General features: G+C 36.8%; 10 protein-coding genes, 1 non-coding gene and 1 pseudogene across 23 annotated transcripts in view; 9 read left to right on the top strand and 3 right to left on the bottom strand.

Annotated features, from left to right (window-relative positions):
* LOC104787495 (ALBINO3-like protein 2, chloroplastic) overlaps positions 1-2729 on the bottom strand; it is a 4997-nt gene extending 2268 nt beyond the window's left edge. For 2 of the 8 annotated variants that reach the window (XR_015557047.1, XM_019246020.2), the window contains exons 1-6: positions 2143-2659; positions 1977-2035; positions 1254-1325; positions 690-791; positions 468-527; positions 253-318 (exon numbers count right to left, since the gene is read on the bottom strand). Coding sequence is in view for 5 of the 8 variants with exons in the window: in XM_019246020.2 (XP_019101565.1) it covers positions 253-318; positions 468-527; positions 690-791; positions 1254-1304 (279 nt within the window). In the remaining 3 variants the exon portion in view is untranslated. Of the gene's footprint in view, positions 1-252; positions 319-467; positions 528-689; positions 1051-1253; positions 1326-1449; positions 2108-2142 lie in introns of those variants that run through there. The other 6 variants (XR_015557048.1, XM_019246019.2, XR_015557046.1 and 3 more) reach the window with 5 other exon arrangements.
* A 3822-nt stretch (positions 2730-6551) lies between these two features.
* Positions 6552-6657, top strand: LOC147943827 (small nucleolar RNA R71). Its single transcript, XR_015558718.1, has one exon. It is a non-coding gene; the product is annotated as a small nucleolar RNA R71 (small nucleolar RNA).
* Positions 6658-14203: 7546 nt separating this feature from the next.
* Positions 14204-17883, top strand: LOC104789519 (uncharacterized; annotated as a pseudogene).
* A 3189-nt stretch (positions 17884-21072) lies between these two features.
* Positions 21073-26038, top strand: LOC104787493 (uncharacterized). Of its 2 annotated transcripts, XM_087450147.1 has the most exons (6): positions 21073-22109; positions 22381-23260; positions 23497-24021; positions 24447-24905; positions 25304-25542; positions 25779-26038. In XM_087450147.1, the coding sequence occupies exons 1-6, from the start codon at positions 21616-21618 to the stop codon at positions 25915-25917; spliced, it is 2736 nt and encodes a 911-aa protein (XP_087306273.1). In that variant the 5' UTR covers positions 21073-21615; the 3' UTR covers positions 25918-26038. The 2 variants fall into 2 exon arrangements, with proteins under 2 accessions (XP_087306273.1, XP_010511393.2); XM_010513091.3 differs by lacking the exon at positions 25779-26038 and having other exon boundaries at positions 25304-25686.
* Positions 26039-26911: 873 nt separating this feature from the next.
* On the top strand, positions 26912-33467 carry LOC104787492 (4-coumarate--CoA ligase 3). The gene is made up of 7 exons (XM_087450148.1): positions 26912-29232; positions 29312-29550; positions 31061-31259; positions 32411-32556; positions 32641-32708; positions 32798-32900; positions 32995-33467. Exons 1-7 carry the CDS (start codon positions 28389-28391, stop codon positions 33097-33099), a joined length of 1704 nt encoding a protein of 567 aa, XP_087306274.1. The 5' UTR covers positions 26912-28388; the 3' UTR covers positions 33100-33467.
* A 1453-nt stretch (positions 33468-34920) lies between these two features.
* LOC147943826 (uncharacterized) lies at positions 34921-35919 on the top strand. The gene is made up of 2 exons (XM_087512379.1): positions 34921-35123; positions 35301-35919. Exons 1-2 carry the CDS (start codon positions 34921-34923, stop codon positions 35917-35919), a joined length of 822 nt encoding a protein of 273 aa, XP_087368505.1.
* A 9090-nt stretch (positions 35920-45009) lies between these two features.
* LOC109124546 (ERAD-associated E3 ubiquitin-protein ligase HRD1B) lies at positions 45010-48470 on the top strand. The gene is made up of 8 exons (XM_010513087.3): positions 45010-45170; positions 45306-45848; positions 46383-46559; positions 46918-47067; positions 47191-47399; positions 47582-47741; positions 48006-48069; positions 48150-48470. The coding sequence occupies exons 2-8, from the start codon at positions 45316-45318 to the stop codon at positions 48234-48236; spliced, it is 1380 nt and encodes a 459-aa protein (XP_010511389.2). The 5' UTR covers positions 45010-45170; positions 45306-45315; the 3' UTR covers positions 48237-48470.
* A 1438-nt stretch (positions 48471-49908) lies between these two features.
* Positions 49909-50780, top strand: LOC104787490 (uncharacterized). The gene is made up of 2 exons (XM_010513086.2): positions 49909-50045; positions 50252-50780. Exon 2 carries the CDS (start codon positions 50279-50281, stop codon positions 50552-50554), a length of 276 nt encoding a protein of 91 aa, XP_010511388.1. The 5' UTR covers positions 49909-50045; positions 50252-50278; the 3' UTR covers positions 50555-50780.
* A 35-nt stretch (positions 50781-50815) lies between these two features.
* On the bottom strand, positions 50816-52805 carry LOC104787489 (uncharacterized). Its single transcript, XM_010513085.2, has 3 exons — positions 52053-52805; positions 51168-51465; positions 50816-51051 (listed from the first exon to the last, which is right to left on the bottom strand). Exons 1-3 carry the CDS (start codon positions 52719-52721, stop codon positions 50987-50989), a joined length of 1032 nt encoding a protein of 343 aa, XP_010511387.1. The 5' UTR covers positions 52722-52805; the 3' UTR covers positions 50816-50986.
* Positions 52806-53373: 568 nt separating this feature from the next.
* Positions 53374-53916, top strand: LOC147943825 (uncharacterized). The gene has a single exon (XM_087512378.1). It carries the CDS (start codon positions 53374-53376, stop codon positions 53914-53916), a length of 543 nt encoding a protein of 180 aa, XP_087368504.1.
* Positions 53917-64332: 10416 nt separating this feature from the next.
* Positions 64333-66456, top strand: LOC147943824 (uncharacterized). Of its 2 annotated transcripts, none has more exons than XM_087450146.1 (6): positions 64333-64657; positions 64761-64980; positions 65303-65418; positions 65585-65764; positions 65901-66043; positions 66134-66456. In XM_087450146.1, the coding sequence occupies exons 1-6, from the start codon at positions 64536-64538 to the stop codon at positions 66148-66150; spliced, it is 798 nt and encodes a 265-aa protein (XP_087306272.1). In that variant the 5' UTR covers positions 64333-64535; the 3' UTR covers positions 66151-66456. The 2 variants fall into 2 exon arrangements, with proteins under 2 accessions (XP_087306272.1, XP_087306271.1); XM_087450145.1 differs by having other exon boundaries at positions 66117-66456.
* Positions 66457-66520: 64 nt separating this feature from the next.
* The window catches only part of LOC147943823 (putative WEB family protein At1g65010, chloroplastic), a 5344-nt gene continuing 2966 nt past the window's right edge, over positions 66521-68898 (bottom strand). For all 4 annotated transcript variants that reach the window (XM_087450142.1, XM_087450143.1, XM_087450144.1 and 1 more), the window contains one exon: positions 66521-68898. This exon is cut by the window's right edge. In XM_087450142.1, the coding sequence (XP_087306268.1) occupies positions 66808-68898 (2091 nt within the window). In that variant the 3' untranslated portion in view covers positions 66521-66807.

Below are 68898 nucleotides of genomic sequence, written 5' to 3'. Positions count from 1 at the left end.
AAAAAGATAAATGGAAGAAAATACATAGATAGAATAAACTGACCAAGAGGAGTAGAGTAAGAATAATCACATGACTAAATAAACAGTACAAACTAACCCAAAAAAAGGTAAGTAAGAACACGATTAAAGACAAGAAATAAAAAAGAACGTATGGAAATTGGTAGAGATATAACCAAAAGTCTATTAAGACGGCCGACAGATTTCTAGAGTAGATTATAAATAGTGCGGAAAGAGATGGACGAAATGACTTACCTGTGGAATAGCATAGCCAACAAAAAACAAAGGAACACTCAAGATCTCCAGATATAACTTGTAATACTACAAACACAAAAACAAGTAACATCACTAACTATACCAATGGTCCAATACATCTTCATGGTAAACAAGAATTCGTGCTCCAAGCACACAAAAAAAAATTGTGTAAGATGTAAGTAACCAAGGCAGAAAATAAGATTTGTTCAACTCACTCTCATAAGCAACCCAGTCAAGCCGGTAGTTTGACGAATTGTGGGAGAATCAAAAGAAATCTGGAAAAGAATCGAAAGTTAGAAGTATACATATATAATAATGTAACGTACAATTTGAATACACTATGGTTACAATTATGCAGAGCAAATATATTCTAAAGAGTAGAAGGATTAGTATTGATCCATCAACACATATTTGAATGACCAAGTAATCACAAGAACCTGTATGTTAATGTAATGGAAGCCAGCGATTAAAATTGGAAACACTGGTCCGAAAGAGCCGCCAGGAAGATCACATAAATTCTGGAACCACAAGGCACCACCCTGCAAAGATAAGACAGCAGGTCAGTCACAGAAGCAACATCAGGGAATATTAAGGGACAGATTTTCAGGTCAGATATGCTCAATCCCAGTCCTAAGATCTAGCTTCCATATTAGAAAAGCAGGCTTCTTTTCCCCTAAGTAAGCGAAGTACGCTCTAGTTCGCTGTCGTACATATTTCCCTCCTGGTCTCCTTCTCCACAATTACAAGGCTCTAAGAAAACTGGTACTAACCATAAAAATTTCTGCATACCAATGATAGCTGTTGTTCCATACGTTTAAAGCAAAACTTGAGTATTAGAATTGACTCAGCATTAGAAAAAAAGGAGCAATGGCATAAAAAAACAAAAAAAAAGTGTAGTTCGATCAGAAACAAAACGCCAGGGAAACTGCTAGTGTACCACGTGACAAGCTAGCAGATTTTTCGTGACTATACAAAATCATACTTATGCAGTCTCAACTTACAGAATCAAACCCAGGATGACCATCTAGTGACATCTTCCGGATGCTAGCCATCAACAAGAAAAAGCATGGGAGCTGCAGATGATGAAAGCCAATAGGTAAGTGAGAATGAATATGATGGAAAAACATTAAGTATTTATTAAAAGTTTCAACATAGAAAAGACCATATCATTTATGAAGAAAAGCAGGGATCAAGTACCATGAAAGAGTTTCATATAAGGTGGTGGTATCATACAGATATACAAGTATGTACAACATGGATATTTTTTCTGCGAAAAAAGTCTAACTCTGACTGTAAAGAAGAAGCCCATTTCAATTTTGGCGATTAGATCAAATAAAGAAGCTGCATAGGACAGACACCAACCAACCACACAAATTAAAACCACAAGGGGTCGAAAACATACATACTTTAGAGAAGAAAATCCAAAGGAAAATGGCAAAAAAAAAGAAAAGAAAGTGAACTGACAAATGGGTCAGGTGATGAGAACCCAAGACAAAAGAATTCAAAGGTTGGGCTTTTCTTACAGAAATTCATATTTCATGCATATAGTTAGTTACTAGTTCAATCTCAAAAATCTTTCAGTACAGATGTATAATTTAGAAATCATACATCAGATTTGCCTATTTAGGGAACAGAGATGAGTAGCAAATATAACGTTGCTAGCAAAGTATCTGGTACACAGAGGAGTGTAGTAGAAAACATCACAAAGGAAGAATAAATTTAACCTGGACAGATAAGTATGGGAAGAACCACAAAAAGGAGGGGCACCCAATAGCTCGGCTTTCTTTAAGGAAATGAGAAAAATGATCAATAGATGCTCTTAATGTTGGAGTCGCCGGGATCGGCATAATAGGCACTGTTGAGTAAATGAAACATTAGGGACTGACTTACTTCATCAACACCCCCATACGAGAATCAATTCTAGCAGCCAGAAAGATTGATGAATTTGAAAAAAAGGTAAGAGAGAAATACACTGAGGTAACAACTCAGAGATGGTCTTCAGTTTCTTAAGTTGAAGTATAAGTAAAGGCAACAAAGCTAATCTAACAGCAACAGTGGACGATGCAATAATCATCCACCAAGGCAATCCTGTGAATTGATGAAACCCGTCGAGAAAATTAACGACGGCGTGAACGGGTAAAGAAGAATCATCGTTAGGGATGATGATTTCTTGAGACCCAATTGGAAATTCTGGCCCAGAAGAGATGAACCGGTGGAGAGGGGCCAAACACGGCGGCGAGGGCGAGAACAGAGGAGGAGGATGGGAGGAGATCAAGGGTTTAAGAGAGTTGGAGAAGAAGAGAGTAGAGATACGGTGACGAGAGGAGGAGGAGCAGGAGGAAGCGCGTAAACAACTCCTCCACACTGACATTTCCAACTTTTTCTAAAACCCACAACAGACGTCAACGAACAAAATGGCTTTTTTGAGGAAAAATAAATTAACAACGAGTTACAGTATTATTACATCACACCGGTCCACCATCGTTCATATAAATTGACAATTTAATAATAGGGGGAATTTACGGGGTTGCCAAAATGGCAAATAATATTAAGGGTGTGAATGGTAACTGCGTCGGGGCGGACAAATCCGTCTGTAGATCAGACCGCTCTGTTTTAAGTGTGGACAGCAGACCGCTGCGCTCCAACTCTATTTGTAGGGAAAAACGGTCCGCAGTTGGTCTGCTGCGGTCTTGTTTCTATTTTCTATAGACCGCACTACTGCGGACTAAACACAATGAATGGTAAACAAAAAGCGGTTTGATCCGCAAATGGATTTGTCCGCCCTAACCGCTGCAACCATTCACAACCTAAGAATATAACCAACTAATCCACAAAATTAAGTAAAATTAACTAAAGGACATAATGATATTACCATTATACTCCAGGTGTATTATTCCCGCTGATAAGATTATCAGATGTGGGGGGATGTTGAGAGAGGAGGGGGGTATGTGGTACCTACTTCAGTAGGTTGTTTAGTGATCTTAAAATATTAACTAGACCATGTTAAAGCATGGATTGAAATTTATTTTATTTATATTTTAATTTTTATATAAAATATATATATTTTTTTGACAACCATATAAAATAGAATTTATATGATTGTTTTTTTTAAAAAAATTTAGATAAAATATTATGCAATAAAATCATATGCTAAATATGAGACTTGAAAAAATACATTTATTTTGTAAATTTTCTGTTGTTAATGATTCTAGATAAGTACCTGTGCTATAACACTGGTTAAATTTTATTTTATACAAAATTTTGTATATTTTCTATTTTAAAATAAAATTTTAATATGTTGTATTAGTTTATGTACGTGAAGTTATTTCAACAATGTATATTCTATATCATGACTTGAATGTCATTATAAGACATAATTTTGTAAATTTGGTTTTTAAAAAGCGAGTTATTATATTATGAGTAATTTAATATATTGTTATACTTTTTGTTTTAATATACTTGGTTTTTTGAAATTCTTTCATATTATAGTGACATATTATTGACATAAATTTAACAAACCAATTTAGAGTGTTTCTAGTTTCTAACTTTTATATCAAGTTTCAATATTTTAAAAAATATTTCAAAATAAATTATTTAAAGTTTATTATTATTATATAAAATTATAAAATTCAACAAAAGAAAGTATGAAATTGAATTTAAATATTCAAATTTTGACATGTTACTCAGTAAATTTTTTAATTCAATAGATATTATTTTTAAAAAGTAATATTACTAAAACTTGAATAGTTTATAGATTGAATCATTTATATTTTTTTTTTTAAAAATCAACTTATGGTATATCCGGAAATAAAACTAATTTTTAATTATAATAAATAATATAATAATTTATCTGTTTAACAAAATAGACTCATACAATATATAAAAATGAGAGGTGAAGTATAATGATACTTAACAAATTAATATGTTAAGTTAGATATCAAAAGATTTTATTTGATGAATAATTTAATAAAGGAAATTAATATGGTAAGGTAGATGATATCAAATGATTCTTTAGAATATTCTTTTTAAGATTTTTGGAAACAAGGTGCTCTAGTAATTAAATATTCCGAAAATAAATTAAGGTTACACATACTATTTAACTTGTAACCAATTAATCTATCAATTAATTTATAACTTATATGTAACCAACTTATTAAAATTATATAGTTTACAAAATAATGTTGTGTACTTCCATTGTATTATACAGTGGATTGTCAAATCAGTAACATAACTTCTAATTATGTTGCATCAGTTTTATGGAAGAGACTATTTTAATAGTTTAGTAGATGTACTGTTTTACTGTATTTAGGGCTTGACTGGTTCAAACGCAGCGTTTGCGGTTGCGGGAGGTTGCGAAAGTGGGTGATTGCGGTTTCAAGCGTTTTTAAGCGTTTTGAATGATTGGTTTAGCATTTTAAAATGGGTGCGTTTACGGGAGTTTAACGACTAGTTGACCAACGGTTGCATTAGGGGTTAAAACATAATAAATATAATATATAATTTATTTTTTCAGCAAAAGTAATTTATTCAGAATAAAATCTGTCAACGTACAAAGGTTCCATCAGCCATACAGGAGGATTGTAAGAATCTGAATAAAAACCTAAGTTATTGTTTGTACGATGAATAAAGGAAAAGGTTACATGAGCAAAGTTTCTGGAACAGAGTTTGATATCTTGTAGTAAACCATGAATGGAGACATCTTGTAGAGATCCATTGAGACAATCAATTAACGTTTTGCAGTCTCCTTCAAAGCATACATTGGTTTAAAAACACTAAAACTTTCTTAAACTTGATTTATAATTAAAAAAAAATTAAAATATTAAAATAATTATTCAAAAAATTAATAAATTTCATATTGAAACACTTATTACTTTATGCATTTGGCTTTTCACCCAAAATTTAATCAAGTAATGTGATAAATGACAAACCTTATGCTTTAGATTATAGATCTTCTCTGCTAATCTCACACACTCAATAAGTTCCTCACCTTGAATTACAAGGCTAAGGTAAATTAATTATGAAAGAATAAAGAAGAGTCATTGGTAATTTGTTTTAATATTCACATAAATAATCTTATTTTCTTAAACTTATGATGAAATGTTATATTTCTTTTAGATTTTTTGGAATGTATGTGCGATGTGCCAATAGTTTTACATCATATTTTTTGGTTTTTTGTTAATTGGAATCTTATTTTCTTGTAATTGTTTATATTCTAATCTCCTCAATCGTATTTGTAATTCAATTTCTCTCATCCTATATGGGTACAATGGTTAGGTTGAAGATATAATAAAAAAAATTAGTATATTTTGACTTTTTTTTTGTTTAAAAAAAAAAATTTCCAACCGCAAACGCTTGCGGAAAGCAGCTTTTAGAATTCAGTGGTTGGAAGCGTTTGAGAGTGGTTGAAAGCGATTGGAAGCGGTTTGTGTGATTGGCACCAATCAACACCTTAATGGCGGTTTGTGTGATTGGCACCAATCAACACCTTAATGGAAGCGGTTTGTGTGATTGGGGTAGAAGCAGTCTTGCCTTCCATGTACTTCAGCTTCGAGTTAAGAGCTTCAAACTTGACATTAAGATCATTGTATGAACACTCCATTCGCTGACTGAGTTCAGCAAACTTCTTAGTAGTATCCAAAGATCCGCTAGCTTGACCCTGAAGAAGTTGTTGCATCATTTGCTTCATTTCTTGATCTGGGGCTGGAGTAGGCTGTACTGGTTGAGGGCGGAATCCTGGTGGTGGTCCGGAGGGAGCTTGGTAACCTTGCTGAAACTGTTGTTTAGGGATGAATCCCTGATTGTAAGGCACAAAAGGTTTTTGTTGACCTTGTTGTTGCTGCTGAGGAGGGTACACCTGATCCTGCGGATTTGCAACGTTGGTGCTCCGGTAAGACAAATTAGGGTTCGTATGATAGGGGTTGTAACCCTTGTTGTATCCACCTTGATTCTGGACGTAGTTGATCTCCTCAGACTGCTCACCCTCCCCATCTTGGACGTGAAAATGTTCACCCTCAGATACAAAGTGGATGCTCTTTTGTTGGTTAAGCAAGAGGCGGTCAAGCTTCTCATTGACACTCTTGAGGTCCTTCTTGTACTTCTCCTCAGACCCAGCGTCGCCGCGAAATGTGCGGTCATAATCCTCAGTGTAGTTGCCGTTGGACTGAGCGAGATTCTCCACCAGTTGCCAACCTTCATCGACGTCCTTGTTCAGGAAGTTACCATTAGAAGCAGTGTCAAGCAGCATACGTATTTTGGGAAGGACACCACGGTAGAGAGTACTCAGTAATGACTCGTTGCTGAAACCATGGTGGGACACTAGCTGTGGTAACCCTTGAAACGCTCCCATGCTTCACAGAATGATTCTGAGCTCTTCTGAGTGAAGCTGGAAATCTCATTCCTGAGACGTGCTGTTCTAGAGTTGGAGAAAAACTTGGCCAAGAATGCCTTCTTGCAACCATCCCAGGTGGTGATTGATCCCTTGGGAAGGTTTTTCTCCCATTGATGAGCTTTGTCTCCAAGGGAGAATGGGAAGAGGCGCAACTTGTAACCATCCTCACTCACGCCGTTGATCTTGGTGAGACTGCAAAGACGGTCGAACTCGTCCAAGTGGTCGAGTGGATCCTCCATAGGCAACCCGTGAAAATTGTTTCCTTGGATCATGGTGATCAGACCACTTTTGATCTCGAAGTTGTTGTTCTGCACGGCGGGAGGGACGATTCCAGCACGTTGAGTGTGAGTGTTCGGTGCATCCCTAGCACCAATGTTTCGCGGTCCCTGATGTGGTTCATGCTGTTGTTCCATAGTGACGTGTACGGGATTATCAGTAGGTGGACGAGCTTGTCGTGGTCTTTGTAACCGATTGATGTCGTCGATAGCAGGGAGGAGATTCTGATGTCCTCTTGATCTGGTGTGCATGCAATGCTGCAATCACCAGGTTCCTGAGATGCAAAACAAACAAGCAAACAACCAAAACAAGTCAGTACTCAGAATGATAAGTGTAACAGAACTTAATCTTGCAAAACTTGAAATCTCAAATGTAACAAAACGAATCCCAAATGGCAACGGCGCCAAATTGATACTAGGATTTTTGTGTCTCCTATCCTAGCAGGTTCAATTAACCTTATGTAGTTGTAGTACTTAAGGTGTCAATCCAAATGGGATGTTGCTAACAATCAAGATGCAATCAAGCAATTACAAGTCAAGCCAATTCAAGAAGAGTGTTTGTCTAACAATCCTAGAATGGTCAAAATGCAAAACGAAAATGAGTTACAGAACTAGAAATGAGATTGCATGACAAGAAGCGGAAATGAATAGAAACTTAAACGAGTCTAAGCATAAACTACAAGAAAACGAGGAACGAAATAGTCTCGGGAATGTAATAAAACAGAAAAATAAAAGTCCTAAGGATGGGAGTAATTGATGTCGGTGGAGTATCCTAGTCTACAGAGTGTTTAACATGCCACAAGCAATCTATCCCTAAACAATGAACATCACAACTTAGCTAATCCAATCTCTTGGTAAAAGCTACTCAGACTCAACCACTTCCATACCTAGCTCTCGCTAGAGAAACGTGGTCGGGCAGGCATGACAAACAAGTTCATTCATGTCAACAAACATCCTAGACAACTAATCTCTTAGGCTAGGAACGTAAGTCTCTGGCACTAGTTGGTCAGACATTTCATCGAACACCTTTTGGGTGTGGAAGTGTCTCGAACCTAGTTCCAATTGATCAGAGAGAAACTAGTAATTCTAACTCTAGTCCAGAAGGGAATCATATAAATCAAGCTTAAACACCCTACATCCTAAGATCCTCCACCTAATCTATCCCATCCTCAAGAACTAATGCACTACTCAGATCCGGAAATCATCATCAACAATACAAACTCAGAAAACATTGAAACAAGCATTCTTAGATAGGTAAAAATGAGATAAACAAGTTTGTAGAAGAAATCAAATGCAAATACTCAATGTATTAAAAGATATCTGGATGCAAAGTCTGAGAACGGTTTTTGGTGCCTAGGAAAACCTTAAAAAAGAAAAACGAGATAAAAACTTAGATGTTGTCGCGGAGACTTAACAAAACGTATTTATAGTAAAGACATAAAATCCCTAAAACTTAAAACGACAAGATGAAGAGTCGGTTTAGGAATCTCCTGAAGCGTGTAAGATGGAACATCTTCCTGACATGTGCGAACGAGTAGTGGCTCGAGTGAGTGATGGCGTTGGCTCAAACGGTAGTCGACGACGGAGTGATGGCGCGACTGTGTGATGACGGAGTGATGGTGCGACCCGAGCGGATGTGTGATGACGGAATGATGGCGCAACCCGAGCGGATGTGTTATGACGGAGTGATGGCGCGACTCGAGCGGATGTGTGATGACGGAGTGACGGCGCGACCCGAGCGGATGTGTGATGATGGAATGATGGCGCGACCCAAGCGGATGTGTGATGACGGAGTGATGGCGCGACCCGAGCGGATGTGTGATGACGGAATGATGGCGCGACCCGAGCGGATGTGTGATGACGGAGTGATGGCGCGACTTGAGACAGCCTGGCTCCAAAGTCTCCTAAATACCTGAAATACTCCAAAATGCACGATGTATGCGAAGATAATGCAAGAACTACCTAAATATGAAAAGTGTACAAAAGAGAGTAGAAATTCATGCAAAACAATTAGTTATCCTAACTAGATGCGTGACAAAAACATGCTTAGCAGAGACAAAATATAGACATATCACTATTTCATCTTAAATGTTACTCTTTGTATAGTAGTAAAGATTGTTTTTGTAAAACTAAACCCTACAAAATAGAAATTTGAAACCCAAACGGACAAATAAATATTTATGTTCCATTTTAAACCTTTTGACTAATGTTAAAGAGATTTTTTAGAAATTATAAACTCTACAAGATAGAACTTTCTAAACCCTAACTAACAAGTAAACATTTATGTTTCATTATCAACCCTAGCCATTGGCCAATAAAGAACAATTTTGCTCAATAACCTTATAGATAAAACTAGTGAAGAAATAACACATTATATCAGAAAATTAAGTGAATAAACATTGGCCAATATAAAAATACTAGAGATAATATCAGTGAAGGACATGCGCACATGTAATATATAGAATAATATTTTTTACAACATTTAATGAAATAATATAGAACAAAAGTAAATAGGATATAATGATACATTTTCAGAAAATAATTTGATGGTACTGGTAATGATGGTATGAAATGAAATGAAAAATTATTAAACAAGCCGTTTCCTAAGAAATATACAACATATATATGAAACTTAACATGCGGAGTTTAACAATTTCTGAATAAATAACACTACACCCTAAGGGATACAACATAGAGAATCCAAACTATCGAATTAAGCGCATACTAAAATTAGATTACATGGAAATAAAATATTATTTTAGTTACATATTGAGTTAAAGTTGTTCGATTAAAAAAAAAAAATAAAAACATTTAAAAAGTATCCATTTTTAAGTAAGATTGTGAAATCCAAATAATTTGTGTAAATAGATTTATGAGAATTGCCTTCGATTTTATTATAAAATATAAATGAATAAATAAGAAATAAACAAGAAAATGAGAAAAATAAAGGTAGAAAGAAAAAGAAAGGGAGGACGAGGGGATGCACGTGAGAGAGAAAGTGTGTTTAGCTGTTCTTAATGTCATATAGACAAAATTGTCATTATTATAGGAAATATAAAAAATATCATAGGGTGATGGTTAGAATGGTTAGTGAATTAATTAAAATTTTGTTGTTGGTTACTTCTGTCAGTTTCTCTTAATAATATTTTGTTTAATTTTGCAAACAAAAAAAAATGTTGAACATAGGTTCACATATGTAACTAAATAATTTTAGATATTTTAAGTATCTCATGTTTTTTTTTTGTTGGTATGTTTTAGTTTAGGGGTTTGTGCAGGAAAAATCTTTCAAATCGCCATTTTTTCAACTTCAAAAATGCATATCAATCTCACGAAATCAAAAATAATATGCAACCTAAACTATCAGTATCACTGTCAAATTTGTAAAGTGTTGATTAATAGGAGTCTAAATCCACATTCAAATTTTTGAAAATATATGTGACCGTAGAAACATTTAGAATATACGTGTAAGTGTTATATTGCATATTATTTTTGACTTTATAAGATTAATCTGCATTTTGGAAGATGGATGGTAAAGTTGTAAAAATGGCGACTTATAAAATTATAACTAATATTTATTTTTGGAAATATCATTTTATTATATGTATTTTGGTAATCTATTCGGTTCTCCGTTGGTCTCATGTTTATTTCGAATAATACAATTAGGATAATTTTAAGAATTTTATAGATTTTGTGATTATTAGGTTTGGTTGTGATTCTAAAGGCTTAGTTGAGCTCATTTATTTGTTTTTACTTTTTCATAAAAACATAATAGATATTATTGTTTCAAAAGTCACTATTTTACGTGTAGAGATAAAAATAGAATCTATTGTAATAATAATTACAATTATAAATATAATAATTAGAATAATAATAATAATATTTTATGTGTTTTCACTACAAATACGAATGTATCTGCTTAGTTGTAAGTTACGATTGAATAGCAAGAGAAATCAAAATTAAATTCCAATTTTTAAAACACAGCTAGATCCCAAGACATATAAGAAATGAGTTCTGTTTTTTTTTTATAAATAATTTTCTACTGTTATATTTATTATATTTGTCTACTAATATATTTATAATATATAAAATTGATTTGAACAGAATGGCTTTCTCTCTGGGCGATCCCTTGGGCAATCGTCTTCATCTTTCTTTCAATTCCGTCTCTCTGGTCAATTTCCTGATTAGGAGTTTGTTTCCGACCGAAGAATCCTTTGTTTCTGTCCTTAGGATCAATTTCGGCGGTTTATGTCTATCATTTAATGGTGACAGTTTCTTCCCTCCAAATTTCACAGGAGGTAACCGTCAACCAAAACCGCCATGGTCTCTCTATAAATTCGCAATCTTCCCTCGTTTTTTCTCAATCACTCCTTCATTCCGCACTATCTTCACCGGTCAATCGACAATCATGAGTGACTATATTCGCAAATCTGTTCAAGACCTTGATTTGGGCATAGACGATGCCCCAGTTTCGCTACCACCGGAGTTCCTCTCGTGCAATCTCAGTTAATCGACACACTTTGGTTGTTACTCCTATCAACCCTCGCAAGCAGAACCTTCGTGCCCTCATCCGACAGATGCCATGAGTTTGGGGTTTTGCGGATGAATGTGTGGGACGTATTCTCGGTGGGAGAGCACAATTCCGCTTCCAGTCTGAAGACTCACTGAACTTGGTGTTAAGAAGAAGCCCATGGTCCTTTAACGATTGGATGGTCACCACTCACCGCTGGTATCCTAACATCAGCGAGACTAACATGAAGATCATACCCTTTTGGGTCCAAATCCAAGGTATCCCAACTCTTTGCTTGACCAATGCAATGGATAGGTGGGTAGGGAACAAAATAGGATATGTCCCTGAGGTAGATTATGATGAGAATGAAATCCAAGTAGGGGCAGTCCGTGTTAGGATTGATTGGAACATAGACGATCCACTAAGGTTCCAAAGGAACATACAATTTATTGCTGATGAGAATACTATCCTCAAGTTTCGCTATGAACGCCTAAGAAACTTTTGCACAAAGTGTGGTTTTCTCAAACATGATGTCAAGGAATGTTCCCTTGGCCTCGATGATCCTAGTTCAGAGGGTTTGGAGAATGATAGTGATGGAGACGACCATAACGATGGTGAAAAAAACATGTCGGAGGCAAATACTCTGCTATCTTTCAACCCGGCAAGTCTCACACCAGGCCTTCAGATGCCACCACCGTCAACTGTCCCTACACAAAGCTATGTTCTACACACGGTAGCAAATAAGTCACTACCAAGTGTTTTCATTGATAAAGACTTAACGGCTGAACGTATCCGTTACCTGAATGCCAAGTATGTGGAGAAGGCTGCAGTTCATCCAGAGCCAAGGAACTTTCTTGATGATATGTCTGATAATGCACAACAAGACTTTGTCCTCTTGAAGCGTAAGAGAGTGCACTTTGAGACAACCTTCAACAAAGCGGCTGAGGAGTTGGTGGTCCTGAACCAACTTCGCAGGAAGAGTCAATGCACTGTCTCGGTAGGTTCATGTTCTGTTAACAAGAGATTCGACGGAGGCGCGGGGGGCCCGGTGCCCCCAGACATTCCAATATGAAGATCCTCTCTTGGAATTGCCAGGGCATTGGCCCAAGTTTAACTTCTTCCCGCTTAAAAAAACTCTGTTTTACTACTAAGTGTGATATTTTATTTCTTTCTAAATCTCTCAACCAAACTGCTGTAATAACTAAACTTAAGTGTGATTTAGGTTTTTCTAACGCTATAATTCAACCCCCTCAAGGTCAGAGTGGTGGTTTATCTTTGTTTTGGAAAGACAATGTAAGCTTATCCATGATTTCTCAGGATGAGCGACTAATCGATGTAAAAGTGGATCATAATAATACTATGTTCTGTTTGTCTGGTGTGTATGGTCACGCTAATCCCAGTAAACGTCATGAACTGTGGGAACGTTTTGAAACTATAAACCAATCACGAAATGCCTCATGGTTACTTATCGGAGATTTTAATGAGATAGTTTCAAATAAGGAAAAGATTGGAGGGCCAATGCGTGAAGAATGGACCTTCCGAGACTTTTGACACATGATATCTGTTTGTGATCTTCATGATGACCGTTCAAGAGGTAATCCCTTCTCATGGGTGGGAGAACGATACTCATACACGATACAGTGTTGCCTTGACAGGGCAATGTTTAAATCTTCGGGTGCATCCACCTTTCCCAATGCAGAGGCGCACTTCCTGGAATTTGCAGGATCGGACCACAAGCCTATCTTGCTTGATCTAAATGATGTTGTCAGGCATAACAAACAAACTTTCCAGTTTGATAAACGCCTGTTGGATATACCTAACTTCCATTAGACTTTTAAGGCTGGCTGGCTAGATAGCAATAGTAGTTCAGACATCCCGATCAATGAGCGTATTAAAAACTGCAGGCGGAGTTTGGCAAATCTGAAGCGTGATCACCACTTAAATTCTGAACAACACATTGTTGATATTCAAGCTCGTTTAAACTATGCAATGGAAAGCTCAAATCCGGTATTACGAAGATCCATTCCTATCCTGCACGATGAATTGATAAAGGCTTATAGTGACGAAGAAACTCACTGGCAACAAAAAAGTAGGAATATGTGGATGTTAGCTGGAGATCGAAACACGAGTTACTTCCACTCTTGTGCCAAAATAAGGTTTGCAAAGACCTGGATAACATCTATTTTAGATGATCAAGGCAATATTCATCATGGGGATAGAGAGGTTGGTGATCATGCCCAAAAAATTTTCACAAACATCTTTAAAACCTCCAATCATTATGTTAACCCATCGGTTTTTGCCGACTTTGTACCTCGAGTCTCAGAGGAAGCAAACGAAAGTTTAACAAAGGACTTTATCAATGAAGAGATATACAATGCAGTGTGCTCAATAGGCGATGATCGTGCTCCGGGTCCAGATGGTTTAACAGCAAGATTTTACAAAACATGTTGGGACACAGTTGGACCACAAGTAATACAAGAAGTTCATCATTTTTTTGATACTTCCCAAATGAAACCAAGCATTAATCTCACTAACATTTACATGATTCCAAAAATCAATAATCCTCAGACACTCTCGGATTACCGACCTATATTTCTATGCAATGTACTCTATAAAATTGTATCAAAATGCTTGGTTAAGCGACTGAAACCTCACCTGAACGACATAGTTTCAGATGCTCAGGCAGCTTTCATCCCAGGTTGAATAATACAAGATAACGTGATGATTTCGCATGAAGTTATGCACTCCTTAAAAGTCAGGAAACGAGTATCACAAAATTATATGGCAGTGAAGACAGATGTCAGCAAAGCTTATGACCGAGTTGAGTGGAATTTTCTTGAGACAACTATGAAACTATTTGGTTTTTGTGATAAGTGGATTAGTTGGATCATGGCAACTGTAACCTCTGTGAATTACCCTGTCTTGATCAATGGAGCTCCTTATGGACATATTAAGCCAACAAGAGGCATTAGACAAGGTGATCCCCTATCACCTTATCTATTTATCCTCTGTTCAGACATCCTCAGTCAGAGCTGTGGCTATGTGTTAAGAAAAGAAGTCTTCGCTTCCGGCCTGTTTTTTTGGAAAAAAAATAAAGGCCTTAATTTTCCCAAATAAGCCCACTAGTTAGACCCAATAAAAATGATTTTATGTGGTAAAAAAAAAGCAACGATGGTTCTAGAAAATTCGAGAAAGACCCATCACTTCTCCCTTCTTTTTGTTTTCTTCTCCATTCGAGAAAGCAACAATCTTTATGTTTTCAAGGCACTAAAACATTAACATATTCTTTTTGTTTTCTTCCTTCTTGGTTTGGCTGCCATCAACAATCAAACAAGTATGTTTTTATAATATTATAGTTTTCTTTTTCATAAACTATATAGAGATTTGATTTGGGTTTTCATTTCTATTGGGTTCTAATATCTGAAAATCGTAATAGCAATGTTCAATGGATAATATTATATAACTTGTGTTTTGAGAATCGTAATCGTAATAGCAATGGTCAATGTTCTCGTTTTCGTTTCTATTTGGTTATGTAACTTGTTTTGATTTGTGTTTTGACTCTTAAATTTCAGCAAAATGCCTCCAAAGAGCATGAAGAAAGAACTGGGTGGAGCAGAAAAATTAAAAAAGAAGAATCGAAGAGAAGCACTCGTGAAATCTCTAGAGAATGGTATATTCAGGTATTTCAAAAAATCTGAAACTTTTGATGAATCTGTAGGAAACAGTGATAAAGGAGAAGGAAATGATCATGTCAAAGATGATGGAGTGGATGAGAATATGGCTGAGTTTCAGAGAGAAGAAATAGTTGTTGAGACAGAGAATGTGAATGTAGTGAATGAGGAGGAATTGAATGAGGAGGGATTGAATGAGGAGGATAAGACTAAAGATGAAAAGGGTGAAGATCTGAGGGAGAATTTGGGATTTGTGGATATGTATGATCCTGGAAACTGGAAATGCATAAAGAAAGGATGGAATGAATGGAGAGATTTTATGGTTGTACAAGGTCCGACACAAAGATTGCGAATGGATTTTCATTTTCCAAAAGATGGTCTTAAAAGGCATTTCTCGCATTGCTATTACACAAGAGAAATGAATGATGGAAGAAAACAAGATCGATGTTGGCTAGTTTACTCAAAAGCATCTAACAAAATATATTGTTTTTGTTGTAAATTGTTCAACCAGAGAGACAAAGGTCAACTGGCAACTACGGGATTCAGTGATTGGAGAAATATTTTGAAGAGGCTTAAAGAGCATGAATCTAGTCGGGAACACATTGTCTGCATGAATCAGTGGGTGGAATTAGAGTCAAGGCTGGAGAAAAATCAGACCATTGATAAATATGCTCAAGATGAAATGAAGAAAGAAAGAATTCATTGGAGACAAGTTTTGCTTAGGATAATTTCTGTGGTTAAAACTCTTGCTAAACAGAATCTAGCATTTCGTGGGAGCAATGGAAAGATTGGAGACGATAATAATGGGAATTTCTTAAGTTTCATTGAGTCGCTTGCTGATTTTGATCCGGTGATGATAGAACATCTTAGAAGATATTAAGATGGTGAAACTCATTGTCCTTATCTCAGCAACAACATTCAAAATGAGTTGATAGCTTTGTTAGCTAATGAGATAAAAGGCAAGATTATCAAAAAAATCCAGGATGCTAAGTACTTCTCTGTGATCCTCGATTGCACTCCAGATATTAGCCATCACGAACAAATGACCGTCGTAATTCGTTGTGTAGATGTCTCAGCCACTTCAACTACCGTAGAAGAATTTTTCTTGACATTTTTGAAAGTTGATGACACATCTGGAGAAGGACTTTTCTGTGAGCTTCAAGATGTCTTGGCTGCTTTTGGGTTAAAAATTGATGATGCTAGGGGTCAAGGTTATGATAATGGCTCGAACATGAAGGGAAAACATAAAGGAGTGCAGAAAAGGTTACTTGAGATCAATCCAAGGGCGTTTTACACACCTTGTGGTTGCCACAGTCTTAATCTTGCACTTTGTGATATGGCAACCACTTCTCCAAAGGCAATATTATTTTTTGGAATCATTCAGCGAATTTATTGTTTCTTTACATCTTCAAACAAGCGATTGAAAATATTTGAGGATAAGGTGGGAGGTCTAACACTTAAGTCTTTGTCACATACTCGATGGGAGAGTCATGTTGAAAGTGTTAAGGCAATACACTTTCAAGCTCCCAAAATCATGGATGCTTTAGTTTACATTGCTGAGAATAGTGATGATCCGAAAGAACAAAGTGAAGCTGAATGTCTTACAATAAGTGAAACACATGGAATTGGAAGCTTTCAGTTCTTGGTTTCCATGGTTATTTGGTATAATCTTCTTTCTGCTGTGAACATTGTTAGTAAGAGTTTGCAATCCGTGGATATGAACATAGATGTTGCTATCTCTCAGTTGAAAGGGTTGGTTTCTTATTTTCAAAAGTACAGAGACTCAGGTTTTGAGAAAGCAAAGTTGGAAGCTAAAGAAATTGCAGATTTGATGGAGATTGAGGCAGTATTTCCCAAAAAAGCAAAGCGAGTCATTATAAGAAAAAGAAATTATGGTGAAGAATCAGAGAGAGTTGCAAGAAGTGTGGTTTTATCACCAGAGGAGAGCTTCAGAGTTGATTACTTCATCCATATTATGGACCAAGCTTTATGCTCGCTTAAGACAAGATTTGAACAGTTTGAGAGGTATGAACAAATATTTGGCTTTTTATTTGATTTGAAGAAATTGCAGTCAGCGAGCGATGAAAGTTTGATGGCATCTTGTATTAATCTTGAGAAGTCTCTAACTCATGGGAAACTTTCGGATATTGTTGGTAATGATTTGTTTTGTGAACTAAGATTCTAAGAGAAGCTTTACCAGCAGGAACTAAGAGGCCAATTCAAGTGTTAGACTTCTTGAAACAGGTTGAAGATTGTTATCCTAATGCATGGATCGCTTATCGAATATTGATCACGATTCCAGTTTCAGTTGCATCTGCTGAGAGAAGCTTTTCAAAGCTGAAGTTGATAAAATCTTATCTTCGTTCGAGTATGTCACAAGAAAGACTAAGCGACTTGGCTATTTTGTCTATCGAAAGGGAGCTGGTTAAGAGTGTCGACTTCGAGAGTTTAGTTAACGATTTTGTAGCACAGAAAGAAAGAAAAGTTATCTTTTAGAATTAAGATTTGGGTTCTACGCTTGTTTTTTTCCAGATTATGTTGGTTATTATTTGAAAAAAAAAATTTTAGGCCTTTTTTTTAGACATTGCTTCTGGTCCGTATAATCCTAGGCACGGTTCTGTCCTCAGTCATTTAATCACTTCCAGTGACCAAGATGGTGATCTACAAGGAATCCGCATAGGAAATGGTGCACCAAGCATCACTCATCTACAGTTTGCAGATGATTGTCTATTCTTCTGTAAAGCTAATCGGAAAAATTTTCAAGCGTTAAAGGATATGTTTGATATCTAGAATATTACTCTGGACAAAAAATAAATACATCCAAATCGATGATTACATTTGGGAGCAGAGTCTTTGGAAATACTCAAAACCGACTAAAGGCAATACTTGACATCCCTAACCATGGAGGAGGAGGGAAATATCTTGGACTCTCTCAACAATTTGGACGTAAGAAGAAGGAAATTTTTGAATACATCATTGATAGAGTCAAACAACGCACATCAGGTTGGACAGCAAAGACATTATCTCTAGCAGGTAAAGCAATAATGCTAAATTCAGTGGCTCTATCAATGCCAGTCTATGCCATGTCTTGTTTTAAACTTCCCCTGGGAATCATATCCTAAATAGAAACTCTTCTAATGCAATATTGGTGGGATAGAGGTTCAAACCAATGTGGTATTCCATGGATATCTTGGAATAAATTACAGAGTCCAAAATCAGAAGGGGGTTTGGGTTTTAGGGATTTGGCAAAATTCAACGACGCCCTCTTGGCCAAGCAAGCATGGAGACTTATTCAAAATCCAAACTCTCTTTTTGTTGGAGTTATGAAGAACCGTTAGGGATGAAACAATTATGGATGCTAGATCAAGGAAGAACCAATCGTATGGTTGGTCTTCTATCTTAATAGGATTAGATCTTCTTAAGAAAGGAATGCGATATATTGTAGGCGATGGTCGAACTATGCGTCTAGGAATGGATAATTTCATTGATACGCATCCACCTAGATTAGTAGATATAATATCACCATAATCTACTACACTACTGCATCGTCTAATCTCTAAAACAGGAAATACTCGGACTTGGGATAGTCATAAACTATCTACCTTGGTCTCAGAGTCTGAACAGGAGATAATTCAAAATATCTATCTTTCTCAAGAAGAACATCCGGACAAACTAATATGGGGCTACACTCGATCAGGTGTCTACTCTGTCAAATCCGGGTATTGGTTTATCACTCACTACCCATTTGATCCAGGAGTGATATTGGATATACCATACGGATCAGTGGAATTAAAGAACAAAATCTGGAAATTGAGACTACTACCAAAGATTAAACATCTTCTCTGGAGGATAGTGTCACAAGCCATACCAACCACAACAAGACTACGAAGACGGGGAATGAACATTGATCCTTTATGTTCAAGATGTTGCCAAACAGAGGAAACAATAGAACATGCTCTGTTCTCATGTCCTTTTGCTCAAATGGCGTGGAGACTATCTAACAGTTCTGCTTTGAACATTAATCAACTACCATTGAATGCGGAAGAATCTATATCTCAACTGATAACCTTTTCATATCAAACTACCAACAACTTTGACTCCCTTTTTCCTTTTGTTTTACTTTGGCATATTTGGAAAGTTAGAAACAATCAAGATTTTAATAACTACCGTGAGAGTGCAACTAAAACAGTTCTGCAGGCAAAGTCAGACACTACAGAATGGATTCGTAGCTTTCAAAAATTAGAAACACCACGACTGATCCCAAGAACGAACAATATTACCTGGCTACCTCCGACACATCCAACTATTAAATGCAATTTTGATGCAAGTTTTGATTATCATACACAACAGGCAACAAGTGGATGGATCTTCAGGAACAGTCGAGGAGAATCACTTGTATGGGGAGCAACAAGACTAAGTTCAGTAGGATCTCCTTTAGAAGCGGAAACAAAAGGACTTTTAGCTGCGATTCAGGGGTTATCATTCACTGATTTTCGAAGGAGACTGTGAAGTTTTAATTAAATTGGTTAACAGTCAAACGCATAATGTTTCCTTAACAAATCTCATTCGAGATATCAATCTTTGGTCATCCAAATTACAAAAAGTTTTATTTATTTTTACAAAGAGAGAATGTAATAGTGTAGCTCATGCTCTAGCAAAATTTGGCTGTATAGATTCTACATATTACACTGATTCTGTATTGAAGCCTCTTTGGCTAATAATCTCTCTATGTAATGATCCATCTTAATCAATATATATTTCATTTGAGAAAAAAAAATATTATGATATATGTATAATTTTTTAAAAAAATAATAGTTGTTATATAATAAGTATAACTATCTATTGCAACAAGTGTTTTCCATCTTAATGACACATATCTCCTACATACAATATATGACCTGACTGTGTAACACTTGTTCACCACTTGTCATTAGCACATATATTTTTGTCTTTGTCTCTTTATGTAGTGTATGAATCACCATGCTCATTTTTTTGGAAATTTAGTAGAGAGTATCATATTATATTAAAAACTTTTCAATTCTAGCACATTAGAAAACATCTTTCCTGTTCTACAACAAAAGTTACTGAAAAAGTCGAAAACACCCTTGAGGTTATGAGCGAGAATTTGAAATTAATAGTGTCATTTTATGATACATAGACATGAAACGCCATTGACAGCATTGACATTTAATATACATTTGATTTTTGGCAACATAAATGAACATTAATTGTTTGTATTAGGCAGACAAATGGGATCCATAGTGGAAAAGATTAGTGTTGTTAAATCTTGTCCAGTAGTTGGAAGTTGAAATTTGTCCATTTGGTAAGCATGTTGACTAGTAGATAAGTTGTAAAATAAACATTTCAAATTAAGAGAAGTTGTTGTCAGAGAGGTTATGAACATTGTTATGCTAGAAACATGTCCATTGGTAAATAAATAAATAAGTTGTGTAAAAGAACAATTTTGGATAGTTTCAAACTTGTCCACTATACAAAATTATCCTCAAACCAGCTTTGTGATATATTAATAATGGTGGACAATATATATCCCAAAAACAATAATTATATTGTACATAATTTTGTTCACCAACCCTAAAATAATATATTGTAGACCAATAAATAGTGTTGCATGGAAACTCTTTTTAAGCTTGGTTTTTTGTTTTCAAATTTTGTTTGAAACAGAATCTCGTAGAAATACGGAAACAAGTCATTGAAACATAATTCATAGAAACCTCTATTTAGAAACTTGAAAAAATACTATTGAAATGTGGTATAGGAGGAATTAATGTTTTACAAAATAGTATTCTCACTTCTTTTCTCTTGATTATTCTCATAATTCACAACTCTTTTTTTTTTTTTTTTTTTTTTTTTTGTTATCTGATTGAAAATGCAAAGGTTTGGGAAAAATACAAGAGCGAAATGAGAAAAAGCATAAGACTAGGGGATATATGGTACAACTATACAAGGTGCTAAAATCTCGTAACACCCTTTCTGGTATAGGGACACTAGAAATGAGAAAAACAAATACTTGATAATGAGGCTAATAAGCCCTCCAAGTATGACAATCAAAGCTAACCAGAACCTCTTCATGCATTAACACTCGTCCGCAACCAGAACATCATGGAGCCAGGAAGGACCTCCCAAGGCAAGGTAGGACTGGAACCTTCCATGGCGTGTGAGTTGTGACACTCCCTGCAATGGCTCGTACAGCTTTATTTGCCGAAGAAGCTATCTGCGTACACTCCCACACCACCATGCTGCTAGTGATATGACTAATCAATCTCCTGCAATAGGGATCGGAAATGAGACCAGTCCTGGGGGTAGTTAATGGGCTTGATCACCATCGCTCCTAATTCACAACTCTTTAGTTCGTAATTTATAACACAATTGCATCTTTTTACCAATTTTAGGATTCGGTTCCTCTAGTTTTGATTCTATAGGCCTAATCGAGCCCCAAAAAGAAAAGGATAAGCATCTTTTTCCCCCGATTTTTGGAAACTCCAAATTCTACCACAGGGCATAATGAATTCTACTCTTTCCCTCCACTTACTCATACCGACGCCTATTCACCTCAAATCCTCACGCGCCACCTTACAGTCATGTTTACGGTTCACCTCTTCCTTAGTCCCACGCGCCGCCTCGTCCGACGAGTCACAGTCAATCGAAAGCCAAACTCTGGAGGTCCTCGAATGGCGAGCCCTCTGCAATCAGCTCTCTCCCTTCGCCTCCACAACCATGGGCCTTTCCGCCACCAAAAACGCAGAGATTCCTGTGGGAAATTCGCCGGAGGAGAGCAGGACTCTCCTTGAAGAGACGGCGGCTGCGTTGGCGGCTATGGAGATGATGGAGTCGCGGCGATTAGGTCTTTCTGATATCCAGGACTTGTCTGATATCGTTGAGCGTGCTGTGGCTGGTCAATTGCTTACCGTTAGAGAGCTCTGCGCCGTTCGCAACACATTAATGGCGGCTTCAGCAGCGTTTCAGAAACTTCGAGAAGCTGCCAACAGTGATAAACGGTATTTGTCTTATCCTCTTATTTGTGGTCTGCTCCCTTTATCAGTGAGAGAATGTGCTTAGTTCTTATGTGTAGACAAATTGTGATGGATTAACCAACGAGATACTAGTGTTTTTTTTTTTTTTTTTTTAAGTGTCACCTGCCATGTAAAAGATGATTGAACCGTGTTGCGATACTACAGAATCAGAATGTCATGATCTAGTGTTATCCAGTGTTCTTATTGCTATTGAGAATCTTATGTCTGTAGCCTTTGCTTCTCTTATATATTGTAGGGTTACTCCCCTTGTAGATATACTTCAGGGTTGTGATTTCAAGGATACATTGCAGCACAAGATTGGTTTTTGTATCGACTGCAACATGTCTATGGTTCTTGACAGAGCTAGTGAAGATTTGGAGATTATAAGATCTGAAAGGAGGAGAAACATTGAGAATTTGGACTCTCTTTTGAAGGATATATCAACTAGGATTTTTCAGGCTGGTGGGACTCACAAGCCTTTGATAACCCAGCGCAGATCAAGGATGTGTGTAGCTATTAGAGCTACGCACAAAAGTTTACTTCCAGGTGGCGTTGTTTTAAGCGTTAGTAGCTCAAGGGCAACATGCTTCATTGAACCAAAAGAGGCACTAGACCTTAATAACATGGAAGTGAGGTATGTCAACTCCGAGAAAGCTGAAGAAATGGCAATTTTGAGCATTTTAACATCTCAAGTGTCAAACGCGCAGAGTAATATATTCCATTTGTTGGATAGAATACTGGAACTTGACATTGCTTTTGCAAGAGCATCACATGCAAAATGGATGAATGGTGTCTATCCCAACCTAACTTCAGAACACACTAAAACACTGGACTTGGGTGGAGACCGTAAATCTTTAGCTGTAGACATTGAATCTGCGCAGCACCCGCTACTTCTTGGTTCAGTATTAGGCAGCCCAAGCGATGGAAATATTTTTCCTGTGCCAGTGGACATTAAAGTTGAAAGCCGAGCCAAAGTAGTCGTCATCTCGGGTCCAAACACAGGAGGAAAGACTGCTTTGTTAAAGACATTGGGATTATTATCTCTTATGTCGAAGTCGGGGATGTATCTGCCTGCTAAGAATTGCCCTAGGTTGCCTTGGTTCGATCTTATTCTGGCTGACATCGGGGATCCCCAGGTATTACGTTAAGCCTTTCTTGCAAAGTAACATAAGCTACTAACGTCTCGATTTATATCTAGGTCTACATGCTACTAACTTTGTTGGGAGCATATCTAAAAAACCTATTATAATTTTTTTAGTTTGAGTCACACTTTCAAAACTCCTGCGTGTTTCTCTTTTCTAAGAATCTTGCTTGATCTCTTGCAAAGCTTTTCTGTTCAACTTTTTTTTTTTTTTCAAACTTTTATTTGCAGTCTTTGGAGCAGAGTCTCTCAACATTCAGCGGCCACATCTCACGGATACGTCAAATACTTGACATTATTTCAGAAAATTCGCTTGTCCTACTAGACGAAATATGTAGTGGAACTGATCCTTCAGAAGGGGTTGCACTTGCTACCAGTATCCTACAGTATATGAAAAATCGTGTTAATGTGGCTGTTGTGTCCACACATTACGGAGACTTAAGTCGTTTGAAGGATAATGAGTCTCAATTCCAAAATGCTGCTATGGAGTTCTCCATGGAAACTTTTCAGCCTACATTCCGAATACTCTGGGGAAGTACCGGTTCATCAAATGCATTGAGAGTAGCTAAGTCCATTGGTTTCAATAGAAGAATATTAGAGGATGCACATAAATGGACAGAGAAATTAGATCCAAAGCAGGAGGTAGAACGGAAAGGCTCACTCTTTCATTCCCTTATGGAAGAAAGGAATAAGCTAAAGCTTCAGACAACCAAGGCTGCAGCATTTCATAGAGACTTGATGAACCTTTACCACGAGGTATTGCTTCTTTCTACTTTTATGTTTACATGTGTGACTATAGCATGCAGTAATCATAAGAAAAGGGTCCTACAGAAATATTATGTTTACTTGAGGAGCATAATAACCTTGGTTGATACCCCTGTCGAAATAATGCAGTAATGAGAGAATTGATTGTGGGGATAGTCCTGTTGTGTAATAGAATATCAGTTGTCTATTCTTGAATATATTGGTGGTTGAACTATTAAACTTTTAGGTGGTTGAGATTATATCACTTATAGAGGACACATCAGATGGTTATATGTCTCGTCCTCGAATCTGATTCAATTATCACTTTATATATTTCCACAGTAAAAATGGCATTTATTAATTTTGTTTTTGTTGTTATTTAACTCTTGTAGTGTCTGTTTTTGTTCCTGATCCTTTTCCCCTATCTTATCCTGAAGCTTGAGCATGAGTCGCATGATCTTGAAAAACGTGAGAGGGCTCTTCTGAAGCAAGAAACCCGGAAGATACAAGAAGATCTAAACTCTGCTAAATTAAAGATGCAGAAACTGGTGTCTGAGTTCGAAAATCAACTAGAAATCACTCAAGCTGATCAATACAGTTCCTTAATTCTGCAAACGGAAGAGGCAGTTGCAGACATTATTGAAGCTTGCTGTCCTAATGATCTTGTAACTACGGTAGAACCGGACAGTGACTACTCGCCACAAGCAGGTGAAAAAGTTCTTGTAACTGGACTTGGAGATAAGTTAGGTACTGTGGTTGAAGAACCTGGAGATGATGAGACAGTTCTAGTCCAGCATGGTAAGATAAGAGTACGTATTAAGAAAAAGGACATAAAGCCCCTTCCGCGTAGCACAAGCAGCCAAACATCCAATCGTTCTCTACGTTCAAAGAGACAGGTATACATCATTTTCTGATATAAGACTTTTCAGGTCCCGTTCTTGCAGTATCTCATTATGAAACTTAAGCTACCTAACCATTATTGGTATGTCATCATAAATTCTAACTTGAAGAAAACAGAACAATGAAAATGAAGCAAAATAGTAAGGCTATTTGTTAATGTTCAAAATAATGAACGTATGTGTAACAGACAATGAAAATGGTACTGTGGATCCTCAAAGACTAAACCACCTGACTTGATCAGTGTTTTTTGTAGCATCTGAGATGACTTCAAACATCCGAAACAAGCTCAACGCTCCCTCGTTGAATTACAATTTTTTGAAAATTTGTAATATGATTGTAATATGTTCATTTGAGTTTTAACATCAGTTCTCTGTGGTACCTGATACTTTCACAGATAAACATGAAAGAGCTAGGAAGTGTGTTGCAGATTCAGAGCGAACCAGTGCGGATTCAAACGTCAAAGAACACATTGGATCTAAGAGGAATGCGGGCAGAAGAAGCGGTTCACCAGCTAGACATGGCCATCTCGGGAAGAGACTCGGGCTCCATCCTCTTTATCATTCATGGAATGGGGACGGGCGTTATAAAGGAGCTGGTGTTTGAGAGGTTAAGAAAGCACACTCGTGTCTCAAGGTATGAACAGGCAAATCCTATGAACCATGGATGTACAGTTGCTTACATTAAATGATAATATCTCTCAAACACATTCTTTGTAATCTACTCGAAAGTGTGGTCCACTAACTAGTTTCGATAGTGAATCAACGTTCAAACTTAAAAGAATTTGTCTATAAGTATAGTTATTGATATTGTTCTGTAGAATATAGTAGTTATACTTTTTCCACAAACTTCGTTGTTTTCGAGGATACCAGACGGACACGGAGTCTGTGGAAGACCCTAGTGGGAGATGAACGACTGTGTTCAACCCTTTTTTGCCTAGTGATGGCTATGGCTAGAAAGCCTACAACGCTTCTATTGGTACGCTGTGTTATTACTTGCGAAATTAATTGAGCACGGTGTTTAAAAACTCCAATTCCTTCGGATAGCTTAGCGTAGAAAAGAGTAACTAAAGTAGATATAACTAAGATTTAATCCGTAGACAATATTTTTAATACAATTATAATTGAATCAATTTAATTGGCGGTGTTAACAAAATTTTAGAATAATGATTTATTGTGTTATAGCATCAGATTAATGATATTTTCGATTTATATTAAAGTGAATTCAACCTCATTTCGCATATAACTCGTCATCTGATATTTAAAACTTTTTATAAGTTTCTATGTTCATAATATTTAAACTTTTTAAGTTTAAAATTTATTAAAATTTGGTAAAATTAAGCGATTAGACTAAAGAAGCGGACTATATCCTATAACAATAATAAATTTTGATCTTACTAAGTTAAGCTTCCAATTCACTTGGATTTGCAGTTAAATTTGGTGTTATTATAATATGACTATGAACCACTTTCTATGTTTAACTTAATAACTAGGATTGTCCTCATGGTATAATTGTAAAATAATTGGTATTGGTTGTTTTTAATAAAATTTTACAGTTTTATATATATTTTATTGTATTGCAAACATTTACATTATCAATTATTAAATAAATAGGTGTTGAATTTGAAAGAATTATAAGTATGTATATTTAATTAATAATAACTGAATAAGTAATTATATTAATTTTAATATATATATAATTAAATATCGATTTTAAATAATTTAGTTTTAAGTTATAATTTCGGATTAAAAATTTAGAATCTCGATAAATATTAGGATATTTATTAATTATCATATTTATTGTTAATGATAGAAATTAGAAATATTATGACTATTGATAAATGACCATATATATTAAAAACTACTATAATGAATGAGGATCCAAATCATTGAATCAAATTATATATTTTAATTTTCACCGAGCCGTAAACAAGAATGTACTGCAAAAATGTTAAGATAAAAACATCTCAGAATTAGTATACAACTGATCAAACTTTCTATGTTTAGGTATTGGAAAATATATTTCAATATAATTATTTATTTGAAGTGAATTATCCTTTTATTAAATATGCCATGTGTCATCATGTAAAATTGTAAATAGTTGTTCTTTTAGAAAAAAATCCAGCCAAAATATATAAAACTATTTGATACACTATTTTTATCTATACAAAACAAAGGGGTGAATTTGAAGACTTTGAGAGCCATCTGAAAGTCTAGAAAGTTTATTCCGTCTTCATCCCATAATAATTGAAAACTCTGTCTAAATTTACATATATTTTCACATAACTTTTTTGATAAATTAGTTATGATTATCGTTTCCTTTCTTAAGATCCATTTCACTATAATTATTTTATATTCATTCTCACCAAAATATCAATATGTTGGTGTATTACATATATAGTTTATTTATGAATTTTTTGTATTCTTCTAAACTTTTATTATTATTTTTTTGTCCCTATATTACCATACGAAATTCACTAGCTTGTAACATAATTTATATTTTAAAATAATAATCACAGCTTTACAGATTGTTTTTGTTACCAACTAGACTTTAACAGTCAAAAAAATCTCTGCACCCAAAACATTTTCCGGTTAAAGTCTATACATCCCAAAATTAACCGTCCATACAAATCAAAACATGCATCTGACTTAGGCCTTGATTGGAATAACTGTTAGTGAAGCATTAATATTGTGCAGCATAAGCAGTATGCTGCATAAGCTGTATGCTATTATTTATTAACAATGATATGTGATTGGTACAACTTTTAGCATTTAGACATAAAATTACAAAATTAGACATTTTAAATATACAAATATAGTAAACTCTAAGTGATTAATAAGGGTAAAATTGTATTTTAATAACTTTAAAATTATTATGCTTGAAAAATGCTTCGTTTAGGAGCATTGGGTTGTGGAGCATTTAAAAGCCTTTTATGCTCCCTTTATGCTTTCTAAACAAAACGTTATTGGTTTTGTAAAATTTATATGCTCACTTATATACACTACCAATCAAGGTCTTAGTGAATAGTGGACAAATGAAAACAAAATGTGTTGTATAAATATTAGTAAAAGAAAACAAGATTTGGTGGCTAGTTATTTATATACGCAATATATGTACCAGAATTTCAGTATTAAAAAAAATGATAAATAAATAAAATAGAGAAATAAGAACATGCAAGAGAGTATAAAGGGAAATATGGAAACCTACCAAACCAAACGACCCTCCATTCTTCTTCTATCAGCCATTCCCTTTACCTACCCCCACAATTTCTTCTCCTTCTTCTCTTTCTCTTTCACATATTTATTTCTTCATTTATTTCATTTTTAGACAACTCTCCTTCCATATAATCACCACCTACACACGCACATTACTATATATTTACATAAAATTCATTTCTGAACAAAAAGATCAAGTGAGACTAATCAAACACGTACACATTCACATTCTGAAAAATACAAAACACTTCTTGTTCACATTTCACAATGATAACTGCAGCTCTACACGAACCTCAGATTCACAAACCAACCGATACATCCGTCGTCGTCTCCGGCGATGTCCATCCTCCTCCTCCTCCTCCTCCTCCTCCTTCTCCTACTCCTCGCATTTTCCGGTCGAAGCTCCCGGACATTGACATCCCCAACCACCTCCCTCTCCACACTTACTGCTTCGAGAAACTCTCCTCTGTCTCCGACAAGCCTTGTCTCATCGTTGGCTCAACCGGAAAAAGCTACACCTACGCGGAAACCCACCTTATCTGCCGGAGAGTCGCTTCCGGGCTGTACAAGTTAGGTATCAGAAAAGGTGACGTCATCATGATCCTTCTCCAAAACACAGCCGAGTTTGTCTTCTCCTTCATGGGTGCTTCCATGATCGGAGCCGTCTCAACCACGGCCAACCCTTTCTACACTTGTCAAGAGATTTACAAACAGCTCAAATCTTCCAGAGCCAAACTCATCATCACTCACTCTCAATACGTTGAAAAACTCAAAAACCTAGGAGAAGACCTCACTCTCATCACCACCGACGAACCAACACCGGCGAATTGTCTCTCGTTCTCCACACTCCTCACCAACCAGCCATACCCACTTCAAGAAACCGTCCATATCTGCGGTGACGATGCGGCTGCGCTTCCGTTCTCATCCGGAACAACAGGGTTACCGAAAGGAGTGGTTCTGACTCACAAGAGCTTAATCACAAGCGTTGCACAACAAGTAGATGGAGATAACCCAAATCTTTACCTCAAACCAAACGACGTCGTACTCTGCGTTTTACCTCTTTTCCACATCTACTCTCTCAATAGCGTCCTCCTCAACTCCATCCGATCCGGTAACCAAATTACTACGTCGTTTCGTACTCTTTCATCACGAATGTGTTTGTCTAACTTTTAAATCACTCCTTATGACAGGTGTTACGGTTCTTTTAATGCACAAGTTCGAGATCGGAGCCTTGTTGGATCTGATCCAAAGACACAGAGTGACAATGGCGGCGCTTGTTCCACCGCTAGTGATCGCTCTAGCTAAAAACCCTGCCGTTAACTCTTACGATCTTTCCTCTGTTAGATTGGTTCTCTCTGGTGCAGCTCCTTTAGGCAAAGATCTTCAAGATAGTCTACGTCGCCGTCTCCCTCAAGCCATCCTTGGCCAGGTATGTCTCTGTCTCATGTCTCTGTTTTTAGACCTAATACTTTATTATTTTACTACAAGTCTAAAACCCTACCAATTTCGCGGGAATCATTTCGTTATGCATATTTAAAAAAAAAAAAATATCAAGAAAATTTTAATATGAATAAAAAAATTTGAAATAAATTTGCTAAAAGGAAATATTAAAAAAGATAAAAAAAAAAAAAAAAAAAAAAAAAAAAAACAAAAAAAAACAAAAAAACAAAAAATGGGAGGAGAATGCACGGGAAGAGAGTGAGGAGTGAGTTACGTCTAAGTCATCGGCATAATTTTTGGTTACGTACGCTCTATCTGATCTCAAGCTAATTTCGCATTGCACCTCACCACTTTTTTTCTAATCTTTGATTAATTTATTTATATATATTTAATTTTAAAACAGTTATCGTTTAGGTTTTGACTTACTAAAAGAAAAAGAAAAATAGAATTTGGATATGATTTAGGTCGCCGCTGCAATGGATACTAGTACTACTACATCTAATTCTATGACGTCAATCAGAATATATTTTCACATTACTTCCTCTTTATATATACTTTATAAAGAGTTTTTGTTGTGTTAGTATATAATTTCTCCAAATGTCTTCTTCTTTATTTGTTTTTACATTATTTTCGTTTATAAATTACTTTGGTCGTTTTGGCCAATAATTCGAAAAATTATTTTTCTATAAGTTTTTTTGTTCATAAATATATTATTTTCTAGTATAAATTTTTAGTTACTTGTGATAGCTTTTCTTCTCAAAAATAATGAATACGAGATGTTCTACTAATATTCTTCCTACATAAATACATAACTTTTTTGAGAGATTTTGGAATAATTTCATTACTTTGACGACATTTATAGTATATATTATCAGAAGCCATGAAAGGTTTAAACCAAAAATGTTATTACGTACACATTAATTGGTTTTCTTTTGTGCGAACTACTTAATTAAATTTCCTTTATTTAGTAGTGGAAAAAGTAGATGGGGTCAAATTATCAAACACACTTATGTGACGTGGTCACGTTTTCTTTCACACACATCGTTTTTTTTTTTTTTTTTTTTTTTCTTGTTTTCATTTTCCATTTTTTTTTGTTTTGAAAAGTTAAGACATAATAAGCCCATTAAACTCCTCTTACAACCAGGCTGCTGAACACTATATCATTATTGAGTGCCATTAGCCTAAGACACATTCAACAAATTGATCATCAATAAAAATGAATGATATATATTTCCACACCACAAAGTCAAGTCTATGAAACCTTAAGTTAAATGTAAACAATTTTTTCAAAAAGGATATGTAACCTAAAGTATTTAAATTATGCCGATGTATATTATTTTTATAGGGAATCCATGTATATTTATAGGGAATCCATGTATATTTATTGGAGCAACCTCGTATCATCGACTAATTTAATTATTTCGAACTATTGTACGATAGTGCCAAGAATATTCTAATTATATAGAGAAGTAGTAACGAATGGATTATACGAATTACAGGGATATGGTATGACGGAGGCTGGACCAGTTTTGTCAATGAGCCTTGGATTCGCTAAAGAACCGATCCCGACAAAATCAGGGTCTTGTGGTACTGTGGTCCGAAACTCAGAGCTTAAAGTGGTTCACCTCGAGACACGTCTATCTCTTGGTTACAACCAACCTGGTGAGATTTGTATCCGCGGTCAACAGATCATGAAAGGTTCGTTTTTTTTCTTTTTCTTTTTGGGGTGATAATTTTTTTTACAGTGAAAGGTGATACCTTAGACCATCATCACTGCAGTAACGATGACATCATTGCTTTTTAAAAAAAAAAAATTATTTTAATTATATATATATATATTTTTATTTTTTATTAATGGCAACTATTAGAAATACGACATGTGGCTATTTGTTAAGAATAACAATTCTTCAGCAAGTAACTCAAGCATCGATCCTCTTAACTTCTTCTTCTCTTTTATTATTATATATTATTTTTTAAGTAACTCTCTTTCTGAGTAACTCCCACTAATAATGTCCTTAGAGCAAATCCATTGAACATACTTCCATTTAGATGTCAAAAAAATTAATTAATAATATTTTGATAATATTTAGTTATTTTTTAATTTATCCAACCAATAAAATAAAAATAGTTGTAGATTTGATATCTTATTAATTTTGGACAGAGACACTTTTGTCTCATCTCTCCACTATTTTTTATTCTTCTAATCCTCTCTGAAATATGTTCAATGGATTTGCTCTTAGTAGAGGATATAAATTAGAACAAAAACAAAAAAAGAACAAATTTAATTTATTGGAGAATTTCAAAAAGTATATATCACTCATTTATTTTAGACTGAAAAGACTACAAAATAGTTAAAATATCTTCATAAATATTTAAGAATGGTTCCAAAATCAGGTATATATTTATACATATGATTCTTATGAAGAAGAGAAAGTTGTAATGGTTTCAGAAGAATAATGTTTTTTTTATTATTATTTGGCAAGCATACGTTAAAACTTAATTTATGGAAAAAAACTAAAGCTAGTGAGTTACCGACAAATCTTAACATTAAAATAAAAAGGAATTATTCGGCAATTTTTTATTAAGGTTTGCGCATCATCACATGTTTTTGTACGACATGCAGATAAGCATATTATTTCTAAAGTGCATACGTCTCCACGTCCTTTACATTTCCACGTACACGTGACGTGCTTTCTTTATTTATATATATATATATATATATATTTTTTTGTAACTACATTAAGGGGTCAAATTACAAAACGTAGTACTGCAAATTAAAGAGTTTGATATATATTAATTGTTAAACAAATTGGTATGAAAATTTTAACGAACTTTTGGCGCGCATGCAGAGTACTTGAACGATCCAGAAGCCACGTCAGCAACAATAGACGAAGAAGGTTGGCTTCACACAGGTGATATTGGGTATGTGGATGAAGATGATGAAATCTTCATTGTTGATCGACTCAAAGAGGTCATCAAGTTCAAAGGCTTTCAGGTAAGTCCACTCATATTAGTTTAAATATAATTAAGATGGTTTAGAAACTGTGGTGCGATGATCAAATTTGAAATATAAAAATAGGTCCCTCCGGCTGAACTAGAGGGTTTGCTCATCAACCACCATTCAATAGCGGATGCAGCTGTTGTTCCGTAAGTAATCATCTCACACTAATATATACGCATGTTGAGTATAAAACGGCATCGCACTTCTTAAATCATTCTGCAACATAAATGTGCAGGCAAAATGATGAAGTCGCTGGTGAAGTTCCAGTGGCTTTCGTGGTGCGATCCAATGGAAATGATATCACTGAAGAAGATATTAAAGAATATATTGCCAAACAGGTAGGTAGAAATCTTTCTTTTTGGGGTTTAATTAATACCATTGTTGGTTAACTTATTGAATACATTGTGTATGTTTACTTGTTTTTGTACGTAGGTGGTGTTCTACAAGAGATTGCACAAGGTCTTCTTTGTACCTTCCATTCCCAAATCTCCTTCCGGAAAAATTCTGAGAAAGGATCTCAAAGCTAAACTTTGTTAAACTTAAAAAAAAAACTATTTTTTTTCTCTTTCTTTCTTAAATGTATTTCATTGATGATTCAAACGTTCTTTTGTATCCACCCACAATACGCGTGTCTTTGTTTATATCCTTTGTCAGTTGTCACTACTCACCGATGTTGGAAACTACTAATTAAGAAGTTAAGAGTGTTAAAAAACTGAATTATTTTGAATGCGCTTATTTCCATGACTTTTTTTTCACAACTATTAATTAGTCTCTCAAGATGTAAGGGCAGGGCAACTCCCGCTGGAGTTTTTTTTTCACAACTATTAATTAGTCTCTCAAGATGTAAGGGCCGGAGTTGCTGAACAAATTTCTCATAAATAAAAATAAGAAATATATTAAAAAATAAGAGAGAAAATGTAAATGTGTTCTTAAAATGTTTGTTTGACAATCGGTTCCTTAATTATCTGTACACGTGGCTGTTTATTAGTGGTTTCATTTAAATAAAAAATTAAAATATTATACTTGTTGTAAAACACTTGATGGATTCTATCTGACCGGCCCATCTATTGGCCTTAGTAGTTTACAGTCCATTGTACTAAGGCCATCGGCCATTACTTAAGCCCATTCGGCTATGTCCTTTACTTATGTCAGTTTGTACTTGGTCCCTATGGGAACCTATATATATGTAATCTCGGATTCATTATCAATAATAAGAACAAGAGCTTTAACCTAAACCTCTATTTACAACACGTTATCAGCACGATAGCCTCTAAACCCTAAAAAACCCTAAAGGCAGCCGCCGATCTTTTCTTCTTCCCTAAAACCCTAAACCGCCTTCTTCTTCTTCTTCTTCGAGATTCATCTTCTTTATCTCGAAGATCTCTTACTGATCCACGAGCATCCTTAGCTCGTGATCAAGTTTCTATCGATAACTTGATCGAGGTTCGTTGGTGCGCGGTTCGGGGGTGAGTTCGAGCGGAGCAAGAAGCTGATCGAGGGAAGCTGTTCGAGGAAGAGAGGAATTACCGAGGTCTTTAGCTCCCGGTTCATAACCAGTTAGAGATCCAATTCGGTGAAGGTAAACAAAAGTTCTAAACCTTCTTAAAACCCTATGAACGAATTTGGACTTAAGATTTATTAAAACCCTAAAAGAAAAACAAGTAAACAACCAACATAGATTAAGATCTGTAAAGCCTAAAACTTAAAAGTTGAATCATGTTTAGGTTGTTAGATTTTTTGAGAATTAAAACCAATTATCCCTTAAGATTAAAGTTTGGTTGATTGCTTGTTGTGATGCATAAGAACCTAGAAATATTTGTTGAATTAAACTGTTCTAGGAAATTAAAAATTGATCATTCATGCATCATAAGGATTCGAGTAGGGTGTTAGAAAACAAATTGAACCATAGATTGTTCTTGTTAATTTCGGCTGCATAAAACCCTATAATCTCGAACATGAAACCCTAAAATCCGAAAATAAAACTTAAGCTTTTGCTAAGGAATTAAAATTTAAAATTTCGGAATTAAAACTTGATTAGGATAAATTCCTAATCTAAAATATAGTAATTATCCTAAAGCCTAAGATATTTCCTAAAACATAAATTTAGTAAATCTTAAACTAAGAGGAAACTTTAAGAAAAAGGAAATACTATCTAGGATTGTTGCATGCATTTGATTTTGTTGTCTTGCATGCATGTTGATTAAACCAAACGAAAATATACATAAAGGCATGGCATGGACGGTCTCATTACCGCATGACCTAAGGCATGGTCGGTCTCATTACCGCATGACCTAAATAAATGTTGCATGGCTCGGTCTCATATACCGCATGCTAACTATCGGTTGTCTATCGTTGCAGATGGCAAACCTCAAAAGCCTTGAATACCCAATCCTGCAAGCTTCTGGAAATAACTACTTGCAATGGGCAAATGACACTGAGATTTATCTCGAGTCAAACGGATTGGAAGAATGCCTTGACGAAACATTGGAGTGCGCTAAAAAGAAAAAGAGTAAGTGCCTCCAGCACATACATCATCACATTGCTGAGCCTCTTAAGAGCCAGTACCTCTTCCTAAAAGATCCTCTTGACCTTTGGACACAGCTTAAACGCCGTTATGGGCACCAAAAGACGGTGCTCCTTCCAAAGGCAGAGTATGATTGGAAACACCTAAGGATCCAGGATTACAAATCCGTGGAAGAGTATAACTCTGAGCTTTTTAGGATTGTCTCACTCCTTAGGCTGTGTGGAAAAGAGGTGACTGAGAAGGAGCTGATTGAGAAGACTTTGTCTACCTTCAGCCCTAATAACCGAGTACTCCAGCAGCAATATCGGCACCAAAAGCTTGCCGATTATGGGGCACTCATTGAGTGTTTACTGCTCGCTGAGCAGAATGATGAATTGCTGATGATGAACAGTGCTATGAGACCTCCTGGTACAGCCCCATTACCGGAGGCAAACAAGGTTGATTTGGGTAAGAAAGTTGCTGCAGAGGTCAAAGAGCCTAAAGAACCTCTAGAGGCCAACTACGTCCACAAAGAAAGACACTACGGCCAAGGCCGTGGTGGCAGAGGACGTGGTGGCCGAGGAGGCCGAGGAGGCCGCGGGCGTGGTGGTAGAGGCCGTGGGTCTTTTAAACCACACGCTAAGGCCAAATCGGCCTGTAACCGATGTGGTATGACAAACCACTGGTACAAGAACTGCAGAACTGCCAAACACCTGGTTGAGGCATACCAAGAAATTTTAAAGAAGAAACCCGAGGCTAATCTAGTGCACCTCGATGATGAAGGAGACTTTGATCATGAGAAGGACGACTTGCTAGATTATGAGACTTCCGATTGCCTTAAAGATTTAAATTGAATTTCGTTTTTATTTTGGTTTAATTTCTATGCTTTCTATGATTTAAATTTCTTGTAATGGATAATTGCTTTGATTTATGCAATGGATTTTATTTTATAAAACTTGTCTCGTAAAATACAAATTATTGTCCTCTTAATAGAAATGGCCGAGGACTTGAGTGAACTAGTGGTGGACAGTGGATCCAGCCACACTATACTAAGAGACAAAAGATATTTCATAAACCTTAAAATGAAAAGTGCAAATGTTAGTACAATTGCGGGTATAGCAAACATGATAGAAGGCTACGGCCAGGCTCACATTTTGTTACCTAAGGGTACACATATAGAAATAAGTGATGCCTTATTCTCACCCAGCTCTAAGAGAAACTTATTGAGCTTTAAAGATATAAGACTAAATGGTTTCCATGTTGAAACCAAGGGTGAAGGATCTAAAGAGTTCCTATACATTACAGAAAATGTAAATGGACAAAAGAAGATCCTAGAGACTATACCTGCACTAGTGGTTTATACCATGCTAAGATCAATATGATAGAAGCTAACCTAGCAAAGCACAAAATGTTCAATGAACAATTCACTCTATGGCATGGCCGGCTTGGCCACCCGGGTCAGAACATGATGCGTAAATTAATCCAGAGTTCAAAAGGGCACAACCTCAAAGAAAGAAAAGTTTTCCCTAAAAATGCAACTTGTGTAGCATGTGCACAAGGGAAACTTATTGTAAGACCCTCACCAGTACAAGTCACAAGAGAAACTTTAAATTTTCTGGAAAGGATACAAGGTGACATATGTGGACCAATACACCCACCAAGTGGGACTTTTAGATATTTCATGGTGATGATAGATGCATCAACCAGATGGTCTCATGTATGCTTGTTATCCACAAGAAACTTAGCCTTTGCTAAGATGTTGGCTCAAATCATCAGATTAAGAGCACATTTTCCGGACTTTCCACTTAAGACTATACGTCTAGATAATGCTGGTGAATTTACATCCCAAGCGTTTAATGATTACTGTATGTCCATGGGGGTGAGTGTGGAACATCCTGTGGCACATGTCCATACACAAAATGGATTAGCTGAATCCTTCATTAAACGTATACAAATGATAGCTCGACCATTATTAATGCGATCGAAGCTTCCCGTGTCAGCTTGGGGACACGCGGTCTTACATGCAGCAGAACTCATACGCATTAGGCCATCTAGTGAACACAAATATTCACCATCCCAACTATTAACGGGTCAAGAGCCAGACTTGTCCCATCTCAAAACATTTGGTTGTGCCGTATATATACCAATTGCTCCACCACAGAGAACAAAAATGGGACCTCAAAGGAGGATGGGAATATATGTTGGATATGACTCTCCCACAATCATAAGGTATCTCGAGCCACTCACAGGAGATTTATTTAAGGCCAGATACGCGGACTGTCAGTTCATTGAGTCCGAGTTCCCTACATTAGGGGGAGAGTCTAACAAGCTGGTCAAGGAAATCACATGGAATCAAACATCCTTAAATTGGCAAGATCCTCGCACACACGCATGTGATGCAGAAGTACAGAAAATAATTCATTTACAGCAGCTAGCTAATCAATTGCCAGATTCCTTTGCTGACCCAAAGAGAGTAACAAAATCGTACATACCAGCTTGTAATGCACCAGTACGTATTGATGTTCACAAGGAACACAATAACCAAGTTGCTATAGAGTCTAAGCCACGTTTGAAACGGGGTAGACCAGTAGGTTCCAAAGATAAGAATCCTCGGAAGAGTAAAAGAGGTGCAAATCAGACCGAGGCTATAGGGATTATAGAACAACCAGACGTTGTCACAGAAACTCCTAAGGTATCAAATGAGGCTCAGGACGCTGAGACCCAAGAACCCGAAGGAATTGACAACAATGAGATCTCAATAAACTATATTATGTCTGGTATACAATGGAACCGAAAAGATGTCGACATTGATGATATATTTGCATACAAGGTAGCACTTGAAATAAATGAGGATCTAGAACCCACATCTATATTAGAGTGCACTCAAAGTAAAGATTGGCTTAAATGGAAAGAAGCCATTGATGTGGAGTTAAACTCTTTAAAGAAGAGAAGTGTGTTTGGTCCGATCATAAGGACAACACCTAAAATCAAACCAGTTGGACACAAGTGGGTCTTTGTAAGGAAAAGAAATGAGAAGAATGAAATTGTGAGATACAAAGCACGGCTTGTAGCACAAGGATTCTCTCAAAGACCCGGCATAGATTATGAGGAGACATACTCCCCTGTGATGGATGCAACGACTTTTAGGTATCTAATAAGTCTGGCTGTAAGAGAAAAACTGGATTTGCGGTTAATGGATGTTGTAACTGCATACTTGTATGGTCCACTGGATAATGAGATTACCAGAGGGTATAGAACACAAGAAAAGTGGTTGTCGAGACCAATACTGCATAAGGCTAGACAAATCGCTTTATGGACTGAAACAGAGTGGTCGAATGTGGTACAATAGACTTAGTGACTATTTGACCAAGGAAGGTTATAAGAATGACCCGATCAGTCCATGTATATTCATAAAGAAGTTTGCAAACAAAGGATTTGTGATAATAGCAGTATATGTGGATGACTTGAACATCCTTGGAACCTCTGGGGAAATCACCCAAACAGTCGAATATCTTAAGAAAGAATTCGAAATGAAAGGCCTAGGCAAAACAAAATTCTGTTTGGGGTTACAGCTTGAGTACAGAAATAATGGAATCCTTGTGCATCAAAAGGCATATACAGAAAAGGTACTCAAGAGATTTAATATGGAGCAAGCTCACTCATTGACTAGCCCAATGGTTGTGAGAAGTACAAAAGTGGATAAAGATCCATTTGCTCCTAAGAAGGACAATGAAGAAATTCTTGGTCCTGAAGTGCCTTACCTCAGTGCTATAGGAGCGTTAATATTCTTGGCTAGTCACACTAGGCCAGATATCAGCTTTGCCGTGAACCTCCTAGCAAGATATAGTTCTTGTCCGACCAAAAGGCACTGGAATGGTATTAAACATGTTCTGCGTTACCTTCAAGGAACGACAGACTTTGGTCTTTACTATACTAACTATAACAAAGATGGTTTAGTTGGTTTTGCTGATGCAGGTTATCTATCCGATCCACACAATGGTAAGTCACAAACATGTTATGTGTTTACGCACGGCGGTACAGCGATCTCTTGGCGTTCCATGAAGCAGACTTTGGTAGCCACATTCTCAAATCACGCGGAGATCCTTGCCATACATGAAGCCGGCCGTGAGGGTGTTTGGTTGCGGTCTATGACTCAGCATATACGGACGGATAGCGGATTAGAAGACAACAAGGAAGCCACGGTCATCTATGAAGACAATACAGCCTGCATCGCACAACTCAAAGATGGTTACATCAAGGGAGATCGGACGAAGCACATACTGCCAAAGTTCTTTCACACACATGAACTACAAAAGGCCGGAGAAGTTCAAGTGGTACAAGTCCAATCATGCGACAACTCAGCCGATCTCTTCACCAAGGCACTACCGACTACAACTTTCAGGAAGCTCACGCACCAGATTGGAATGCGGAGGCTCAAGGACTTAGAGTGATGCTTGGAACAGGGGGAGCAATGTGTGCTGTGCTCTTTTTCCTTCACCAAGGTTTTGTCCCAATGGGTTTTCCTGGTAAGGTTTTAATGAGGCAGCATCCCCTTAACACATTGCAGCGATCCCATCCTCGCATAGGCACGGTCATCTCGTCCAAGGGGGAGTGTTGTAAAACACTTGATGGATTCTATCTGACCGGCCCATCTATTAGCCTTAGTAGTTTACAGTCCATTGTACTAAGGCCCATCGGCCATTACTTAAGCCCATTCGGCTATGTCCTTTACTTATGTCGGTTTGTACTTGGTCCCTATGGGAACCTATATATATGTAATCTCGGATTCATTATCAATAATAAGAACAAGAGCTTTAACCTAAACCTCTATTTACAACAATACTATAGTTAATATATATATATATTTTTAATATATATATATATATTTTTTTTATTTTTTTGAGCAACCTTCCCATTTTCACCACTGGAGGTGGTCTAATATGGCTCCCCAAGCTTAAAACTTTTCTTAGAAAAATAACAATAAGCCAAACAAACCCAAACTTAACCTTTTGAGAGAAGATAGCATATTTATGAAGTTTGGATTTTGTAATATTTTGAGACTACGGTTTTGTTATAATTAGTGACTTATTTAAAACGGTTATGCTGGTCACAACATATGATGGTTTTGAAACAATGTTTTAGTTGATACTAGATGAATACCCGCACGTAGTGCGGGTTTGTTTATATTTATATATATATATATATATATATATATATATATATATTTATTGTAATATTTTTTTTGCTTCTTATATTTTTCACATTTTATATATTACTAAATAAAACTAATTAAGATTTTTTTTGTGAGGAGGCAAAGAATACAATTTTGTTTAAAACTAAATCTTATTCTAAAGTAATTTTTGTAGATAAAAACTATTAGCATATTTTTTAGGAAGTAAAATAATCATACTATTTGCACATTTGATTGGTAGATTAAAACATTTAAACATCCTACAATTCTTGTCTAAAACTTAGGTATTTAGATATATATATGTATTTAAGCTTCTTAATTAAATACCATGAGACTCTCAAATTATTTTTATCAAAAGGATTTTTATGCAGCTTGGTTAACTCTTTAATGGTTATAATTAAGATAGACAACTTTCCTTCCTGCTAGCTATTTAATTTCTTGAATATAACTCTAGAATTTACTTTCCTTCTTCTTTTCTCTCTCTATTTTTCTCAACCAACATTATATCATTGATTTAACTATCTTTCATTCGATAGTGCAAAACTCTGATCTTTTTCGTATATAAAATTTATTTCTCTAAGGACAAACTTTCATGAATTTCTATACAATAGTAACCAAATTCCCAGTCACTGCTACAACCCTTCAAATTGTTAAGAAATTCTAGCGCCTAAACCATATGTTCATATCTTCATGGTTTACCCTAAGAGAACGAAACAAATCTTTAGTTTTACTCTCGAGACATTTTTTTTATTTTGGTGATGCATCTACTTTCTTAAAGAATACATCAACATGTTCTAAGCCTCTCTAGATTTCTTATATAAATATTAAAATTGTTTTTGATATGAAAAAGAATAAAAGACATGAAAGATGTTTCAAATTCCTCTTTATTTATAAATATGTTTGCTTTTAATTTGAATTGATAGATGTCATTCTCTCCACTGCTGACTTGTCACTCATATGGAGAGAGTTGAGCAACTTTCATAATATAGATTTCATATATAAAATTTATTTCTCTAAGGACAAACTTTCATGAATTTCTATATAATAGTAACCAAATTTCCAGTCACTGCTACAACCCTTCAAATTGTTGAGAAATTCTAGCGCCTAAACCATATGTTCATATCTTCATGGTTTACCCTAAGAGAACGAAGCAAATCTTTAGTTTTACTCTCGAGACATTTTTTTTATTTTGGTGATGCATCTACTTTCTTAAAGAATACATCAATATGTTCTAAGCCTCTCTAGTTTTCTTATATAAATATTAAAATTGTTTTTGATATGAAAAAGAATAAAAGACATGAAAGATGTTTCAAATTCCTCTTTATTTTTAAATATGTTTGCTTATAATTTGAATTGACAGATGTCATTCTCTCCACTGCTGACTTGTCACTCATATGGAGAGAGTTGAGCAACTTTCATAATATAGATTTTTGACTAATTAGCAACGATTTTTTTGTAATCATCAGAGACGGTTTGAGATTAAAGTTTTGTCATAATGAATGACAGTTTTGATACATGTTCTTAGTTAGTAACCGTGACAAAAGTGACATTTAACAGGTCACTAAGTGTGACATTTTGAGATTACAGTGGCGTCGTAAATAGTGACTAACTTGATACGTGATTTTGGTCATGAACTAAAACGTATTTGGGACGATAATTTTAGTAAGCAATTGTGACATTTTAGATATGTTTACAAATCGTTACATTTGGTGACGAAATAGATACGTATGAGTTAGTGCAACTCGTGTGACGTTTTAGTAACAAAATTTTTTTGTGACCATTGTATTGTAACCATTCACCAATCGTTACAGATTCGTAACAATATTTTTATTGTGACGAAAAACAAATTATTGTGACGGAATATTACGTGACAATGGACTCATTTTCTTGTAGTGAGCCCTCCTAAGTGTCACTCCAACCAAAACTCTAAAATGAGAGAGTTGTCGAGAGAGAAGCCCAAGCCCGAGCCCTCAGCCCTGAGTCTCCTCTGCCTTGGTTTGTCGTTGTCGGGTTCTCATGTTGTCACCTTTACCACACAAGAGAAGAAAGAGATATGTTTTGACCAAACGGGAATTAACTAATGGAGAAACTGATAAATAAAAGAGAATGAGAAAAGAAGGGAGAAGAAGAAGCTCACCACCAAAAAGGAAGAATTACAAAGAGAGATATAGCGGAACGTGTTAAGAGGGAAAAAAATTGAGATGAATCGGATAAAGATGAGAGAGAAAAAAAGTCGCGCGTGATTAGCAAGATTTTGGTAAACATTGATTAGATAAATAAGTTTATTGGGATATTATTCTCTACTGATATCATATTCCACAATTCTCGTAATCAGAGTTATTTTTTATCATAACCATTCTTGTATATTCGATTGATATCTTTTTGATTTAGACTTGCCTATGCTAATGTATATATATGTGTATATACTCGATTATCAATAACATAAAATAATTGTTCACCTTCATTCTCTACCTCTACGTAGTATCAGAGCAAGAAACACATTTATTTTTTAATTCTTTCAAACATGTCCAGAAGTACTGGGAACAAAACGATGGACACGAACACAACGACTGTCAATGTGAGATTCATGATCTCTCCTTACGATCTGACAGCTGCTGACAACTCTGGTGCCGTCACCTCTCATCCTATATGAAGGGGATGAACTATGAAGAATGGGAGTGTGGTATCAAAACTACCCTTTGCCAGCTTGTGAGGACCCTCCTTTTTCTTCTTTTGGGTGTTTGTTTTGGAGGTTTCAGAAACATCTCTTGAACAGTGGATCAATGTCTTATTCGTCTTTCTCGATGCGTATTAAGTAGCCTAGGTGAGCAAGAGATAGTTTATATTTTAGCTTTGTTATCTCCTTCACATCACCGTAGCATCACTTCCTTGATCTTGCTCACTTTATTGTCTGAGTTTCGGTATAACGTTCATTGCTGGGAGGCTGCATATAATTCTTTTAGCTTCCATTGAAATCATTTTTGCATTGATAAATATGATAGTTGTTTAGATAGGTTTTTTTTTTTTTTTTTTTTTTTTTTTTTTTTTTTTTTTTTACAATCAAAAGAAAGCAATTTAATTCAATCAAAATTTACAACTGTTACTATCACCATCGATTGAACAAAGAGGCAAACGAGAAGATTTTGAGCTCCAAAACCTGAAAACGAGAAGAGAAGATCTATTACAATCGATTGAACAAAGAGGGGAAAAAGGGAATCCTAGGAAGATCTATACCTTTTGCCCAAAAAAAAGGAAGATCTATACCTAAAATTAAACGATTGAACAAAGAGGGAATTTTAGGACGATCTATATCTAAAATTAAATGATTGAACAAAGAGGGAAAAAATGAAGATCTATACCCAAAATTAAACAAGAAGAACTTTACCCAAAATTAAACGATTTGGGACTACAATCGATTGAACAAAGATCGGGAGAGAGAGGGGAAAAAAAACCTTTAGATTCGGCAGAGAAGCGTCAATGAATGAAATCGATTGAACTTCAAGCGTCAATGAAGCTTCGATTGAGTTTATTGGGTTTGAAGCGTCGATTAAGGAGACAAAAAAAAAGATACAGAGATGTACAAAAGTAAGAAGGATGAGATTAAGTAAGAGTATATTGATGACCGTTAGATTTCATATAATCGACAGTAGATATAAAGAATTTGGTGATCCACACATTAATGAATTAGCCAATGAAATAATTGTTTAAATAATAATATGTTAATAGTATAATATTTTGTTTGGTTTATTTGTATTAATTTTGGAATATGGTGTAAAAATAACATAAAAAATGAAGTTTCATATTTTAGACTTTAGAGAATTTTAAAATTAAATTATCTTTAATAAAATTTTTATACATTAAAGATTGACTACATGTAAGATTATTGACTATAATGTAAAATTAAAGTTTGTTTTTTATTCAATAGTTTCAGATGTATACTTTACATTTAAAAAATGACTATACTTTAAAGTTAATTTGTTATAAGTTTTGCATTGTCAATTTCATGTTTTATATACTAGTTTACAATGCTTTCAACATTGAGATATAAATTTAGGGTATAGAGTATAGGGTTTAGGGTTAAATTAGTATACGAATGGTGAATGGTGTAAAAGTGAAATAAAAATTAAAGTTATATATTTTAGACTTTAAAATAAAAAATAAATCATCTTTAACAAAAGTTTTATACATTAAAGATTGACTACATGTAGGGTTTATAGTATAGGGTTTAGGGTTTAGTATACGAATGGTGAATGGTGTAAAAAAAGCAATAGAAGTTTCATATTTTAGACTTTATAAAATTTTAAAATTAAGAAAATAGAAGTTTCATATGTTAGACTTCAGTAAATTCTAAAATTTTAAACATAAAAGTTTCGTAATAGGGGTTTAGGGTTTAGTTTACGGTATTTTCACAATCCATATATGATTATCTTATTTATAGATGTGAAACACTATAGAAAACTCCATTAAATAAATTTTCTCGGCCCATTAAATTAAAATTTGAAAACATACAAATTCTGATTCATTAAAACCTTAGAATTCAAAAAGAAAAAACAAAATTAAAACATTCAAAAAATAAAATAAAGGATTACTAACCTTGACATGTTTTGCACCAAATGTTCAACTTGAGTAAACTTTTTGCTGAATTTACAGCGAATTGGGCTGGGCTGGGCTGGACTGGACTAGACTGGACTGGACTGGACTGGACTAACCCGTTGGATATAATATATTAGTTTACACGCGTCGTAAAATCATTGGCTATGCATACGCAGTCGACAAGAGTTGTTCTTCTTCTCCCTTGTTTCCTTTGGCTCGCGATATATCTATTTTCCAAATGGAAAGCTCAAGCCTTTGATTATCTGATTATCTCTCTCTGATTCTTACCTTCTCTAGCTCGACCGTGATTCCTTCTTTCATGTACGTTTTTCATTCTTCCCCTGATCTCTGTGTTCGATCGAGGCCTCTCAATTTTTTAAATCATGAGATTATTCCAAAAAAAAAAAAAAAAAAAAAAAAAACTTACCCTTATTTGTGATGTATAATGTGAAGCAGATTGAAGGAAATGATTCAGCTAAAGGTTTACGCAGGAGTTAGTAGCCTCGCGTCATTGGCTGTGATTTACCATGCTTTCAGTACCAGAGGTCAATTTTACCCAGCGGCTGTGTATCTATCGACGTCCAAGATCAATTTGGTGGTTCTTTTGAACATGGGTTTGGTTCTAATGTTCAGTTTATGGAATCTTGTCAAAATTGTGTTTCTGGGTTCTCTTAGAGAAGCTGAGGTTGAGCGTTTGAATGAGCAAGCGTGGAGAGAACTCATGGAGATTCTCTTTGCTGTCACTATTTTTCGACAGGACTTCTCTGTTGGTTTTATCTCTTTGGTTGTGACTCTTTTGTTGATCAAGGGTTTGCATTGGATGGCTCAGAAGAGAGTCGAGTATATTGAGACTACTCCTTCTGTTACTTTACTCTCTCATGTTCGTATTGTTTCCTTTATGGTGTTTCTTCTGCTTTTAGATGGCCTCCTTACGTATACTTCTATGCGGCAATTGATTCAGTCCCGGAAAGCTTCTATGTCTGTCTTCTTCACGTTTGAGTTAGTGATCTTTTCCTTTCTACTTATTGTCACCCATCTACATACTTTTGTTGGGTTTGGAATCATATTCATCATATATTTAGAGTGGAAGATTTGTTGAGGGAGAGTACGTACGTGGTTTATAGTTTTGACTTTTCTTTGAGCTCTTTCTTTAGGTGTACGTCGGACTATACGAGAAACTATTACTCTCCTGAAAAACATGTTTTCTATGACCCCTACTTGCAGGCCTTTTAATTATTGTTCGTTTTACTAGGATTTTGCTTTAATCAATCCCCTAGCCTTAAACGCTTACCTAGCTGTCAAGCATGAAAGATATTTGAACATAGCTCAACATACATATGTGATCACAAGTTTGAGGATTTTTCTTTTTATGATATTAGCATATTGTTTAGTATTATGTATCCTTCTGTTATAATATGCCATCAAAACCCATGCATGTGGAAGTACCTCAATCTTTAACTGTTTGTTTTTATTATTGTCTTAATGAACTCTGCATCATACAGCCAAGACTTCGTTGATATTTTTCTGTTGCAGGTATATGATTCTTGCAACAACAACTCTTTCTATTATTGTAAAGTATGCCTTCTATGTCACGGATATGCTCAAGGAAGGTCAATGGGAAGGAAAACCAGTATATACTTTCTATCTGGAGCTCGTCCGTGACTTGCTTCACTTGTCCATGTATCTCTGCTTCTTCCTCATGATATTCATGTAAGTTTTTACTTCATATACGTCTGAATCCTGACTCATTAACATGCTGATATTAGTATGTCACAACGCGTTATCTTTTTTTTTATTGCTGGATACTTGTTTCAAGAGTTACTTGCATAACTTTATCATTACACTTATTTCCATCAATGAATGAGTCTTCTCTTGGTTACATAATGTAACTTACATTGGTGCGTTCATAGATTTACTTGTAGATGATGAACAATCAGCAAAATGAGAAATAATAAGCAGCCAGCAAGCCAAAACAATACATCTACCGCGTCTCTCTTTTTGCAATTTATGGCATTTTAGTATTGTAGTTTTTGTATCCTAATTCGAGTATCACCTTTTTATTGCATAGGAACTATGGCCTTCCTTTGCATCTAATAAGAGAGCTCTACGAAACGTTCAGAAACTTCAAGATTCGTGTGACTGATTACCTCCGATATCGTAAAATCACTTCCAATATGAATGATCGGTTTCCTGATGCAACTCCTGAAGAACTTAGCTCGTAAGTTCCAGATATTCCCAGAAGGTTTATCTTTCCAGATATTCTAAATATCTTTTAAGCTTACTGAACTTGATTATGCTTACATTGCTAGATCAATCACAGTTTTTAATTTGGGGTTTGCAGAAATGATGCCACTTGTATCATATGTCGTGAAGAAATGACCTCAGCGAAGAAATTAGTATGTGGCCATCTATTTCATGTGCATTGTCTTCGGTCATGGTTGGAACGACAAAACACATGTCCCACCTGCAGAGCGCTGGTTGTGCCAGCTGAGAGTGCTACATCAGCAGCTTCTGGAAACCGTGGACCACACCAACAATCCCTGCAGCAGGGTACCGATCTTGCTATTCATACATATTTTCATAATGAATATATTTCATTTGGAACTCTGTGCTCCCAATTTTAATTGTCTCTTGAGATGGCAAATGACATCTGCACCCAGCGTGTCCGGAAGGTGAATCCTATATTTGGTTTGTGAAACATTGAGACTAATGATGCTCTTCGCTTCGAACAGGAATCGGTAGTTCCAGTTCAGATGGCCAGGGATCTTCAGTAGCTACTGCTGCCAGTGAGAATATGAGCAGGCACGAAGCTAGGTTGCAAGCTGCTGCTTCTGCAGCCTCCATGTATGGGAGATCCGTTGTTTATCCATCTTCTGCAAACACACTAGTATGGTATGTGTGAAGGCTACCAAAGAAATAACCAAATATATTCAGACATGATCTTAGTTAGTGTCTTTTTGAGTCTTGTAGCTTAAGCTATTATGGTGTCAGTTTCTCTGTCATGTCTTTTTTATTCACTTGTACAGTCTTAAATATACCATGTTAGGCCTTGGAATTAGCTTGGATAACTTTTCTTTTCTGTAACTTGTGTTATCATCCACTATATAAATGATGGTCAAGATTAACTAACACTTAAGATTGGACGGACATATGAAGGTCTCAAGGTTATTCATTGCTTCCTGTAGAAGCACAGAGGAAATTTCTTGAGTCCCAAATAGAGGTACGTTGATATTTTTAGCGCATAAACTACCTTTTTTCGTAAGCAGGTCAGATTTTACAATCAAATTGTTTTCGCGGTAGGTGTTGCAAAACCAACTTGGGATTCTGGAGAAGCGGGCAACTGTAGTAGATAAGAAAGGAAAGTCAGTTGCGGAAACTGCAGAATGAAACCATTAATCGTAAAGACGAGTGGAACAGGGAGTTTAGGTTTTTGGAGTAAAGATAGGAGACAAAGTACACCTCAAAATGTTTGAATGGTTTGCTATAGAGAATATATCTAAGATTGTAAAAATGTTGAGTGTCTCTGTCACGTATAAGCTTGGAACAGAAGTACCACAATTGTCTCTCTATATTAGTTTTGTTCCCTTATCTTTGAAAAAGAAAGCAGCAATTTGGAACAAATCTCGTGTTGTTTTAAGTTCTATGAAAATGATAGTCAGTGTTATAATTGAAAAATCAAATGGAAATTTTTGAAGCTTTATTTTAATTTGGGAAAAATGCTAAAAAAAACTCGAAGTTATTTTTATTTGGACGTTTAATACCCAATGGTTTTGGATTGGAATAATAATACACCAAATAATAAAAATGTGTTATATAAAACCCAAAATAATTAGTTTTGTTATTTTCATACCCACGATTTTTCAACAAAATCAAAATTCTAATTTTACCTCTGGTTATCTAATTAATTATTAATTTTATATTAAAAAAAATCTCGGTTTTCTGTTAACCATATCAAACCGAGTTAACCGGTATTTAATTACTTTTAAAACCGTTTCTTCAACCTTCCGCTATCGGGTTGGTAATTTTTTGATCAAGATGGAGCAGACTCGATCGGAGAACAATTCTGGGCGAGTTGTTGTGTTCATTTTTATTTTTTTGGATCATACAAAGAAGAAGAAATCGGAAATTCCATAAACTCGAAAAAAAACCATGGAAGTATCAAGCTTGGAACCAGAAACTAAATCAAGAGGATTCGAAGAGTTGTTAGTTTGGTAATTAAAAGCATGATGGCTCTTTATAGAACTCAAAGACTCGAACCCAGAATTAGATCGAGTAGCCATCCACATAATCAAACCCTATAAACCCGTTCACACCATCTAAACCCAAATTTTTCAACTTTAAAAAAATAAGATTGAAACTTTAACACTCAGAAATCAAATCCAAAACCCCAAACCCTCCTTTGATCAGATGTTAAAAAAGATACAAACTTTGAGGAGGTGAATCATCTTACGCCATGGAAGAGAGCCAAACGAAGCTTGAAACTTCTTCACCTTCTAACTCCGATGAAACTCTTGCTACTGAATAATCCCGCAAATCTCACCCATCACCGATTTCTTCTTCTTTGTATGATCCAAAAAATAAAAATGAACACAACAACTCGCCCAGAATTGTTCCCCGATCGAGTCTGCTCCATCTTGATCAAAAAATATCCAACCCGATAGCGGAAGGTTGAAGAAACGGTTTTAAGAGTAATTAAAGACCGGTTAACTCGGTTTGATATGGTTAACAGAAAACCAAGATTTTTTATATAAAATTAATAATTAATTAGATAACCAGGGGTAAAATTAGAATTTTGATTTTTCATTTATTGAAAAATCGTGGGTATGAAAATAACAAAACTAATTATTTTGGGTTTTATATAACACATCTTTATTATTTGGTGTATTTTTATTCCAATCCAAAACCATTGGATATTAAACGTCTAAATAAAAATAATTTCAGGATTTTTTTAGCATTTTTCCCATTTTAATTTTGGTCATAATTTAAATTTGAGGTTTGTTGTTTGTTGAAAGTCTTAAAATTTGTTCCAGACAAAAAAAAAAAGAAAAAAAGAAAAAAGAAAAGGCTTCTAGAGTGTAAATATTTCCTTTTTTAATTAAGAACTAAGAAGTTAGTTTTATTTACTCTTTAGTCCCGAATCGGCCACTCTCGCTCGCTGGATCCTCGCCGTTCGGTGACAATCTCTCACAGCTGAAGGCAAGTCATCGTTCTTATTTGTTTTTTTTAGATCGGATGTGAGACTACACTAGTACTGAAATCGATCATACATATAGATATCGAACTGCTAGGGTGATGTATCGTTAATGATTTGACATTTGCGGTAGCGTGCTTTGTGTGTTTTTGTTCTTGCGCACCAAGTGTTTGACAAAATTACCCAATGAACATTTTCTCCCTGTTCGCAGGACATTGTTATTCCGAAGGACGAAGCCATGACGAGTCTGTTATGGTTAACGGCAGAAGAGGCTGCAAAGAACAGAGGAAAAGTTCTTTCTTTGTACCGACAACTACTTAGGAGCATCAACTCGCCAAAATTGCAGCTTAGTTATGCGTCAAGACTTGCCAAGAAAGCTGAGGTTAGGACCATCTTCTTGTTTGGCTCTGAGGAGGTTTCAAAACACAATGTTGCCGATCTCATCCGTACTGCTGAATATGCTCTCTCCCAGTTGAAACAAGGCAAAATCCCCAACAACACCACTCAGTATTGATCGAGTCATTGTCTTCATGCTCATTTCGATATCAGCCGTTCATTTATTTGGAACAAGATTGTGGTGTTTAGAATCATGTCGTGTATGTTTGCATTTTACTCAGTATATCCCAATAATCATTGAAGAAAACTTTCCATGGCGTTCTAATTGTCACACATACATATGTATCGTACTCTTCAATCTTGATTGTGATATTGCAATAATCATTAATGTGAGGTTTGAACTATTTAGGATACCCAACAAGCCGGTTAGGACTAGAAGAATACAAACATAATGAACTCATGTAAATGATAATAGTAAAATGGTTTTAATGTTTATAATTTGTAATTCGACAAGAATCTAGTGGGGCTCGTACTTTTAAGATTCTACCAAAACTTGCATCAGAAAATTGACATTTCGTCAATAAACAAACACTCAGATCAGCTCTCATCCTCAGTTCTCTTGTCCTTTGTCTGACTTCTGAGCTTGCTGCTTTCCAATCTGTGGCCGTCTCATAGCTGGATAAACAGAAGAAAAAAAAAAAAAAAAAAAAGATAAAGAACCATAATGTCACAACTTGTAGGAGTTTGATGATTGTCTTTGTATGTTATCTCGAACTGAGAAATATACTCACATCTAAGAGCTGACCCGGCAAGACATGTAAGCCTTGATTTAGTATTCGTCTCGGCTAATGGTTTTGTATTCTGTTTAGCCGCCATTCGGACGTCCCAAACACGTATGATCCCATCAGATGATGCAGAACCAATCAGGTATGGATCTTCCAAGGAGCCGTCACTTCCATTCCTGGTAAGCACAACAATACCTTTGATTCGAGCTGGGTGAGCATCTTCTATTGAATAAGCAAGCTTCCCGCTATTTGTGTCCCAAGCTGTTATAGCCCGATCCTCACCACCTGTAAACAGAGTTCCACTCTGTTTGCAAATTAAGCAAACATTTTAGCCATGAAATAAAAGTCTATGAATCAAAATCATAACCCCATTTCCAAAAATAAAACGTAAACACGATATCAATAAGAAACCGAAAGAACACTAGTAAGCCAAAGAAGTCGGTTTGGAGGCTTCTGAAATTTACACTACAACAACATAAACTAAAACCGAACACACCATTGAGCAAAAGAAGCAGAATTATGTTGAAAGAATTCATCTGTCTGCACAATAAAAGGACATATAGAATTATAGATTGATATATCAATAAGCTATTCGCAAAAGAGTTATCATAGTCTTGGGGTGAAAGCCTTAAATTAATCTCTTTTCATGGTTTCAAAAAGGTCGACTCATTACTCAATGTACACTTGGGCAACATAGGACTAAGCATTTAAAGAAACAACAACAACAACAACAACAACAACAACAACAGCTAGAGTTCAATTTAGACAGCAATCTAAGTAAACCAAATAAACAACAAGCTAAGAATCTCAAAGCTGCGCACAAAGAATAAGAGACTAAAGATGCAACTGTGGGAGGAATGATAAGAGAAAGTAAAGCTTCCAAAAGAGTACCTCCCCGGGAGTAGCGCAGAGTATACGTTTGCGGCTCGGATTCTCGAGCTCAAGAAGAAGCTTAGCATCCTCAGACTGATGAACTCCAACTTTATTATTCACAACCATGAAAAAACTTTCACCACTCGGATCAAACTTCACAAGACTCGCCTCATGACCTAACCTACAGCAAAAGCTCCTCTTTCCTCTCACAAGATTCAGCATCGTAAAGAACTCATCACGATAAACAGCTAAAGCAAGCTTCCCAGAAGGATGAATCGCCAAATCATTAACCGCCTTCTTATGAGGACGAAAGGACTTGAGAAGAACGAAAGGATCAGTATCGAATATAGCGACGGAGCCATCTGCGGCGGCGGAGATGAGGTTACGAGGGAAGGAGAGTGAAGAAGGAGTGTAGAAGGAGAGAGCAGTGATGGAGGCTGTGTGGTTGTGGTCTAGGAGAGAGCCGAGGGAGGAAGCGGAAGGAAGATCGTAGAGGTGGATTGTATCGTCGGAGCCGCCCGAAGCAGCGGCGGGACCAGAACAAGCGACGGTGGTGATTGGGGATATATGGGATGGGTAAGAGAAGAGAGGGGTGAGAATTAGGGTTTGGTTATCGGCGTCGTGCTTGGTGGGTTTAAGCTTGAAACCCCAAATGAATCTCTCGTACGAGCCTGCGATGATGCTCATTGTAGCTTCGAGGAGAGGTTTCGAATGCCAAAGTCTCTGATTGAAATTTTTTAGGGTTTTAGGTTTTTATCGAACGCGAAGACTAAATGTTTTGTAAACTTAACCGGATATTAAACCGGATCATTTTGTGGTTGATGGTTCAAACTTGTTGGTCGATTGAACCGATTTTTCTTTTTCTTTTTCTTTTTTTTTAGTTAGATTTTTTTCATAGAAAGTTTTTTTCCTTTCAAATGGGTCAGAGCCGTGAATGAGATGAAGACAAGGATTTGGGATACACACACTGAACCAAAAATTCGACTGTTACTATGGAGACCTTTGTCTGGTAATCATGGTGTTCAAGAAAATTCTATATGCCAAGAATGCCCAGTTGAGGAGAAAACAATTGTGCATGTGCTATTTAAGTGTCATCTAGCAACAAGGGTTATGATGCTTCACTGCTTCCTTTGTCGACTCAAGGTTTTTCTAATACTGCTGCAGAAAACGTGAAGTATCTCTTACAGCTCATGAATAGAGGAGACATACCGGCAAACCTCAGGAATGCGATCTCTTGGATAATATGAGAAATTTGGAAAGCAAATAATGTACTCGTCTTTTCAGGAAGAATTCAAGATCCCCATGTGTTGATAGCTACAACATTGGAAACATTAGAGGTATGGTTCTGCAAGGAAGTAGTTGTGAACAACAACGGATCTTACTGCGGTTAACAAGATGGAGTAAGCCTGCTTCAGGGGTTCTAAAATGCAATGTCCACTGTGCCTGGGTTAACGAATCATATTATTGTGGTGGAGCTTGGATTTTGCGAAATGATGCAGGGAATGTGCAGTTTCATGCTAGGGATGCTTTCCTTCCAAGGATGAATCAGATCTCAGCAGAATTGAGTTGTATCCTATGGTGTCTGCAGAGTCTTTATACCCTCCAGATCTATTCATGTGAAGTGTGGTCGGATTGTCATGCGGCTCTAGAGGCTTTGGAGTTTCCATTGGATTGGCCGAAATATCGATCTCAGGTAGGGAAGATTGCGGGAGTAATACAAGCGATGGGGGAGATCACTTTTAAACTCTTCTCGCCGAAAGCCAACTCGTTGGCTAGGGATATTGCTCATAGCGTAACTAGAGATGGAAGGCTCACTTCATATCTTGCTCTAGGAGGGCCTTCATGGCTACATGATCGGATAGAAGAGGAACGAGCTGATTGAGAAGGAAGCTTGCATAGTTTACAGTCTCCTATAATGAATATGTTGAATTTTTTTATGTTTTCAGTATTGTATTGGGTCTTTCTTGTTCTGAACACTTTCCTTAATGAGCACTTCAACGTTAAAAAAAAATGTGTGGATTTTTTTAAGTAAAGTAATTTTGAATTTTCTAATTAATGCGGAACTGGATTGTAAATTAGTCAGAAACCAGAAAAAAACGAGAAAACGAAAGAGAGGTGATGGTAAGGGCGATACTAGGGTTTTGATTCTCGGATGATCCGGGTGGCTTGTCTGGTAGGAGAATGGGGATTTTCTTTGGTTTTTTCGGATCTGTTGGAGATTGAGAGTGCTGCTTACGGGGATTCTTTCTTTGGTGGATTTATCCATATCTGGTTTCGGGATATTGGGGATCCATGGGCTGGAAAAATCTTAGGGATGTCGGTGGAGCGGATCTCCGATTTGGGGATCTTTGGTGTATCACGGTTTCTATGTTTATTTTCTCTTCGGACAGCGAGAGGAGGATGATTTTTTATGGGTGCGATATGGTTTCTGAGGTTTTTTGGAAAGAGAAGGATTTATTGGGAGACATCGAGCATGATCTGGTGAAGATCTGTCTTTCGGGTTGGGGGATTTTTGAATGAGATCTGTATTTGATCGGAATCAGATCATATCTAATTGATCTCGCTTTCCTATTTCGATTTCCTCTCTGGTCTCGACTTGCCTATAAGTTGGGTTTGGCAGTGTTACGTGGAATCCATCCTTTTCTCGGTTCTTTGCCGAAAAGTTCTTTTGTTGTTCCTAGTTTGTGTTCGTTTGGTCTTGCCATGCCTCAGAGTGGTCTTGTGGTGAAGGGTTTGGCTGGTTTTTCGGAGGATGCTTCACGGACAAGACGGAAGATCAAGATTTCATTTTTTGATAATTATGCTCTCATTGCGGGTTACTCTAAGACGGTCATTGGGCGGTGCTTTAACCCCCAAGTCCAAGACATGAAGTCCTTGCTGATCATGATGCCGCGGATTTGGCAGCTGGAGGGCAGAGTTGCGGGTGCTGAGCTGGGTTTGGGGAAGTTCCAGTTTGATTTTGACGAGGAAGCTGACATCGTGGAGGTTATGAAGAAGGAGCCTTTTCATTTTGATTCTTGGATGGTTTCTTTGGTTTGGTGGACTCAAGTGGTGGACACGGCTTATCCATCGTCCTTAAAGTTTTGGATTCGCGTATTGGATGTGCCAATTCAGTTCTGGGCGGAACCCACATTCAGAGATATTGGTTCGGCTTTGGGGGTGGTGGAAGATGTGGATATTGACAGAGGGAGAGTGCAAGTTACTATTGATGGTCTTAAACCTCTTTGCTTTGAGACAGATATCGAATTTTTTAATGGAGAGGTGACGATTGTCAAGCTTCATTACGAGCGTTTGTATGGTTGGTGTAAGTCTTGTTTTATTTTATGCCATGTTGAACATGTTGGGTCTGAGGTAAGGCTTTCATCATCGGGAGGTGACCATGTTGGGTCTGAGGTCAGTAGCGAACAGGGACAATTGATGAGTTACAAAGGGGCGGTTTTGGCAGACTCTAGAGCCAACTAGTCCTAATAAGGGGAGACATCAGAATTCCACTCATAGATCTTCTAAGCCTAGAGCTGATCAGGTGGCTGGTCCCTCCTATCGTGCTAAGGGGTCTTCACATGTGGGGACTTCGCAGGACTCCCGTGGACGACAAGGGTGGCTAGGGGACAGGCAAGTCATAGTGATGAAAGGGTCAGGGAGCCGGTAATTAAGGAGGTGAGGTCGCAAAGCGTGCCTTCTCAACTGCAGAGGATTGTCAGGAAGCCTTTGTTTCAGGATGAGAGTGTTGTTGCGGGTTCATTGGTGTCTCCTGCAGCGGGGGTGGATGTCGCTGAGGAGGGCCAAATTCTGGAAGGTTCGACAGGTTTTGTTGGAGGTGAACGTATGTTGTCCGGGTTCGGTGGTGAGGTCATAGCTCCTGAGGCTGATACGGGGGATCCACATGAGGTTTGTCAGGTTGAAGTCAAGGCTCAGGAGGAGGCACAGTTGGATATTCCTGCGATCCCCATAGCAGCTTCCATAGCTGCTGGCGAAACCGATGCGGTTGGTGGTGAGTCCATTCCAGTTCAGAGGTTGGGACCTGTTCCAAAAGCTCAGGACAGGGCGAAAGGCGGGACAGGTGGTGTCAAACCACACAAACCTAAAAATGTTCGATGAATGTTCTAAGCTGGAATTGTTAAGGGCTTGGTAATAAGGCCTCTATTGAGAATCTTAGGGATCTCTGAAATAAACATAGGCCAGATTTTTTATTTCTTATGGAAACAAAACAGTCTTTTTCTTTTTTGGAAAAATTTGTAGGCCATTTTGGCTATAATAATTTAAAATTAGTGGAACATGTTGGTTGTAGTGGTGGTTTGGCTTTATTTTATAATAAAGATGCTTTTAATGTTTCAATTTTAATGAACTCGAATAGATTAATTCATATTGAAGATTTGGTTTGGAAAAGGATGATACGTATGAGTACTACTCGGTCTACACCTTGGTTTCTTATTAGGGATTTTAATGAATTAACTGGTAACCAAGAAAAACGTGGAGAGCGGTTACGTCTCGCTTCTTCTTTTCTAGCCTTTAATGGAATGATTCAGGATTATGGTTTTTTGGAATTTCCATATCTGGGAGATTGTCTGTCCTGGAGGGGTTGGCGTGACAAGAAGCCTATCTGGTGTAGGTTGGATAGGGCTTTAGGTAACGAGGATTGGCATGATTTATTTCTGGACACGGTGACCGAATATTTACCGATGATTGCGTCAGATTATATGCCTCTCATGACTAGTGTAGGTGCGAAGAGACCTTGGGGAAGGCAGAGTTTTATGTTTGATTGTTGTTGGGTTGGTAAGGCGGGTTTAATGGAGGCGATCTCATCCGGTTGGGAAGCTGACCGGGATCAGGAATTGCCAAGTTTTGTAGACAAAATTGTGAATTGTCGACGGTGATTTCTCGCTGGCGCAAGACGCAGGCCCCATATGGTAGGGTTTTTATTGAGGACCTAAAATGATAGTTGGAGGTGGCTCAGGCTGACGATGTGTCTGCTCCGGAGTTAATCTCGGACTTAAATTCCCAGTTGCGCGAGGCATACCGGGATGAGGAAATTCATTGGTATCAGAAAAGTAGGAATCGGTGGATGCGGGTGGGGGATAAAATACAAAGTATTTTCAGGCACAAACTAAACAGCGTCGGGCTCGTAATCGGATTGTTGGGCTTTACAACAAACATGATGTTTGGTCTACAGATGATGTGGATATTTGTGATACGACCGTCTCGTATTTCGAGGAACTGTTCACTATGATTAGTCTTGCTAACTTTGATGAAGCTTTAAGTGAGGTTAACACAGTCTTTACGGAGGCGGATAATGAACGGTTAACAGCCCTGGCTACAGAAGCAGAGGCTAGACGGGCGGTATTTATGATGCACCCGGATAAAGCTCCAAGGCCGGATGGGATGACTGTTTTGTTTTTCCAGAAGGCATGGACGGTTGTGAAAGCAGATCTTATTTCTCTGGTCAATCAGTTTCTTGATGAGGGCGGTTTTGATAAAAGTCTAAATCGAACACATATTTGTCTTATCCCTAAGGTGGCCAAATCGACATAGATGGCGGAGCTGCATCCTATTAGCTTGTCTAATGTGGGGTATAAGATACTGATTACTCTCTAATTTATATGTTTTTAGCATCCTTTTTTGTCCATATTTTGCATTGTTCATACCTATATTTTAGCATTTTTAGGTCATTAACTGTAGAAATTCACTTTTAGACCATTTAGGGTATTGCATTTCTGCATTTTCATATTTCGGATGATAACAGGTGCTAAAGAGCCAAAAATGGGGAAAAAACAAGGACAACTCGAGCATGTACCCGAAGGAGCCATCGAGCTGCAAGAACAAGTCCGAACCCCAACACGATCGAGGAGGATCCAAGAGCATGAAAAGTAACCCGAAGATCCACCCGAGGAGTAACCCGTCTTCACCCTCTTGTACCCTATAGAGTAGACCATCGGGCAGGTCTGGGAAGCTAGGTCAAAAGAGTTTCCATATATAAACCCCCTCCTCTCCTAGCTCGCAAACGAGCACGCCACAGACCCTCAAACCAGAGAGCGAGAGCTTCTGTGAGAGAACTGAGCGACTCAACATTTTTCCTTTTTGTTTTTACATTTTTTTTCATAGTTTTAATAGTTTTTCTTAGATCCCTATCTTGTACTCTTTCTACTCTACTCTATCTTTTAATACAATGCAATTTTCATTCATTTTCGTTGCTTTATTTCTTGTTATCATGTCCGAGTAGTGTAGTAAAGTTTCTAGGGATGGGATAGATGATTTTGTGTTTTTGATCGGTTAGGATGCCTTAGTTCGATTGTAATTGATTGATAGATTTCCTTCTAGGTTGGTGTTCTTAATGCTGTCAACAGACCGAGAGGTTGAGATTAGATCTAGGGCGTTTACCAATGCTACATGCCGAAAGGAGTACATAAAATGCTTGATTTAGCCAATGCTAGAGGTTTACTTGACTCTGAGTAAGAAATTATATGAGTTCGAGTTTACTGACAATAATGAATCGATCTTAATGTCTGCTTGTTCATATTGCTAGTGCGAGAGTGTGGTGATGTGTTCAAGGTTTATTGTTGCTAGTGCGAGAGTGTGGTGACAAGGTTTTAGAGATTCATTTTCTAGGAAATAATTGCTTGAGGCATATAAGGCATCTATATTGGTCAAGAATACTTAGGATTCGATTACCCCATCCTTAGGAACTTTCGTATTTATTTGTTTACATTTTCTTTACTTACTTGATCACTTACCCGATCAGGTACACGATAACCTGTATCGAGTAATACTTCGAGTTGTTCATATCTCATTTACTTACTCGATCCCCCCACTCGATCTTGTACTCGATTGCTTGCATCGAGTGCTTAGATCGTGTGGTTTCTTTGTTTATATTCTTTTCTTTTATTTATTATAGGACTGTTAGAATCAAAACCCTTTCTGCTTGGCTTGGCTTGACTTGTATTGTACTGATCATATTCTTCCTGCTAGCAATAGACAACCATTTGGATTGATAACCCTTTGTACTACAACTGCATAGGGAATTGATACCCTGGGTGAAAACTTGTCTATCAGATACTCTCAAAAGTCTTGTGTTAACGCCTTAAGGCGCTACTACCTGGTCTAATTTCAGAGACACAATCGGCATTTGTTCCAGGTCGTTTGATCTCGGACAATATATTGATTGCTCATGAGATATTCCCCGGGCTGCGGACAAATAAGTTGTAAAGGGAAATTTATGGCAATCAAGACGGATATGAGCAAGGCGTATGATAGAGTAGAGTGAGGCTTTCTCGAGTCTCTATTTCAAAAAATGGGTTTTACGGAACGATGGATCTCCTGACTCATGTTTTGTGTCTCTTCGGTGGAGTATAGGGTTCTCATCAATGGGCAACCGAATGGTTTCATAGTTCCGGAGTGGGGTTTGCGACAAGGGGATCCGCTATCCCCTTCCCCTAATTTGTTTATTTTATGTACAAAGGTCCGTATTGCAAATGTACGGAAGGCGGAGGCAGATAAGCGGATTACGGGTATTAAGGTGGCAAATAAGTGTCCGCCAATTACCCACTTGTTATTTTCAGATGATAGTCTTTTTCTGCAAGGTTGATAAGGATTAATGTACGGTGGTTTTAGATATCTTACGGCAGTATGAGGCAGTCTCGGGACAGCAAATTAATTTTGCGAAATCTTCGATTCAGTTTGGTCACACGGTCGATGAGGTAGCACAGACGAAAATGCAGGGGGTCCTAGGAATAAAAAATATGGGCGGTATGGGTTCTTATCTGGGACTCCCAGAGATTTGGGGGGGGGGGGTCAATAACTAAGGTTATTTCTTTTGTTAGAGATCATCTGAAGTGTCGCACGACCGGCTGGTCAGGGAGGTTACTCTCGAAAGGGGGGAAAGAGGTGATGATTAAGTCTGTCGTGACGGCTGTCCCGACTTTTGCGATGTCTTGTTATCGTTTGCTAAAGACTATCACATCTAAACTGACTAGTGCAGTGGCAAAATTCTGGTGGAGTACGAATGGACATGCAGGGGGTATGCATTGGATCGCTTGGGAGAGGCTCTGTTGTAGCAAGCAGTTGAGTGGTTTGGGGTTCAAGAGAGTTGATGATTTTAACACAGCTTTGCTGGCTAAGCAATTGTGGAGACTGATAGATTATTTGGACTCCCTGTTTGCCAGGATTTTTAAAAGTAGGTATTATCGGAACTTAGATCCTATGGATCCAATACGATCTTATTCACCCTCGTATGGGTGGAGGAGTATCGTCTCTGCTCACTCTCTGGTGAACAAAGGGCTTATTATATGGAGTGATTTCTAGGTTCCGGCTCAATTCCCGAGACCAGCCTTAAGTAACGGTCCTTTTAAGGACCCAACTCTCTGGTTACCTCATTTAATTGATCGTCAAACGAATTCTTGGCAAAAGGATCTGCTCACTCAGTATTTTGATCCCGTGGATGTCGCTTTGATAGAGGCTATACCTCTAAGCAGTTGCTTAAAGGCAGATTATTTAGGATGACACTTTACTAAAACTGGGAAATATACGTTAAAAGCTGGGTATGAGACAGAAGTTTGGATCTCCAAGGTCCTTTTCGGGCATTGGGTTCTGGTCCAGTGATCACTCCCCTTCTTGCTAGGATTTGGCAGGTACACTGTCCATCAAAACTACAATATTTTCTGTGGCAAGTGTTATCGGGTTGTATTTTGGTATCGGCTAACTTGCGCCGTCGGGGGGTGAGCTGTGATGTTTTTTGTACACGGTGCGGGATGGAGGAGGAGGATATCAATCATGCCATATTTTTGTGTACCAGTGGGGCCACATCTCTTTCCGACGGGGTCTGTGTATGCTAATGTCGATCATTTTCTGGATCCTAAAGGTCCGGGTTCACATGTTTCAGCTTTTCCTTGGCTGATGTGGTATATTTGGAAAGCTTAGAATGCACGTGTTTTTGAGAACCAGGTTGAACGCCCGGATGAGGTTGTCCAGGTGGCGGAAGGCGAGACATTGACCTGGCAGAAGGCTCAGGTGGATGCGGAGGGGGAGGAGATTCCCTCCACCTATGCGTCCAACGGCTGGGCATCGAGGGGGTATATCGCTTCCTCCGGTTTTTATGGGACATAGATGTTATGTTGACGGCTCTTGGAAGGCGACTGATATTTTTGCAGGTGCAGGATGGTGTTGTACCTCGTCACAAGGACCGCCACCGGTGCTTGGAGCGACAAATTTCTGGCAAAGTTTATCCCGTTACATGCTGAAGTTGAAGCCTTCATCTGGGCGAAGCGATGTATGATTGGACATGACTTCCGGGATGTGGTTTTCCTTACAGAATGCTCAGACTTGGTGAAGATGGTGTCTTCACCTACTGATTGGCCAGCTTTTGCAACATACCTCGACGACATTCAGATAGATAGGGAGGAGTTTTCTTCCTTCTCTTTGCTTTATATTTCTCGCCATGCTAATGTACAAGCAGATTCTTTAGCACGTCAAGCGCGTGTGTCTTTGCATCATGTTTTATTTGTAGAAAATTTTCCCCCTAATTGGCTCGTTTGAGCTGATTCTTTTGTTGACAAAAAAAAAAATTGGGAAATGCAGCCACTGTATCAAATATTATTGAGAAAATATCATAAAATATATCAAGTATCTTCCATTTCCCACAAAAATACACGAATAATTTATGTACCTACAAAAATATACAAATTAATTAGTATTTTTCATTTTTGATATTCAAATTCTGAACAGTACATATATTTTAGAACAAAACAAGTTTTAGACAATCTTTTTTTTCTTTACTTTTTGACAATATTCTTATTCAAGGCGTTCAACATGTTTGTTATTTCATTTAATTTCTAATCTAAATTAATTGATTTCTTTTTTGCAATAGTCAAATATAGAAACATTTTTAGTTTTCTACCTCCTCAAAATTGAAAATAAAATAAAAGATCTAAATATATGCCAAAAACTCACGTAATTTTTCTATTAGTTGATTAATTAACCAATTTGATGGAAAATTGTTTACATGTAAAAAATTATGCAGAGATATGTTTTTGATGTGCCACTTACAATTACTTTTTTAAAGATAAGACATAAATAGAAAGTAGAAAATTCTTCCATGTCGATTTTGGTGTCATCGAGGTATGCTGAGAAAGTCCGCCAATCGAAAAGAGAAGACACCATCATCGCCAAGTCTGAATAGCCTCTAAAGAAAGCCACATCTTTGTAGTCATGTTTGATCATGCACCGTATAGCTCATATGAAAGCTTATACTTCAACATGTAAGGGAGAGATATTACGCCGAAATTTGGTGGCTCACATAGTCAGGAACGAATCCTGAAAAACGTATAAAACCATCCTGTACTAGTGAATTTTTCGCCCGTTTTCCAAGAGCAATCCACATAACAATGATATCCCAAAAAAATAGTGGGAAGGGGAGCTGCAGTCACCCGCAACCAAAGGGTTGGGACAAGCGGGGGTGAAGGTAGACCCTCATCCTCACCCTCACCCCATACTTGAGCTTGCTGCCATGCCGTCACCTTGCCTTTTGCTAGTCAGACAACCTCATCAGGCTGCTGGGCCTCATTTTCGAAAACTCTTGCATTCCTCGCTTTCCAGATATACCACATAAGCTAAGGAAACGTCAAGATTTGGAAATCTGGATTTGTAGGGCCCAAAAAATAATTCACGTTTTTGTACACGGACTTTGTCAGAAAGGAGTTTGGCTCAACCGGTACCTGAGATAACTCTCATGCCTGTCGGGCAGATGGACAAACAAAAATCGCATGATTGACTGTTTCCTGATCGGCACAACACCTAGCACAACCCAAGTCACAAGCAATACCTCGCCGGCTTAAATTTGCCAATACCGAATGCAACCTGACAATACGTGCCAAATAAAATATTGTATTTTTGGTGGGCAATATACCTTCCAAACTATGGCTTGTAGAGAGGTGATATCGGGTCGTTTGTATTGCATGATACCCTAACTTAACCGTATATTTACCTTTTTTTGTGAAATGCCAATCTAGAGAATCTGTCTTCTGGCAATTACATATAGGTAAGGCCCAATCAGGGTGACATTCGCCGAGTCGAAATGCTCATTGAGCTTATCCATACATCAGATATTTGTCTGACAATCAATTAAATGAGTCAGTCGGAGTATGGGATCCTTAAATGGACCTTTACTTAACGTTGGTACGAGGGATTGAGCCGGTATCCAAGAAACAGTCCATGTAGAACTGGATTCCCTAGAGCCTAACCCTCTTAATAAGTTTTTTTGCTTATCAGAAATCTAGTAAAGATAATATTCTTCCAACCATATGATGAAGAATATGACCTAATCGGTTCTATTGAGTTCGATTTTGGATAACTTTTTTAAAGCTTGGCAAATAACGAGTTTGGAATCTCAGCCATGACTGTTTTGCTAACAAAACTGAACTAAAATCATCACGTTCCTCAAATCGAGCCCTCCCATCAATTTACTAGAACATAATTTTTCACAGCTAATGTATATTTTATAAATACATTTTATTATTTTTTGGAAAAACGTCCTACAGTAAAACCTCTATAAATTAATAATATTGAAACCAAAATATTTTATTAATTTATAGTGATATTAATTTATCTATATATTAATAATTATTATTTTATACTGTAAATTAATAATTATTAATTTATAGATATATTTTAAATTATTTAAATTTTTTAAAATTATGAATTGGAACAACTATAACAAAATAATATTAAACTTTCGAATGTTATAAATTTTATGGTTTAGGAATTGAACTTGTAATGTTTAGAAAGCATTATTGACAATAAATTACAAATACTATAGACAAATTGACTTATACACATGACATACATAAATTCAAATTATCCTATTTTTATAATCTGTCAAATTATCAAATTGTAAATGATGAATATCTAAAAATTAAACTTTAAAATTTAATTATTTGTATGACATGTTATAAAATATTTTAGAGATATCATTATAGTTTGAAAATACAACATTACAATTATTTTATAGAAATGAGTTTAGAAGAAACATACACTATTATATATATATATATATATATATATATATTTATATTTACATGATTATTAATTTATGATATTATTAGGACCATATTTTACATTGAGATTTCAAAAAAAATATTATCTTATTATCTTATCGAATATTGTTAATTTTTACGCTAGCCCGATTTGAGACCAGCAAAAATTATTAATTTGTAGTGTTTATTAATTTATAGAGTATTAATTTATAGAAGTTTTACTGTATATCCCATGAAAACTATTATATTGTATTAAATCTACCCTGATCTTTGACCTCATTCTACATATGATGTTGGAGGATATGTAAGAATAGTAAAAAATGATCGGGGTGGATCTGATACGATATATAATAATTTGAGTGAATTTGTTGTTTTCTTTACTTTCAGCTGGGGTTTATTCTTTTCCTTAATTTCCAAGAATCGTCTCTCTCTCTCTTCTCTCTATTCTCCAATTCCCAAATTTCTAAAAGAAGAAGCAACGATGTGGTTGGAGATCATCTGCGGTCTCGTCATCTACCAACTCGTCCGCCGTTTCTTCTCCGACGACGAGTTCTCCGACGTGGAGACTTCCGATTCCACTGCTCTCTTCTCCGTTGCTCACAGGTTTCCCAGATTTTCACCTCATCATCTCATCTTCGATTCTCTATTTACCTATCCAAGACTCCACTGAATTTGATTTTGATTTTGATTTCGATTGAATTTGCAGACTCGAGAAGCTTTATGGTGGAAAAGCTTATGTAGGGCTTCGGATTCCAGATTCAGACACTGCTTCTAGACAGGACATTGATGTTGTTCTCGTCACTTCTAAAGGAGAAGTGTTAGTCGTCGCTGTGAAGAATCTATCTGGGATTGTTACGGTAACGAGTGATGGTAGCTGGGTTTGTGAAGGTGGCAAGCATCATACAACTGAGACTTACCCTGACCCTGTAAGTTTTGTTTGATGCCATCATTACACAATATGCTTCTAGTTTGAACATCCAATGGATTTGTTGATTTGATGTTGTAGATTGGGATGGATACATGAGATGACCTAAATATTTTGGAACTCTGCTACTAGTCTCGTTGCATATAATATGTCAAAAATATCACTGTTTACATTTAGAGACAGATTTTGCTGATTACACGAATGAATATATCTATCTGGAGTCTGGACACAGTGAATTTGATTTTTTCTTGTCAAAGCAAAGTTGAACTGCATCATCCATCGATGCAGCTTAGTTTCTAATTTGTAGATTCTTGTTTTCTCAGCTGGCTCAAGTCAAGAAACAAGCTTCAGTTCTTGAATCATATCTTGAACAGAGGGGTGTTACTTTACTAGAAGGAAATGTGTCTTGCAAAGTTGTGATTCCTAATCCAAGTTTCCGGTATGTATCCTTATCCTTACTATCGTCATGTTTACAAGAGCTAGACAAGAAAACTTCAACAGAACACTTTATAGCGCGTGTGTGGGGCGTGCCCATCTTAGTCTGGAAAACATTTTTGTATTATCCCTAGTGGTGCATAAACATATATTGCTTCTGCTTCTTTCAGTACAATTCATGCATTCCCGAGTGAGGTAATTACCTATGAAGAGTGGCAACACCTGAAACCAGTAACAAGAGGCAAACTTTCTGGTTGGGTTAAAGGCGCATTCAGCACAGGAAAAGAGATGCAGGAATCGTCGCATCAAAAACTTAATTTCATCCTTGGCACGGCACCAATGTGGGATAGGTCATACCACTCTTATATCGTAATTGACATTCAATTTATATTGTGTTGAGTTCCTGAGACTTTTGAGTTCTCTTAAAAACTTCAATAAAGTAGCTATGTTCAAGGAGTTTTCATAAAACGTTGATTATGCTTGCAGGGTGGAGCTTAAAAGTAGCAAAATTGTGTTAGGGGAGTTCCTCGAGTTTAAAGGAAAGCAGGAAGATACCCTGGCTTTAAGAAATATCAAAAGATCAAAAGTCGACCATGTCTCTATTCAGAAAACAAGCATGTTTGGATTAGGTAATTTCTCTTTAGAACTTGATTATGTGTTCGCGTGTGGAATTAATTAATTAAATAATGATTTGGGTTGCAGCTCCTTCGAGGTTGCAGGTTCTGTACTCGTATAGGGACTATAGAAGTGAAGGCAGTTCAGGGGCAGAGTCTAAAGAAGTTACCGTCCGGTCGAGCACTGAGGCTCTGTTTCAGCCACGAGAGTCCACAAAGATGAAGAAATTCAAGCTATCGTCTCTCGTCTCCATTTCACTAAGTGCCTAACTATGAAGTGAATTTAATATTTTGCAGCAGCGGAAGGTTGTGTCAATATCTACTATGTTAATTACATTGTCCATGACCGAATTAAGTTATTATTCACAAGAGTATCATCAACCTTTGTATGTCTTCTTATTTTACAATCTACAAAGCCTTACATGAAACGCTTCATTTATTGGAAACTTGGTGGTGTTCACGACACTAATAACTCCAAAAAGAATGTTAGAATAACAAGAAACAACGACAAATCATCTTAATAAGTAACCCTGCTTCTATACAGAAATCTTGCAGATAATAAATGAAATGTTCTTTCTTTGCAGTACGCTAAAACTCACAACAAGAACAACTCAAAAAAATAAAAATAAATAAGAGAACAAGATCAAAGGGGAGTGTCATAGACAATCTAAATCTTGACTTGGAAGCCATGTGAAAGCATAGATCAAATATAGAGCTATACTCTCAGAAATTTTGATACGATAAACATAAACCAAGAAAAGCCCTGTTGCAAAGAGACCCTACTTTTGACTGCTACTGCTTGTACTCTTCTTTTTAAGCAGGTTACCAAATTTCCGGAGCAAAGGTTTCTTCTTCTTCATATGTTGTTCCTTTAACAGCAAATTTCCAGAATCTTCGGTGTGGTCTGTTGAAGAGAAGCCATTGCTATACTGATCCGTGTTCTCACTGCCTTCTGCTTTCGACTCAACTTCCTCTTCTACAGAGTCGAGCTCGGTCTCTCTCTCGGGAGATACTTCGCTTTTTTCTATCTTGTAGCTCTCCCACATCTCAGGCTCCACACTGTCTTTATCTACTTTCCCTTCACCTGCAGCTCTGTGAGGTACCCTATGAGTTGTTGCTCTTTCACCCATCAAATGTTTATCAATTGCTTCCATGGGACTTTCTTGTACCAAATGTTCTCTGCTTCTGTGCTGAAAAGGATCAGTCTTTGTCTTTAAATCCCCATTCCTAGGACCTTTTACTTCGGAAAACTGAACCAAGTCATAATCTTTTCCGATGTTGGTAAGCTCACCGTTTCCAACCTTTGATGATTCTTCCATTTTCTCAAGGCCCGCGGCAGCTTCCCTGCCTTTTAGTTCGGTTTCTTTTTCAAGTAAGCTCTCTTTCAGCTTTGACAACTCCTCTATTTTCTTTGCTGCTAAAGCATCCTGCGTTTTAAGCTCTTGGTTTTCTTGCGTAACTCTTTGAAACTCACTTTCCTTATCAAGCCAACTTTGCTCTAGATGTAGTAACTCATCAATCTTTTTCAAAGACAAAGCCTCCTTGGCCTTGAGCTCCTCGTTTTCATGAAAGACACCCTGCAGTTCGTTCTGCCTATCTATCAAACTCTGTTTAAGATTTGTCAACTCTTCAATCCTCTGGAGGGACGAGGCTGCTTCAGCCTTGAGCTTCTCGTTTTCAACAATTGCAGCCTTGAGCTCTTTTTCTTTGTGAATTAAACTTTGTTTCAGGTCTGACAGCTCGTCTATCGTCTTTAGTGATGAAACCTCCTTGGACTTCAGCTCCTCATTTTCGCAGACAACAGCCTGTAACTCATTCTCTTTAACGAGCAAACTTGCATTAAAATTTGATAACTCTTCTATCCTCATTTGGGCGAGAGAGTCCTTGGATCTAAGGTCCTCCATCTCCACGACCATTCCATGCAACTCATTTTCTTTATTAAGCAGATCCTCTTGCACCTTTGACAACTCCTCAATCTTCTTAAGATAAGCAGTCTCCCTTTCTTTGAGCTCCTCTTTCTCATGAATAGAACTCTGGAGACTGCTTTCTTTTTCAGAGAACATTTCATGCAATTTTGACAACTCCTCCATCTTTCTTAGATACGCAGTCTCTCTTTCTCTCAATTCCTCATTTTCCTGAACAACTGTTTGCAATTTGCTCGCTTTATCAACTAAGCTTTCATTCAATTCTGACAACTCCTCTGTCTTCTTAAGTAATGTAGTCTCTCTTTCTCTGAGCTCCTTACTTTCTTCAGATATTTTCTGCAGATTGGTTACATTATCAGCCAAGGTCCCATTTACCATTGACAATTCCTCAATCTTCTTAAGATAAGCAGCCTCCCTTACTCTGAGATCCTTACTTTCTTGAGCAATGCTTTGCATATTGGCCACATTAACAACCAAACTCTCATTCGTCTTCGACAACTCCTCAATCTTCTTCAAATGAGCAGCCTCCCTTCCTCTGAGCTCCTCAGCCTCTTGACTAATGTGCTGCAGTTTGGTCTCTTTACCAACCAAGCTCTCACTTGCCACTGATAACTCCTCAATCTTCTTAAGATAAGCAGTCTCCTTTTCTTTGAGATCCTTACTTTCTTGAACAATGCTTTGCAAATCCGTTAAGTTATCAGCCAGGGTCTCATTCACTACTGATAACTCCTGAATCTTCTTAAGATAAGCAGCTTCCTTTTCTTTGAGATCTGCACTTTCTTGAACAATGCTCTGCAATTTGGTTACGTTATCAACCAAGCTTCCATTCGCCATTGACAACTCCTCAATCTGCTTCATATGAGCGGCCTCCTTTTCTTTTAGCTCTTCAGCTTCTTGAGTTATGCTCTTTAACTTGGTTTCTTTATCAACCAAGCTTTCCTTAAC

This window comes from Camelina sativa, chromosome 5 (genome assembly GCF_030686135.1).
Source record: "Camelina sativa cultivar CO46 ecotype springtype chromosome 5, ASM3068613v1".
NCBI classification, from domain to species: domain Eukaryota; kingdom Viridiplantae; phylum Streptophyta; class Magnoliopsida; order Brassicales; family Brassicaceae; genus Camelina; species Camelina sativa.
This window is presented reverse-complemented; position numbering and strand designations above follow the sequence as displayed.

Bases quoted from the DNA above. Each gene is read 5' to 3' on its own strand.
- LOC104787490 (XM_010513086.2), top strand. From the start codon at position 50,279: ATGACGAGTCTGTTATGGTTAACGGCAGAAGAGGCTGCAAAGAACAGA.
- LOC109124546 (XM_010513087.3), top strand. From the start codon at position 45,316: ATGATTCAGCTAAAGGTTTACGCAGGAGTTAGTAGCCTCGCGTCATTG. The intron at 45,849-46,382 runs GTTAGTGATCTT...TTTCTGTTGCAG, and splicing joins TCTGTCTTCTTCACGTTTGA to GTATATGATTCTTGCAACAA. The intron at 46,560-46,917 runs GTAAGTTTTTAC...TTTATTGCATAG, and splicing joins TTCTTCCTCATGATATTCAT to GAACTATGGCCTTCCTTTGC.
- LOC104787492 (XM_087450148.1), top strand. From the start codon at position 28,389: ATGATAACTGCAGCTCTACACGAACCTCAGATTCACAAACCAACCGAT. The intron at 29,551-31,060 runs GTATGTCTCTGT...TACGAATTACAG, and splicing joins CTCAAGCCATCCTTGGCCAG to GGATATGGTATGACGGAGGC. The intron at 32,709-32,797 runs GTAAGTAATCAT...ATAAATGTGCAG, and splicing joins GCGGATGCAGCTGTTGTTCC to GCAAAATGATGAAGTCGCTG.
- LOC147943824 (XM_087450145.1), top strand. From the start codon at position 64,536: ATGTGGTTGGAGATCATCTGCGGTCTCGTCATCTACCAACTCGTCCGC. The intron at 65,765-65,900 runs GTCATACCACTC...TTATGCTTGCAG, and splicing joins ACGGCACCAATGTGGGATAG to GGTGGAGCTTAAAAGTAGCA. The intron at 66,044-66,116 runs GTAATTTCTCTT...TTTGGGTTGCAG, and splicing joins AACAAGCATGTTTGGATTAG to CTCCTTCGAGGTTGCAGGTT.
- LOC104787489 (XM_010513085.2), bottom strand. From the start codon at position 52,721: ATGAGCATCATCGCAGGCTCGTACGAGAGATTCATTTGGGGTTTCAAG. The intron at 51,466-52,052 runs GTACTCTTTTGG...ATTTGCAAACAG, and splicing joins TCTGCGCTACTCCCGGGGAG to AGTGGAACTCTGTTTACAGG. The intron at 51,052-51,167 runs GTGAGTATATTT...CTGTTTATCCAG, and splicing joins TGCCGGGTCAGCTCTTAGAT to CTATGAGACGGCCACAGATT.
- LOC147943826 (XM_087512379.1), top strand. From the start codon at position 34,921: ATGGCAAACCTCAAAAGCCTTGAATACCCAATCCTGCAAGCTTCTGGA. The intron at 35,124-35,300 runs GTACCTCTTCCT...CTCACTCCTTAG, and splicing joins GCTGAGCCTCTTAAGAGCCA to GCTGTGTGGAAAAGAGGTGA.
- LOC104787493 (XM_087450147.1), top strand. From the start codon at position 21,616: ATGAATTCTACTCTTTCCCTCCACTTACTCATACCGACGCCTATTCAC. The intron at 23,261-23,496 runs GTATTACGTTAA...TTTTATTTGCAG, and splicing joins CTGACATCGGGGATCCCCAG to TCTTTGGAGCAGAGTCTCTC. The intron at 24,906-25,303 runs GTATACATCATT...ATACTTTCACAG, and splicing joins CTCTACGTTCAAAGAGACAG to ATAAACATGAAAGAGCTAGG.
- LOC147943825 (XM_087512378.1), top strand. From the start codon at position 53,374: ATGGTTCTGCAAGGAAGTAGTTGTGAACAACAACGGATCTTACTGCGG.